Source organism: Jaculus jaculus, chromosome 17 (assembly GCF_020740685.1).
Source record: "Jaculus jaculus isolate mJacJac1 chromosome 17, mJacJac1.mat.Y.cur, whole genome shotgun sequence".
NCBI classification, from domain to species: Eukaryota; Metazoa; Chordata; class Mammalia; order Rodentia; family Dipodidae; genus Jaculus; species Jaculus jaculus.
In genome coordinates, this window is record NC_059118.1 from 17,139,020 (window position 1) to 17,203,754 (window position 64,735).

At 47.0% G+C, this 64,735-nt stretch overlaps 2 protein-coding genes and 2 non-coding genes across 6 annotated transcripts in view; all 4 read right to left on the minus strand.

Annotated features, from left to right (window-relative positions):
- Nckipsd (NCK interacting protein with SH3 domain) overlaps positions 1 to 15,219 on the minus strand; it is a 17,626-nt gene extending 2,407 nt beyond the window's left edge. Inside the window, exons 1-12 of the mRNA XM_004664207.2 lie at positions 15,021 to 15,219; positions 7,619 to 7,728; positions 6,962 to 7,166; positions 6,762 to 6,852; positions 5,987 to 6,477; positions 4,393 to 4,563; positions 3,802 to 3,888; positions 3,576 to 3,714; positions 3,383 to 3,463; positions 2,822 to 2,950; positions 2,613 to 2,705; positions 2,283 to 2,455 (exon numbers count right to left, since the gene is read on the minus strand). Coding sequence (XP_004664264.2) covers positions 2,283 to 2,455; positions 2,613 to 2,705; positions 2,822 to 2,950; positions 3,383 to 3,463; positions 3,576 to 3,714; positions 3,802 to 3,888; positions 4,393 to 4,563; positions 5,987 to 6,477; positions 6,762 to 6,852; positions 6,962 to 7,166; positions 7,619 to 7,728; positions 15,021 to 15,191 — 1,941 coding nt within the window. The 5' untranslated portion in view covers positions 15,192 to 15,219. The remainder of the gene's footprint in view (positions 1 to 2,282; positions 2,456 to 2,612; positions 2,706 to 2,821; positions 2,951 to 3,382; positions 3,464 to 3,575; positions 3,715 to 3,801; positions 3,889 to 4,392; positions 4,564 to 5,986; positions 6,478 to 6,761; positions 6,853 to 6,961; positions 7,167 to 7,618; positions 7,729 to 15,020) is intronic.
- Positions 15,220 to 18,810: 3,591 nt separating this feature from the next.
- On the minus strand, positions 18,811 to 44,853 carry Ip6k2 (inositol hexakisphosphate kinase 2). Of its 3 annotated transcripts, XM_045136615.1 has the most exons (7): positions 44,743 to 44,784; positions 38,636 to 38,743; positions 32,422 to 32,753; positions 30,308 to 30,527; positions 28,929 to 29,104; positions 20,561 to 20,736; positions 18,811 to 19,583 (listed from the first exon to the last, which is right to left on the minus strand). In XM_045136615.1, the coding sequence occupies exons 3-7, from the start codon at positions 32,621 to 32,623 to the stop codon at positions 19,083 to 19,085; spliced, it is 1,275 nt and encodes a 424-aa protein (XP_044992550.1). In that variant the 5' UTR covers positions 32,624 to 32,753; positions 38,636 to 38,743; positions 44,743 to 44,784; the 3' UTR covers positions 18,811 to 19,082. The 3 variants fall into 3 exon arrangements, with proteins under 3 accessions (XP_044992550.1, XP_004664266.2, XP_044992551.1); XM_004664209.2 differs by lacking the exon at positions 38,636 to 38,743 and having other exon boundaries at positions 44,743 to 44,853; XM_045136616.1 differs by lacking the exons at positions 38,636 to 38,743; positions 44,743 to 44,784 and adding an exon at positions 44,658 to 44,732.
- On the minus strand, positions 27,817 to 27,949 carry LOC123455683. The gene has a single exon (XR_006634066.1). It is a non-coding gene; the product is annotated as a small nucleolar RNA SNORA58 (small nucleolar RNA).
- A 14,504-nt stretch (positions 44,854 to 59,357) lies between the features above and the next one.
- LOC123455631 lies at positions 59,358 to 59,464 on the minus strand. Its single transcript, XR_006634021.1, has one exon. It is a non-coding gene; the product is annotated as a U6 spliceosomal RNA (small nuclear RNA).
- Between the last annotated feature and the right edge of the window lie 5,271 nt (positions 59,465 to 64,735).

A 64,735-nucleotide genomic window follows, 5' to 3' on the forward strand; every position in this document is an offset into this window, starting at 1 on the left:
AGTACCGTAAATCTCAAATGGGTACTTGGTACTTATGAGGCCTCCCATGGCTCTCCTCTGCTCTGCCTGTTCTTAAGAGTGCTACTACCCAGCTTCTCTGCCTTGCAAACCTTAATGGCTTGGCTGACTGGCATTATGGGAAAAGCAGGAGCAGTCTTTCAGAATCCTGTCTTCCACTCTCAAAACCCAGGACTAACATGTTCCCATCAAAATGAAATGCTGGGGCTGGAGAGATGGCTTAGTGGTTAAGGTACTTGCCCGCAAGACCAAAGGACATAGGTTCGATTCCCCAGTACCCATGTAAGCCAGAAGCACAAGGTGGTGAGCACATGCATTTGGAGTTCACTTGCAGTGGCTAGAGGCCCTGGCATACCCATTTTTCTCTCTGCCTGCCTATTTTCTCTCTCTTTCTCTCTCTCACACATGAATTAAAATAAGAAATTAAAAACTGAAATTCTGTCTTCTGCCCACAAGGGCCTGACCACCATCTCCCTCTTCTTCATCTGGTTGCCTTGGTCCACTCTCCTCCACATGTTGCTCATTTCTCTAAGCTTACCAGATCATTTCCTCTGGTTCAGGACATGCACCAGCACCTTCCACCTTTAAAATGCTCTCCCTGACTCCACATTACCTCCTTCTGGTACCTGCCTGCCCTCTTTTCCCCTTCCTTGCACAGAACACTGATGTGATCTTCACTTACTGCTTCCCAGCCCTCCTCCGCCACTTCAAATGCTCTCAGACTTTCCATTCAGACGCACCTCCCTCTATTCAGTTGGTCATCCTCACCACTGGCTTCTGTGTGGCAAATCCAACAGCTACTACCCAGGCCCCATCTCAGGCTTCTGAGAACATGGAGAAGGCTGACCTCCCTCCTCCAAACACATAACCCGGGGGCTTTTGCTGGCTTGGTTTTGCCCTGACTTGACCCTGATGTGCCCCAGCTGAAGTGCCCTGCCAACCCAGCCCATCTAATTTTCCAGGTGACCAGGCTGCCGCAGGCCTTCTCTGCAAAGACAACTCCAACTTGTCTCTCTAGCCCCAACACACTCCCCACGGCCTCCCCGATGTTCTCATGCATGAATATCTTACAGATAGCTCCTCAATGCTGACCCGTTCAAAATACAACCCGCCACCCTACCCCACCCCACCCCACCCGACCAATTAATCGTAGCATTCCATCCATCTAGTTGCTCAACACACCCCCAGCAGCATGCTGTGCCAGATCCACTTCCAATACACTCTTGCAACACTGCCGTCGTCTCTCCCTCCCATTCCCACCACCACGCCATGCCACGCCACTGGCTTCCTGGCTCTCACTCTGCTCTCGCACAGTAAAGCAGCTGAGTTCCATTTACTTCTTTCTGCAGGGAGGAGGGGATTTTGAGGCAAGGTCTCACTCCACTCCAGGCTAATCGAGAACTCACTCAGAAGCCCTAGGCTGGCACTGAACTCATGGAAGTACCCCTAATGCAGCCTCCTGAATGGCGTGCACAACTATGTCTGGCCCCATTGACTTTTTTGGTGGTGGTGGTTGTTTTTTGAGGTAGGGCCTCACTCTAGCTCAGGCTGACCTGGAATTCACTATGTAGTTCCAGGCTGGCCTTGAACTCACGGCAATCCTCCTACCTCTGCCTCCCAAGTGCTGGGATTAAAGACATGTGCCACTATACCCCGTTGTTTTTGCTTGCTTTTTTTTTTTTTTTTTTTCCCTCCTCTTTTGAGACAGGGTCTCACTCTGGCTCAGGCTGACCTGGAATTTACTATGTAGGCTCAGGTTGGCCTCGAACTCATAGCGATCCTTCTATCTCTGCCTCCAGAGTACTGGGATTAAAGACACGCACCACCACGCCTAGCCTTCAGTTTGCTTTTTTTGTTTTTCGAGGTAGGGTCTCGCAGAATTCACTATATAGTCTCAGGCTGGCCTCAAACTCACAGCAATCCTCCTACCTCTGTTTCCCACGCACTGAGATTAAAGGCGTGCGCCACCATGCCTGGCTTTTCCCGTTTACTTTTGAAAAGCGATCCCAACCTGTACTTCCGGCCTCCAGTGCCCTGTGTTTCTTCTTTCTTTACCTCCACTCCATCTTTCTCGACACTCCGCTCCAGACAGCCACAGAGCTGGCTCCTTCATGCCCTGGCATGCCTTTCCTGGTTTCTTAAGCAGTCGTCCACACTTACCCGACTCCAATGGCAGCCCCATCCCCTCAGCTCAGACTCACTGACATGCTTCCCCCCTTTGGCTCGGTCTGCACTCCAGAGTACATGCAGCGATCTGCAGGCACCTTGTCTCCAGGCGACAGGTCCGCGATGTGCCGCACCGTGATGTCAATAAGCGCCATCATGTCGGTGTGGTAGAAGATGGTGGCTGTGGCAGCGCTGCTGAACACGTCCTGCAGGAACTTGAGGACAGCGTGTGGCGGCTGAGGCTCGTGCCTGAAGATGCGTACCGGGTCATCTAAAAGGCAGGGATCCACGGGGATCAACGTAGTCCTTTGCTGGGGTCCCGGGGTCGCCCCAGGGGGGGGTTAGAGGAGTCAAAGCAGGGGCACGGGGGCTATGGAGACCCAGTGGGGGAGAGGGTACCCACACCCGTGCAGATTGCTGAGCCTCACCCCCTCTGTTCAGAAGCAACAACAGCTTCTCAGAGAAGATCTTGACGTTGGTGTGTTTGCTCAGGGCGGCCATGATGACATTCTGGTCTGGCGCTGAGGGAAGGCATGCGTGTAGGAAAATAACAAAACAAACAAACAAACCAGTAATGTAAGTGGAGCCTGAAAAGTTCCCCTTTTGGACGGCACCTCCCAACTGTGGCCCACTCCACCTGGCAGGTGCAGGTTGAGAGCCAGAAGCAGGTTCATGCAGAGATCAGGCAGCTGTTCCGTGGTGTCCAAGGGAAGCCCATCCTCAACGACGCTCAGCAAGAACTGGGCAAAGGGTGTGCCCAGGTGCTCTGGAAAAGAGGCCCAGACAAGTCAGCATGCCTGCCGTTTCCTCCCCACATGTAATTCGGCCTCCTTGGCTTTCTGAGGGCACTGGGGCTGAGGGTAGCCGGCCTCCAGGCCTTTGGGCCCTGGGTCCTACCTCAGGAACTGGCAGTCAGCTGATCAGAGATCTACTTTCTTTTTTTTTTTTCTTTTAATTTTTTAAAATTTTTATTTACTTATTTGAGAGAGACAGACAGAGAGAGGAAAGAGGCAGAGAGAGAATGGGTGCGCCAGGGCTTCTAGCCACTACAAACGAACTCTAGACGCGTGTGCCCCCTTGTGCATCTGGCTAACATGGGTCCTGGGAAACTGGGGCCTCGAACCGGGGTCCTTAGGCTTCACAGACAAGTGCTTAACCACTAAGCCACCTCTCCAGCCCCAGAGATCTGCTGTCTTACCGTAGTGTGCGTAGGGCACCGCTTCTCCCATAGAGAAGACCATGGCAAGGATGAGGGCAGAGTAACACAGTTTCTGGTGGTCTGGGGAGGCAAGGCGGGAAGTCAGCGCCTTGCAAAATACCAGGAATGCCCCGGAGGACGGTGGGAACCCTCCCCAGGAGACAGGGGAAGTCCCACCCCACCCTCCCCTTACCCTGCGTGTCAGTCTGCATGTCTCGTGCCAACTCCACGGGAAGCACGGAGGACACGAGCGTGGAGATGATGGCCGCGTCGAGGCTGCACATGGCACCAAAGCACTTGAGCAGCAGCAGTCTCAGCGAGGCCCGGTGCTCCTGGCAGGGGCGTGCAAGTGCTCAGTTCCCGAGCTGCCGCTCCCAACCCCATTCTTCTGCAGCCCCAGCCCCCTGTTTTGCACCTACCATCTGGTAATAGGCCACCAAGGCCAGGACAGACTCAAACTCGTTCCTCTTGCACATTTTCTTGCAAACTTCAGGGTCCGCATCTGTCTGTGGTGGGGAGGGAGGTGTGAGGGTCACCCAGTATGAGCCGAGCTGGACGGCCCCATGACCACAAGCTGACCACATATAGCAAGAAGAGACTCCTAGCTGGGCGTGGTGGCGCATGCCTTTAATCCCAGCGCTCAGGAAGCAGAGGCAGAGGTGGGAGGATCACCATGAGTTCGAGGCCACCCTGAGACTCCATAGTGAATTCCAGGTCAGCCTGAGCTACAGTGAGACCCTACCTCAAATAACCAAAAAAAAAAAAAAAAAAAAAGAGAAGAGACTCCTAAGGACTAAAGAGGACTTGGGAGGTAGAGGTAGGAGGATCACTATGAGTTCAAGGCCAGCCTGAGACTACATAGTGAATTCCAGGTCAGCCTGGGCTAGAGTGAGACCCTACTTCGAAAAACCAAGGGAAAAACAAAAAAAAAAAAAAAAAGGAGGGTACTACAAGGTGGGAAGTAAATCACTGCTCCAATCCCGAGACCCATGTGGACTCTCACTCCATACCAGAATATGCAGCAGTTCCTCCAGGTAGCAGCGGATGACACCCTCGTCCTCATACAGGGCCCAGCTGCGCTGCTGGGCATCATCCTTTCTCCGGGCCAGGTCCGCAAAAATCACCTCGAGCCTCTGCTGGTCGTGGCAGACCTGGCCCGAGGGCAGGGCCGTGCTCATGTCCTGGAGGCAGAGGGCAGAGGCAAGACTCAGCACTCCCTGCTCAGCTGCAGCTCCAGGAAGCCCCCAAGGCCTGGGCCTACATTCCCTGAGCTCAGGTCCCGCATGGCCCACAAGGGGCAGGAGCTTCACTCTAGTTTTGGCCTGCTGCAATGAGACGTGGCTGTGGGGGGTTCCAACAACCTGACTCTCCCCTAGACCTGGATATAAGCACCCTGCCATGAGGATATGGTCTGTTTCTGCCTCAGTGTGACTGAGCCCCCTCACTCCCGTTCCACACAAAGTGGCACCAGACCTGTCACTGCCTGACATACTTCCCACACTGCCCTCCGCCCAGTCTGACCAGAACCACATGAAGATCCCTAAAGAAGGATCTTCGCTCAGATAACCCCCATAGGTAGTCTGGACTCACTGGCCCCATTCCTGCTCCTAACCAGCTTCTCAAACTCGGCAAGACAACAGAGACAACCTGCAATGCCCACACCTCCCCCCTCTCATGTGAGTCAGCACTTAAGCCTCCATCACAGCTCCAAACCCTCGGTGCTCTCCAATGCCAAGGTTGGCAAGGCATGCCCTCACCCATTTCCGTATCCATGACTTCTCTGCACTCTGGCAGGATTCCCTAACAAGACAGTGGCAATCCCCTCCAGGCGGCATGAGGGTCTCCCATATCCCCACCCCGTCCTAGTCTCATTTATCATCTGTGCTAGGTCTTACCTTCCTCACCGCCTAGGTCCCGGGTCTCACCTCCCACGCCACCTGCTCCCTCGCCTCCTGTGTCCCGGGTCTCACCTCCCACGCCACCTGCTCCCTCGCCTCCTGTGTCCCGGGTCTCACCTCCCACGCCACCTGCTCCCTCGCCTCCTGTGTCCCGGGTCTCACCTCCCCCGCCACCTGCTCCCTCGCCTCCTGTGTCCCGGGTCTCACCTCCCCCGCCACCTGCTCCCTCGCCTCCTGTGTCCCGGGTCTCACCTCCCCCGCCACCTGCTCCCTCACCTCCTGTGTCCCGGGTCTCACCTCCCCCGCCACCTGCTCCCTCACCTCCTGTGTCCTGGGTCTCACCTCCCCCACCATCTGCTCCCTCACCTCCTGTGTTCCAGGTCTCACCTCCCACACCACCTGCTCCCTCACTTCCTGTGTCCCAGCCATGCCTGCCACCTTCCAGTTCCTCCTTCCTGAGAACCACCCTCCATCCTGCCTCTTGACCCCTGTCCAGGCTGAGCCTCAGTCTAGAATGCTCTTCCCCCCCTTTCTCCCTCATGTGTTAGCTCAAATGACCTCAACGCCCGGCAGAACGAAAGCTCAGAGCCAGAGCTCAACAAGTACCTGTCGTATACCGCCTGGACAACTGTGTGAGGGGAGTGGAGAGGGGCTAGCAGGACGGCCTGAGGGTGGGGAGGCTCTTGGCCATGCTGCCCACCCTCACCTTGCCCTCTACCAACGAGAGGAGGACTTGCTCCATGACAGGTGAGCTGGCTGGCACAGAGGCCTGGATGTGACCCACCACCACGCCGATGGCCACACGGCATAATTCATGGCTCAGGCCGGTGTTTCTCCGCACGAGCTCCATCAGCTCTGCCCCAATGGTCCTTGGCACAACCGTCTCGGCCACTGCCTTCTCCTCAGTGGTCTCCAGGCTGAGGGCATCCAGAGCTTCCAGCTCATCGGGGGCCGAGGTGGTACCAGCTGCCACCTCCTCGGCAGGAGGCTCGGGGGATGGTGCCTTGGAGGGAGAGGGCTGGGCGTGGGACACAGTGGTGTGGGCACTTCGGCGAGGCACAGGTGGGGGCGTGGGGGAGCAGCTGGGGCCCAGCTCGGAGGGGCTGGAGCCAGTATAGAGCGTGTCCACGGAGGTGCTGCTGACGGACGAGCCGCTGGATATGGAACTGCCCCCAGAGGGCGCTGTGGTGCGGACGCCTGTGAACAGGGGCAGAAGCTGTGCAGGGGCCCTGGGGCCTGCACCTCATGGGGGCCTCCACCCCTCCTGGTCTAGAGCTCCTGCCCCCTAACACTGGACCCTCTTCCTCTGCTAGGCAGGCCCTGTCTCCCCACCAAGTCTGGAGCACCCACCTGCCCCAACACCAGGACCCTAATATTCTCCGAAGCCCAGAGCCCCTTCTATCTAACACAAATAGACCAACAACAAACCGTTCCAGGCACAAGTAGCCCCCTCCCTGGTGCCCCCAGCTCTGCCCTCTCACCACTCCCTGAGACCATCAGAGCCTCGCGGTCTCGGCGCTTCACGGGCGGGGGTGGGGTGGCCGGCGCTGCTCGGCGAGGCTGGGGTGGGATCTAAGACAGAAACGGGATCTGCATCTCTGACTTGGGTGGGCCCCTACAGCCTCTGGATGAAGCCTTGAGTCCCATCCATTTCCTTTCATAAGATGCCCTCATTACCTACCTGGTAGAAGCTGCCCTCTGCCCCAAGGTGCTCAGAACTGGGCAGGCTGTGCTGACGTTCAAACCCAGTTCGACACACCCCATTGGGCTGCCTGGCGGCGGCAGCATCCAGATGGTGGTCACTGGTGGACGGGGTCATAACTGGAGCGCTGGAGGCTGAGGGGCCTCTGCGAGACAGGGTCTCTTTCCGGTGATGGATCAGTTTCCTGACAGAGACGAGAGAGACCACGGAGTTGTCCCCTCCCCACCTACAAAGTCATCACTTGGTCCCTGTGGGACGCTGGGACATCTCACAGGGCAGGCCTCCATACTTTTTTTTTTTCTTGTTTATTTTTACTTATTTGAGAGAGGGGGGGGGGAATGGGCGCGCCACCGCTCCCAGCCACACTGCAAATGAACTCCAGAGCCTGCACCCCTGTTGTGCATCTGGCTAATGTGGGTCCTGGGGAATCGAGCCTCAAACCGGGGTCCTTACGCTTCACAGGCAAGTGCTTAACCACTCAGCCATCTCTCCAACCCGGCCTCCATACTTCTATTTTACCTACGCTAGACCCCACCCTGTGGGGCCCCATTTTTAACCCTAGCATGAACCCACCCCCTCCACTGAAGGACCCCACTCCACCACGTTCACAGGGAGGTTCCCCTTCCCGACACTCACTGGAGCACTCCACGCTGTTCCAGGCTATACTTGCCACCATCTCGCATGGCTGTGTTGTGTACAGCCTCGATGGCCCGGTCGATGGCTTGGAGGACATCCTGCTCCAGGCCCTAGGGGGAAGTGGACAGTTAGGCGTGGGGACAAGTGAGGAGGCAGAGGACTACTACAGCTGAAGGCTACAACGCTAGACATGAGCAGAGACTCAAGCCGGATTCTAAACTGAGGCTGTGTGCGTGCGTGTGGTGTGTGCGTGTGGTGTATGCGTACGTGTGTGCACATGTGTGTGCCTTGAACAGAAGCTACGCAGGCCAGAGAATGGCAGTGCTTTCCTCTATCGCTCATTCACTGTTTCCTTGAGAGACAGTCTCTCACTGAACCTGGAGCTGCTGTTTTCTTTCGGTCAGTCGGACCAGCAAGCCCCGGCAACTGTCTCCGCTCCTCCCAGGACTAAGGATATAGGCATGTGTGGCCACACCCAACTGTTTACTGGGAAACCAAACTCAGGCAGCCTCAGGTCCTCAAGTGTGTGCGGCTACAGCTCTTATCCATTGAACCATCTCCCTAGCCCTGGGATGAGATTCTCAAACCCCATTATTCAGCAAGGACACCGAGTGCACCCCACGATGTTACACAGGGATCCGTGCTGGGGGCCAGGATGAGCCCTGGGCTTGGCTCAGAGACATGGCTGAGATGCCAGGTAGGAAGACTCCAGTGTATGGAATCCTTCATCAGTCACTCTGCATGTTGCTGATCTTTCACAAAACCAAGATCACATAGCAGGTCAGCCTTGTCGCCATAGAGCCCTCTGTCAGCCCTGGGGGTCAGTGGGCCACAAAGAGCCCCCTTCCTATCTCTGTTCCCTCTGTACCTTCACCGTTTCAAGGTGGCCCGCTAACTTTTCAGGCCTGACTAGGGAAGCACCTTTGTGTTTATGGTGAAACAAGAGCCTTAAGGGCTGGAGAGATGGCTTAGCAGTTAAGACATTTGCCTACAAAGCCAAAAGACCCTGGTTCAATTTCCCAAGACCCAGGTAAACCAGATGCACAAGGTGGTACATGTGCCTAGAGTTTGTTTGCAGTAGCTAGAGACCCTGGCACATCAATTTATTGTCCCTCTCTCTCTGCCTCTTCCTCTCTCTTTCAGATAAATAAATACAAAGAAAAAATATTGTTTAAAAAAAGAGACTTAAGTGCACCTTTAATCCTCATTCAGGGGGCTGAGGGAGGAGGATCGTCTTGAGTTTGAGGCCAGCCTGAGACTACATAGTGAATTCTAGGTCAGCCTGTGCTAGAGCAAGACCACCTTGTGGGGAAAAAAAAAAAAGAAGAAGAAGAAGAGGAGGAGGAGGAAGAGGAGGAAGAAGAAGAAGAAGAAGAGGAAGAAGAAGAAAGAAGAAGAAGAAAGAAGAAGAAGAAATGCAAGCACATCTTTAATCCTCACTAGGAAGGCTGAGGTAGAAGGATCGTCCCGAGTTCAAAGCTAGCCTGGGTTACAGAGTGAGTTCCAAGTCAGCCTAGGCTACAGTGAGACCCTGCTTTGAAAAAGCAAAACAAAGGGCTGTAGGGATGGCTTAGTGGTTAAGGCGTTTGCCTGTAAAGCCAAAGGACCCAGGTTCGATTTCCCAGGAATCACGTTAGTCAGATGCACAAGGGGGCGCAAGCAGCTGGTGTTTGTTTGCAGTGGCTGGAAGCCCTGGCATGCCCATTCTCTCTCCCTCCCTCCCTCCTTCTCAAATACATACATACATAAATAAATAAATATTAAATATTAAAAAGTAAAAATGAACAGAAAGTAAATAATAAATATTTTTGAAAAACACAGAGTTGGGCTGGAGAGATGGCTTAGCGGTTAAGCGCTTGCCTGTGAAGCCTAAGGACCCTGGTTCGAGGGTCGATTCTCCAGGACCCACGTTAGCCAGATGCACAAGGGGGCGCACGTGTCTGGAGTTCGTTTGCAGTGGCTGGAAGCCCTGGTGTGCCCATTCTCTGTCTCTCTCTCTCTCTCTCCCTATCTGCCTTTTTCTCTCTCTGTCACTCTCAAATAAATAAATAAAAATGAACAAAAAAATTAAAAAAAAAACACAGAGTTGAGAGACAGACCTACGTCCTGCTCCTCGTTCTTGGTCAGGGTTGTCAAGCACAGTAACCCAGAGGTCGGCTCTTCTCCACTGCCCGGTATTTGGGTGAGGTATGGATAACAGCTGTGGGACTGATTTCTATACATGATCCACCAGCTACCCAGGAGTTCCACATCAGAGGTGACCCCACTCCAGAGTGTCTGTTCGTTTATTTGGTTGCTTTGTTTTGCTTTTTCAAGGTAGGGTTTTACTCTAGCCCAGGCTGACCTGGAATTCACTATGTATTCTCAGGGTGGCCTCAAACTCATAGCAATCCACCTACTTCTGCCACCCAAGTGCTGGGATTAAAGGCATGTGCCATCATACCTGGCTTTGAATTTTTTATTTTTTATTTTTAGTTTATTTATTTGCAAGGAGAGAGACAGAAAGAGAGAGAGAACGGGCACACCAGGGCCTCCAACCACTGCAAACAAACTCCAGATGAATATGCCACTTTGTGCATCTGGCTTTATGTGGGTATTGAACCAGCGCTGTTAAACTTTGCAGGCAAGCACCTTCACTGCTGAGACATCTCTCCAGCCCCCTGATTAAAAAAAAAAATTTTTTTTTTCAAGGTAGGGTCTCACTCTAGCTCAGGCTGACCTGGAAAACACTTTGCAGGCTCAGGGTGGCCTTGAATTTATGCCAATCCTCCTACCTCTGCCTCCCGAGTGCTGGGATTAAACCCTGGTTGAATTTTTAGGGCAGAATCTTAGCTGGCCAAGAATTCATACGTAGCTCAGGCTGGCCTGGAACTGTGACAATCTTCCCGTCTCACTCCCAAGGGCTGGGACCGCAGATGTGTGTCAACATGCCCAACTCCAGAATGGGTTTATATTTTTATTTATTTTTATTTATCTATTTATTTGACAGGGAAAGAGGGAGAGAGAACGAGCATGCCAGGGCCTCCAGCCACTGCAAAGGATGCACCAGATGCATGCGCCCCCTTGTGCATCTAGCTAATATGGGTCCTGGGGAATTGAACCTGGGTCATTTGGCTTTACAGGCAAAACGCCTCAACCGTTAAGCCATCCCTCCAGCCTTAGAATGGGTTTAAGAAGTTTTCCTGATGGGAACAAATGGGTGCAGAGGTAGGTAAAGCCTTCCAGGGCTTTCCAGGGCATGGGGAGACAAGAGGACAGAGAGAGAAACATATAGTATAGGTAGAAGTTACAAGTGTGGAGAGAAAGAGTGGGGACATGGCTCCGTGAATAAGGCAGCTGTAAACATGTAAGCATGAGTACTGAGTCTGGATCCCCATGTAAACATAAAATGGAGGCTGCAGTTATAGCGTGATTTTTTAAATTATTATTTTATTTTTATCTATTCGTTTAAGAGAGAGAGAGAGAAGAAAAAAAAGTGGGTATGCCAGGGCCCCTAGCCACTGCAAACAAATTCCAGATACATGCATCACCATATGCATCTGGCTTATGTGGGTCATGGGGAAATCAAACCTGGGTACTTTGGCTTCACAGGCAAGCACCTCAACTGCTGAGCCATCTCTCCAGCCCATAGTGACCTAGAACTCAGTCTGTAGTCCCAGGTGAGCCTTGAACTCACAATGATCCTCCTCTTTCTGCCTCCCAAGTGCTAGGATTTAAGGTGTGTGCCACTATACCTGGAAATTATAGTGTATTTATTTATTTATTTATTTTAAAGGAAAGACAGAAAGAAAAGAGAAGGGCACACCAGGGCTTCTAGCCACCACAAGCAAACTCCAGATACATGTGCCACTTTGTGCATCTCGCTTTACATGGGTACTGGGGAATCAAACCTGGGCCTTTAGACCATGCAAGCAATCAAGCAAGCTTCTTTAACTGCTGAGCATCTCTCTAGCCTTTATTTATTTATTTATTTTTTCATTTGTTTTGAGGTAAGAGTCTCGCTATAGCCCAGGAATTCACCATGTAGTCTCAGGGTGGCCTTGAACTCATGATGATCCTCATACTTCTGCTGAATGCTAAGATTAAAGGTGTGTGTCACCATGCCTGGCCCTCCCCCCGGCTTTTTTTATTTTTGGTTTTTGGAGGTAGGGTCTTGCTCTAGCCTAGCCTGACCTGGCATTCACTATGTAATCTCAGAGTAGCCTCGAATGCATGGTGATCCTCCTACCTCTGCCTCTCCCCTATTATTTTAAATTTTCTTTATTTATTCATTTGAGAGAGTGAGAGAAAGAGGCAAGTAGAGAGAAAGAGAATGGGCATGTCAGGGCCTCCAGCTACTGCAAATGAACTCCAGACACATACGCCACCTTGTGCATCTGATTTATATGGCTACTAGGGAATAAAAGCTGGGTCCTTAGGCTTTGCGAGCAAGCACCTTAATGGCTGAGCCATTTCTCCAACCCCCATATATATATATATATATATATATATATATATATATATATATATATATATTTTTTTTTTTTTTTTTTTTTGAGGTAGAGTTTTACTCTAGCCCAGGCTGATCTGGAACTCACTCTGTAATTCCACCTGGCCTTGAACTCACGGTAATCCTCCTCCCTCTGACTCCCAAGTGGAACTTTTATTTATTTATTTGAGAGAGAGAGAGAGGCCGGGCATGGTGGTGCACGCCTTTAATCTCAGCATTCAGGAGGCAGAGGTAGGAGTATCGCTGTGAGTTCGAGGCCACCCTGAGAATACATAGTGAATTTCAAGTCAGCCTGAGCTAGAGTGAAACTCTACCTCGAAAAAAAAAAAAATGAGAGCAAGAGAGAGAGAGTGAAAGGGAGAGAATGGGCATGTCAGGGCCTCAGCCACTGCAAACAAACTCCAGACACATGTGCCACCTTGTGCACCTGGCTTACATAGGTCTCAGGCAATTGAATCTGGGTCCTCTGGCTTGGCAGGCGAAAACCTTAACCTCTAAGCCATCTCTCCAGCCCACAAGAGGCATTCTTTTGTGTGTGTGTGTGTGTGCGCGCACGTGTGAGGTAGGGTCCAGGCTGACCTGGAATTCACTCTGTAGTCTCAGTGTGGCTTTGAACTCATGGTGATCCTCCTATCTCTGCCTCCCAAGTGCTGGGATCAAAGGTGCGCGCCACCACGCCCGGCTTTGAGTGGCAGTTTTAATCCCAGTATGCGCATAACAAGAAGGGAAGAGAATCTTTCAGAAGTTCAGCCAGCTAGCCTGGTGAATGCAGCAGTGAATATTAAGAACCCTGCCTTTGGCTGGGAAGAAGGCTCAGTGGCTAAAAGCTCTTGCTTCGAAAGCCAGCAGCATAGTTTGATTCTTCAGGACCCATATGTGTAAAGTGGTACATGAGTTTGGAGTTCATTTGCACTGTCAGGAGACTCTGGCATGCCCATTCCTTCTCTTTCTCCATCCCTTTCTCTTCTCTCTCTCCTTGCAAGTAAACAAACAATATCTAAAAAGAAAAGAAAAGAAGGCTGGAGAGCCACCTTAGCAGTTAAGGCACTTGCTGGCAAAGCCAAAGGGCCTAGGTTCGATTCCCCAGGACCCACGTAAAACCAGATGCACAAGGTGGCACGTGCATCTGGAGTTCGTATGCGGTGGCTGGAGGCCCTGGCGCCCATTCTCCCTACATATATCTGCCTTCCCCAAAATCAACAGAATATGAATGAATATGAATATGAAAATGAATATGAATGTGGGACAGACACCTGAAGTTGTCTTCTGACCTCCAGATGTGTGCCGTGGCAAGTGTGCACCCACACTTACACACGTGAACATGTGCACAAGCACACAAACATACACAAGCACCCAAATAAGTACATAAGTGAACAAAACGTCAGATGTGGAGAAAGAAGGCCCTAGAGGCAGAGGGAGATAAAGCAGGTGGACCGAGTTACAGAGATGGAGTGAGAGTCACAGGAAGAGAGCAAACACTCAGGAAGAATAATCAGAATTACACAGAATTGTGCAAAGTCAGGGGATCTGAGAGGAAAAGCGTCTGCAGAAAGAACCCATAGAGACTGACGGTTAGGAGCCTTCCTGCCCTTCCCAAACATGCAGCTCACTGGTCCCGGCTGGGGCACAGGCCTTAGGGAAGAGGCAGGACTTCCTCCAGGGATGAGACTCAGGCCTGAGGAGGTTACGTAGGCCACACTCCATTTCCAGATGTCCTAGCGTCTCTCACCCCAAACACCCTAAATAGGATGAAGATGGGGGTCTGTAAGAAAGCCCGCAGGGCCCAGGGCCCATCCCCTTTGGTAAGATCAGATACCATCTCCAAATTTATCCTATTATTTCTGTCCTAAACTGGGTGGGGACAGGATGCTTCCTAGAGGCCAGGGGCTGGCACAGGGCAAGGAGTGTGTGACACAGGCCAGCCAGCTCTCGGTCTTCCTTCCCCACTGTGGTCAGAAGAGACCAACTGGAGGCACTGCACCCCAGCACCTGCAGCATGGCTACTCTTGGGGACACAGGAACTGGGACTGCAGCATCCACTTGGAAGGAAATGGGGCCATCGTCAGACCAGGGGGTGGGGGAGGGCTCACTTCCTCACAATGCAAACAAGTTCCATTCCAGGCTGGCGACAAGGAAGGATGGAGCTCCCCAGATTTCAGAGGAAGGGGATCAGAGAAGTCAGGGCCTGAGGTCTGGGGGAAGTGAGGAGAAGAGGGAAGCAGCAGCAGAGAGTGTCAGCAGAAGCCAGGGGCCTTGACTCAAAGAAGGCCGAGGGAATGAATGGTTCTTGGAAGTGCTTAGTAGACGAAAGAGGTCGGTGAGATAATAAGATCTCAGGAATTGGAGATTACCTAGGGGGTTGGGCGGGGGGTCTCTATGGCTCTGGGGTCCAAGTATATGTATGTATACGCGTGTGTGTGTAGGTTGAGAAAGTGGAGGATGGTTGGGGAAACAGGTGGTGTATAAGGTGGCACAGTGACAATGTGGTGGCTTCAAATGGGCGAAACTATGTAATCCTAGGAACTCAGGAAAGGTGGCTATTAAGGGTTTTGGGAGGGAACTCAGGTATTTGGGTAATGACTGGAGTCCCTTGGTCTAGCTCTCCTATCCAGCTTCGATACTGGGATACTAGGAAGCCTGTCGTGTCAAAGTCTCTGTGTCCCAGAGTTGAGTTTTCGGTAGGTTTGTGATTGGCTGTCAGGGGTGTGGTCTTCTGGGGGGGACTAGATTACCCCTGGGGTACGGTACGTCTGCACAGGTCTTGGGACACCGGGGGATCAGGTTCTCAAACTCCCTGTCTTCTAGAAGTCCTGGCCTCTAGGCACCAAGGGTCTGCGGGCCGGTTTGAAGGGGTTCAGTCTCAGGGTCTACGGGAGTCCGGGCCCGGGGACAGGGAGGGAGGGCCACACTCACCTGCAGGCGATGCAGGTAGGCAGGCGGCACGTACCCGGTCTCGCCGCTGCGCGCCCGCGCCGCCAGCCACCAGTGCGCGCTGCTGCGCTCCAGCACCAGGAAGGTTTCGCCAGCCGCGAACGCCATGGCGTTGGGTTCCGCCGAGCGGAACGCATACAGCGCGCGGTACATAGGGCCGGGGCCGGGGCCGAGCGGCTGCAGGGAACGAGGCGCCGAGCGATGCGGGCACAGCACGCCAGGCCCCGGGAGCGCCGCGCCGTGCTCGCCGCGGCCCGCCCCGTGACACGACGCGCGTGCGCGCCGGCCCGCAGCAGCCCCCGCCCCCAGGTGCGTGTCGGCCCCACGCGCCGCGGCCGCCGCGCCCCCTGGCGGCCGCCAGAGGCTCAGCCGGGCAGCGATCGCCAACGACTGACCCCTGGCGGCGGAGCGGCGCAGGTGCAAGCTCTCTCCTCCGCCCCCCACCCCCAGCCCAGCCTCCTCCCTTCCACTCGCTGGGTTCAAGTCCCAGCGCTGCGGCTCCCCCTTACACGTCCCGGTGAAGCTATGCTCGGATCCGGGCAGGCGGGGGTTGATCAGACGTTTGGAAGCCCTTTGAGGGCAAGGGGACTCCTCTGCGTGTGTAAAAAGGTTCACGACACCTCATTGCCAAGTCCTTGCTCTGTTACTGACCTCAGTCGGTCGTGGGCAGTGAGGACAGGCGTGGGATAAGGGAGTAAGAACAAAACCCAGGCTCCAAGGTCTTCCCATCACACACACACACACACACACACCCTTGTCCTTTCCTATCTGGAATATTCCCCTTTTACTATTTGATGCCATACATCCTATGACCTTGACGTCATCCTTTTGGATTTTTTCTTTTTTTAGTTTTCATTTTCTTATTTTCATTTTTTAAATTTTTGTTCGTTTTTAAAATTTTAGTTATTTGCCGGGCATGGTAGCGCACACCTTTAATCCCAGCACTCGGGAGGCAGAGGTGGGAGGATCGCCGAGAGTTCGAGGCCACCCTGAGGGGGGAAAAAAAATTATTTATTTGAGAGCTACAGAGGCAGAGAGAGAGAGAGTGAATGGGCGCGCCAGGGCCTCCAGCCACTGCAAACTAACTCCAGATGTGTGCACCCCCTTGTGCATCTGGCTAACGTGGGTCCTGGGGAATCGAGCCTCAAACCAGGGTCCTTAGGCTTCTCAGGCAAGCGCTTAACCACTAAGCCATCTTTCCAGCCCTGTTTGTTTGTTTCTTTCTAGGTAGGGTTTCACTCTAGTTCAGGCTGACCTGGAATTTTTACTATGTCTTCTCAGAGTGGCCTCCAACTCACAGCGAACCTCCTACCTCTGCAAAGGTGTGCGCCACCATGCCCAGCTATTTTATTTTTTTAAAAAATATTTTGACTTTATTTTACTTGAGAGAGAGAGAGAATGGGTGCACCAGGGCCTTTAGACACGGCAAATGACCTCCAGATGCATATGCAACCTTGTGCATCTGGCTTATGAGGATTCTGAGGAATTGAACCTGGGTCCTTTGGCTTCGCGGGCAAGCCTGCTAAGCCATCCTTCCAGACCTTTGTTTGTTTTTTAAATTTGCAAGCAGACAGAGAAAGAGAGAGGGACAGAGAGAATGGACCTGCCAGGATCTCCAGCCACAGTAAACCATCTCCAAGTACATGTGCCACTTTGTGTATTTGACTTTAGGTGGATACTGGGGAATCTAGCTCTGGTCTTTAACCTTTGTAGGAAAGTGCCTTCATGACTGAGCAATCTCACCTCCAATTCATAGCAATCCCTTACCTCTGCCCCCTGAGTGGTGGGTTGAAGGTGTGCGCCACCATGACTGGCCATTTTTCGTTTTTTAAGTGCTGCTATTGTAGCGCAGACTGACTTCAAACTTGTGATTATCCTACCTCAACCTCACAAGTGCTAGGCTTATTAGCATACTAACCATATTATTTCTGAGGCCCCTTCTGAAAGCAAGAGGGCTGAAGGTTTGACCTTTTTGTTGTTTTTGGATTTTTTTTTTTTTTAAGTAGGGTCTTACTCTAGCCCAGACTGACTTGGAACTCACTCTGTAGTCCCAGGCTGGCTTGAACAGCCATCCTTCTATTTCTGCCTCTTGAGTGTGGGATTAAAGGCACGTGCCACCTCGCCCAGCTTGACGCATAGGATCATAAAAGCATGTTTTGAACCATTCATGGTGGCACTTACCTGTAATCCACATACTCAAGAGGCAGGGACTAGAAGATGCTGACTACAAAAAGGCCAACTTGGTCTACATAGTTAACACACACCTGTCTTGTCCCAAAAGAATAAGTTTGAACCTTCAAATTTCCAGTCAGCCCAGACCTCCAAGTCTTTGAAAGCCTTGATGACTCCCTAGGAGCCCAACTTGGAAAGCAGCTATGCTCAGCCACTAAAGGCACATTGGGAACCCAAACTGAAGAGGCCCCAAAGGTCCCTAAGAAGCCTCTGGTTGTCCAGTCACATAGTCCCCATTGAAAGCCTGAACCTGGGGTCACCACAAAACTAGTATATGCAGCAAATGTTTTTAGGCGTAGTGGAGACATGCCCAGTGGGAGCTGAGATGGTAGGAGGGTCAGGCGAAGCAAAGTTCTTAGAACTTGATGTGCAGCCCCTCGCTTCTCTGTACCAAATCTGACTCTGCAATACATCTCCCACGGTTCTCTCTCCTTTCAGTAGTTCTTCGAGGCTATACTTGTTTAGAATGAGACTGGTACAATTACAGTGAGACAGGGGCTGGATAGGAGTTAGTGACAAGTGATATAGGCAAGACCACCCTTTCCACAGTCAATCCCTTTGTGCCCTCCACAATGTGGGTGCATGACTGCCAAGAGACCAGAGCCTAGTAGTAGCTACTTGAGACCCCAACAAAGGCTCCAAGACACCTGGCATTACACAGTCTATTTAAGAATCTGCTACTACAGCTCAGGAGAGATAAAAAAAAAAAAAAAAAAAAAAAAGCCAGGCGTGGTGGCGCACGCCTTTAATCCCAGCACTCGGGAGGCAGAGGTAGGAGGATTGCCATGAGTTCAAGGCCACCCTGAGATGACAGAGTTAATTCCAGGTCAGCCTGGACCAGAGTGAGACCCTACCTTGAAAAAACAAAAAAAAAAAAAAAAAAAACTGGACCCAGGTCTGAGGAGATGGCTCAGCAGTTAAAGGTACTTGCTTGAAGAGTGTTCAGGTCCAGGTTCAACTCCCCAGCCACCCACATAAAGTCGGACAGGTATTCAAATTTAGCAAGACACGCTGGTACCCACTCACACATGGGAACAAACGAAAAAGGTGTGGTGGCACGTGCACTCAATCCCAGCACTGGAATGGCTAAGGTAGGAGGATCCTCATGAGCTCAGGGCTAGCCTGGGAATACAGAGTGAGTTTCAGGTCAGCCTGGACTAACATGAGACCCAACTTCAGAACAAAGCAACAAACAAACTAGACCTAAGGATTGGAACGTCTGCTGCCCACCTTCCCCACCAGCTGCACAGGGACATGGGGAAACTTGTATTAAGAGCAGTTTTTGTGTAAGCATGGTAGAGACTTAGCCAGCACAAACCAGAGTGACCTGGCCAAGTATGTTTGGGGGGGGGGGAATCCCCTATTTGGATGACCTCAAAGTGCTAGATTGGGGCACAGAGATACTGTGGTGATTTTACAACCTATAGAGTGGGGACAGTAGCCAGAATATTGCTGGCCCAGGTGGTCAGCATAGTGGTAAGGCTTCCAAAGGATGGAAGGTGGCCTACATGCTTTTGGAAAGAACAACAACAGCACTCCATACAATAAACAAAAGATCTGTATTAGAACATTTACACTCAGGGAAGAAAGAGGTATCTGCATCAAGAAATGTGGAATGTTGAAGAAATAGTTAAAATAAATAAAGACTCCAAGCACGGTTGGGGCTGGCTCAGGCTGGGGCTCACAGAGGCCACTGCCTATCAGCTCCAGGCTGCAGGGGCCACCACCTGGCCATACTAGCCTCCTACCCGACACAGCACAGCTGTGCAGAGGACACAGAGAGTCTCTCAGATACCGGAGTGGCCGGCAAGTTCATTCCCCACTCTCCTCACTTATCTCTGTGACAATGTCTATCAGGCTCTGGAGCCCAAAGATATAGCCAGCATCCTGACCCTCATGCACCACACTGTCCTCGCCAAACAGCCTGCAGGTGGTGTGTGCAAAGTCAATCATGCGCACGTCCACTGAGCTGGCGCTGACGGGCTTGTAGGCGTAGGCACCAGCAGACTCATCAGCTGACTCTTCTGACAGGTCCTCCAAGTCCTCAGCATCTGAGTCCAGGGCCACTTCTGGCCACTCCTTGCCATCATAGATGACCAGCAGGGAACTTGAATAGAAACGGTAGGATTCCTGTCGCTCCAACACTGCCTTGAGCTCAGTTAGCTTCTTGAGCACAGGGCCCAGGAGCTCGCGGCGCAGGCATCGCCCATTGTGGAAGAACTGGAAAAGTGCCTCCTTGAAGCCCTGCACTGAAAGCTTCCGCCCATGGTACTTGTTCATGAACATGAGCTGCCCCGTGCCTGCCTGGTACACCTGTGGGAGAGATCAGCAGGTTAGGGTCTAAGGGCTATCTTTTTCTGTTTGTTTGGTTTTGATTTATTTTTTATTTTTATTTTTTGGTTTTTCAAGGTAAGACCTGGCTCTAGCCCAGGCTGACCTGGAATTCACTGTGTAGTCTCAGGGTGGCCTTGAACTCATGGTTATCCTCCTACCTCTGCCTCCTGAGTGCTGGGACTAAAGGTGTGCACCACCATGCCTGGCTCTAAGGGCTACCTTAAGGCCTAAACTTTGGGTGGACTGGTGTGATGTGACACCACACATCTACTCCTTTAACTTGCTAAGTACATCAGGCACACAGGAGCCCATGACCTCTTTAATCCGTACCCGCCTAGGATGCCCAATGACCTAGGTTTAATCATTACACTTTAGCCCCCAATTCTGCATATGGGTCAGTGGAAATGACATAACTGTGCCCTACTCCTGCCCATAGATGACGCTGCTCAGCCATCCAGGCCAGCCACAGAGGGGTCACCCAAACATGTGTGCCTTCTGTTTTAACCAGAAAGCCACAGACTAGGGGTAAGATCAATTCATTCAGTGTGGAGATCAAACCCAGGGCCTTGTGCATGAGACAAGCATTCTACCATTAAGCCCACTCAAATCTTTCACTCTAGTCCAGGCTGACCTGAAACTCAATTCTGTAGCTCAGGGCTGGCCTTGAACTCACCAGATCTTCCTACCTCAGCCTCCCCAGGGCTCGGATTAAAGGCATGCACTGCCACACCTGTTTTTCTTGCTGTGTGTTTTTTTGTTGTTGTTGTTGTTGTACTAAGGATGAAACTGAAGGCCCCATACATGTTAGGCAAGTGCTCCAACTGAGCTGAATCTCCAGCTGCAATTCTGGATTCTTCACGGCACATTAGAACTATGTCACGGGGGGGGGGGGGGGGGGGCAGTGACAACCAGTGGACGTCCTGGCAGTCCTTGTCTTGCACTAGCAGGCTCCTCACCTGCATGCCACACACACGCACACCGATGACTGCAGAAGTGCTCTGTTGACATTTTCGGATCTGGTTGGCTGCCTTCTCCTCTGACGCGTCGTCACCGTGCTGCCGTGTGCCCATTTTGAGGTCCAGGACACAAGGCACCTCGTAGCGAGAAGTCAGGTTCTCCAGCAAGATAAATTCTTAGTGGTTAAGGACAATTACTCAGAGAGGAATGCTTGTACACAATGACCTAAAGAAACCCAAGCCTGCTGGGAACCCCAGTAGTTATGCTATCTTCCATGCAGGGAGCCCAGGGCTGAAGAGAGAACTAGTAGGTACCCTCACTTGACTTATCAGGCAATTGATAGAACAGCCAGTGTTTAGACTTAACAGAGGCCTGGGATCTCCGAGGCTGAGCTACACATAACCATTTTCCTGATTTCAGTCAGGTATGGGAGGTCAGAGTCTATTCACACATGTTCTCAATGACAGAATATCAAATAAGGTCAATAAATCCTGCGTCCTTAAATATGAACCACACATATCAGTATCAACCTCTGAAAACATTCTCTTTTACAAGTCTATTTTCCAATGGTGTGCACTAAAATGGTCTAGAAACAATAGTCAAATTCAACAGTACCTCTAGGGCAGAAGAGATGGGCTTAGCAGTTAAGGTACTTGCCTACAAAGCCCAAAGACCAAGGTTCAACTCCCTAGAACCCATGTAAGCCAGATACACCATGGTGGCACATGCACCTGGAGTTCGTTTCTGGTGGCTAGAGACCCCAGAGCACCCATTCTTTCTCTGTCTCATAAATAAATTAAAAAACAAACAAACAAACAAACTACCAACTGGGCATGGTGGTGCATACCTTTAAATCCCAGCACTCGGGAAGCAGAGGTAGGAGGATCGCCATGAGTTCGAGGCCACCCTGAGACTCCATAGTGAATTCCAGGTCAGCCTGGGCCAGAGTGAGACCCTACCTCAAAAAAAAAAAAAGTACCTCTAGGTTGAGACCAGGTCTTGCTATGCAGCCCTGGCTGGCCTTAGACCTGCAGCAATCCTCCTGCCTCTTGTGTACCAGGACTACAAGTGTGTGCCAGGATGCCCAACAGAGTACCCCTTAGTGCAGACTGCTGTCTCACCTAACGGCAATCAATGCTCCCTAGAACAGGAATTTGCAACCTATAGCTCACTGTGCTCACTGCCGTATAGTCAGTCAATCAACTAGAAATGCACTTGACACTGCCTGGCTGGATTTTACATTTTTGTTCTTTTTACAGTACTAAGAATGGAATCCAGGGCCTCACACATGCTAGGCAAGTGTTCTACCACTAAGCCACACTGTTAATCTTGGGTTTTACATAAAAAAATATTATCATTATTATTTGGCTTCTCAAGGCAGGGTATACCTCTAGCCCCAGGATGACCTGGAATTCACTATGTATTCTCTCTCAGAGTGGCCTCAAACTCACGGCGATCCTCCTATACCTCTGCCCCCGAAGTGCTGGGATTAAAGGTGTGCAGCACTACGCCCGGCAAATTATTATTTTTATTTTTGTTGTTCAAGGTAAGGTCTCATTCTAGCCCAGGCTGACCTGGAATTCACTATTTTCACTATGTAGTCTCAGGGTGGATTCAAACTCATGGCAATCCTCCTACCTCTGTTGGCCAAGTGCTAGGAATAAAGGCATGCACCACCATGCCCAGCCTAAAAAACATTATTTGCATGTATGTGGGGAGGGCAGGGCCTGTAGCCACTGCAACACAAGATGCTTGTGCCACTTTCTGTGTCCACCTCATGTGAGTGGCTTGGGAAGTGAACCTGGGCTGGTATGTTTTATGGACAAGTGCCTTTGCTATTGAGCCATCTTTCCAGCCCCCTGGTTTTTACCTTTTGTTGCTGTTTCTAAGGCAGTCTCACTCAAGCCCAGGCTGACCTGAAACTCACTCTGTAGTCTTATGCTGTCCTTGAACTCACAGTAATCCTCCTACCTAATCCTCTCAAATGCTAAGATTAAAGTCTTGCTTTCTTGTTTTGTTTTTTTTTTTTGGGGGGGGTCTCACTTTAACCCAAGCTGACCTAAAACACACTCTGTAGCCCCCCACCCCCCAGGCTAGCCTCAAATTCACAATGATCCTCCTATCTCTCACCTGGAATTCATTAAGCAGTCTCTGGCTGGCCTCGAACTCATGACAATGCTCCTTCTGCATCCCAAACGCTGGGATTAAAAGTATGTACTGCCCCACCTAGCTGGTTTTTACATGACTTATTTATTTATTTTTATTTTTAATTTTTAAGAGCGACAGGCAGAGAGAGAAAGAGAATGGGCACCAGCCACTGCAAACAAACTCCAGACACATGCATCCCCTTGTGCATCTGGCTAACGTGGGTCCTGGGGAATCAAGCCTCGAACCGGGGTCCTTCAGCTTCACAAGCAATCGCTTAACCTCTAAGCCAACTCTCCAGTCCTAGCTTTACATGTTAAATTAAAAGTGTGTACCAATATGCCCAGTTGGTTTTTATATATTCTTTCTTTATTTTTTTTTGTTGTTGTTGCTGTTTTTGTTTTTTGAGATAGGGTTTCAGTACAGCCCAGGCTGACCTGGAATTCACTTGAACTCTCAGCAGTCCTCCTACCTCAGTCTCCCAAGTGCTGGGATTAAAAATTATCTATCTATCTATCTATCTATCTATCTATCTATCTATCTATCTATCTATCTATCTATGAGAGAGAGAGAGAGAGACAGCAAGCATGTCAGGGTTTCTAGCCACTGCAAATGAACTCCAGATGCATACCTAGTGCATCTAAGTTATCGAACCTGGATCCTTTGGCTTTGCTGGCAAGTGCCTTAACCACTAAGATACCTCTTCTTTTTTTTTGGGGGGGGGGTTGGTTTTGGTTTTTCAAGGTAGGGTCTTGCTCTAGCCCAGGCTGACCTGGAACTCGCTGTGTAGTCTTGGGGTGGCCTCAAACTCATGACAATCCTCCTACCTCTGCCTGCGTGCTGGGATTAAAGGCGTGCGTCACCATGCCTGGCTAGTTTTTACTTTTTCCTTTTCTTTTTTTTTTTCTTTTTGAGAGAGAGAAAGAGAAAGAGGCAGAGAGAATGGATGTGTGCGCCAGGGCCTCTAGCCACTGCAAATGAACTCCAGACACGTAGTTTTAACTTTTTTTTTTTTGTTGTTTTGTTTTTTTGAGGTAGGGTTTCACTCTAGTCCAGGCTGACCTGAAATTCACTCTTTATTCTCAGGATGGCCTCAAAATCACGGCAGTCCTCCTATCTCTACCACCCAAGTGCTGGGATTAAAGGTGTGTACCACCATGCCCGGCTTAGTTTTTACATTTTTTAAGGTAGGGTTTCACTCCAGTTCAGGCTGATGAAATTCACTAATGTGTCTCAGGGTGGCCTCAGACTCTCAGTGATCCTCTTACCTCTGCCTCCCGAGTGCTGGGATTAAAGGCATGTGCCACCATACCCAGACAGTTTTTACACTTGTTTTTAATTTATTTTATTTATTTATTTGCAAGCTCAAAGAGAGAGATAGAGAAGAAGACAGAGACAGAATGGGTGCACCAGGGCCTCTAGCCACTGCAAATGAACTCCACACGCATGCGCCCCCTTGTGCATCTGGCTAATGTGGGTCCTGGGGCATCAAGCCTTGAACCCGGGTCCATTGGTTTCACAGGCAAGCACTTAACTGCTAAGCCGTATCTCTAGCCCCAGTTTATACATTTTTAAGAGCTTAAAATATAGAAAATTTTATGGCACATGAAAGTGAAATCATGTTCAGTTATTGTGACCATAAAGTTTTATTGGAACAAAGCTGTGCTAACTCATTTATATTATAGAGACTATGGCTATTTTCATGCTACAGTGTCAGAATTATGACAATTGCCCAAAACCTAAAATATTCACTATTTAGTCCATTACTAAAAAGCTTTACTGATTTCTGCTTTAATTTCACATTTGGGGCTGGGCACATATATGGATTTCCTAGACCATCTTTTTCATACCAGAAAGAAAGTCAACCATCATAGACTGTCATGACTGTGTCAAACACAGAACATTGTGGGTATCAGTAAAGATAAACTACTGCAGGACTGGAGAGCCATTGCAATTATGGTAGAGTGCTTGCCTGGAATCCACAAAGCCCTAGGTTGATTTCTAGCACCACAAAAATCAAACAAACAAGCCAGGCTTGGTTGTGCACACCTTTACTCCCAGCATTCTAAGAGGGCTGAGGTAGCAGGACTGCCATGAATTCGAGGCCAGCCTGGGCTAGAGTACAACCCTGCCTTGAAAAAAATAAAAACATAACAAACAAAAACCCCTGCAATGAATGAAAATATAGGTATACATTTAAATTCATGTATTCATGATGATGCTAGAAAGCTCACTGATCACCTCTGAAAGGTATTAAAGGTAACCCGTTCATTATTCTAAACACTTAGTAAATAAAGGAAAATAAACATTTATCCTTCCTCTCCAACATATACCTAAGGATAATACACTTTGATGAAGAAAAGTTGTTCCGTGGGACGTGGTGGCGCACACCTTCAATCCCAGCACTTGGGAGGCAAAGGTAGGAGGAGTGCCATGAGTTCGAGGCTACCCTGACACTACAGAATGAATTCCAAATTAGTCTGGGCTATAGCGAGACCCTACCTTGAAAAACAGGAGAGGAAAAAAAAAGGTTGTTCCTTACAGAAGGGTTTTAGCTAATGACTGACAAAATCAGGAACTTACCTAGTTTAAAAAAAAAGTATAAGCCAGGAATGGTGGTGCACACCTTTAATCCCAGAACTCAGGATGCAGAGGTAGGAGGATCACCATGAGTTCAAGGCCGCCCTGAGACTACACAGAGAATTTCAGGTCAGCCTGGACTAGTGTGAAACCTACCTTAAAAATTCAATTTAAAAAATATATATATAGTAATGATTAAAAAGAGAAAAACTGCCGGGCGTGGTGGCGCACGCCTTTAATCCCAGCACTTGGGAGGCAGAGGTAGGAGGATCGCCATGAGTTCAAGGCCACCCTGAGACTACAGAGTTAATTCCAGGTCAGCCTGGACCAGAGTGAGACCCTACCTCAAAAAACCAAAAAAAAAAAAAAAAAAAGAGAAAAACTACTAAACACTTGCTCCAATCCCCCCCCAAAGAACTAAGCCTGAATCTGACCAAGTCTTTAGATTTAGTTACCAAATTACTGAAAACAAAGGAAAAAGTAACTTTTATAAAAGGCATCAAAAGGAACCAGTAAAATCCAGACCATGAGAAAATATAGAAGTCCCATTCTTTGACAAGAAACTTCCAAGAGGGGCTGGAGAGATGGCTTAGCAGTTAAGGTGCTTGCCTGCAAAGCCTAACAATGCTTGTTTGAATCCCCAGGACCCACACATAGCCAGTTGCAAAATTGACACGTGTAATGCTACACATGCTCACAAAGGGGCGCATGCATGTAGAGTTCATACACAGTGGCTGAAAGGCCCTGGCATGTCTATTCTCTCCCTCAAAAAAAGAAATTTCCGGGGCTGGGGAGATAGATGGCTTAGTGGTTAAGGAGTTTGCCTGTAAAGCCAAGGGATCCCAGTTCGATTCTCCAGGACCCACGTAAGCCAGATGCACAAGGGGGCGCACGCGTCTGGAGTTTGTTTGCAGTGGCTGGAGGCCATAGAATACCCATTCTCTCTCTCTCTCTCTCCCTCTCTCTCTCTGCTGCTTTCTCTCTCTCAAATAAATAAATAAAAATATATTTTAAAAAAAAAGAAATTTCCAAGAAAATATGGAAATTGGGCTGGAGAGATGGCTTAGTGGTTAAGGCACTTGCCTGTGAAGCCTAAGGACCCATGCTCAACTCTCCAGATCCCACGTAAGCCAGACACACAAAGGTGAGGGAAGCAGGTCACACATGTCCATTAGATGGCGCAAGCATCTGGAGTTTGATTTCAGTGGCTGAGGCCCTGGAACACCAATTCTGTCTTTTGTTCTCTTTCTCTACAACAAAAGAAGAAAATATGGGAATGAGGACTGGAAAGATGGCTCGCCAGTTAAAGCCTAAAGAACTCGGTTCAATTCCCTAGTACTCACATAAAGCCAGATACACAAGGTGATGAACCTGTCTTGGGTTTGTTTGAGTAGCTAGAGGCCCTGGCATACCCATTCTCTCTATCTGCCCCCCTCTCTCAAATAAATAAATAGTAAAATAAAATACATTTGAAAAAATTTAGGCCGGGCATGATGACACTCCTTTAATCCCAGTACTTGGGAGGCTGAGTTAGGAGGATAGTCATGAGTTAAAGACCAACCTGAGTGAATTCCAGGTCAGCCTGGGCTAGAGTGAGACACTACCTCAAACAAACAGAATAGGGCTGGAGAGATGGCTTAGAGGTTAAGCGGTTGCCTGTGAAGCCTGAGGACCCTAGTTCGAGGCTCTATATCCCAGGACCCATGTTAGCCAGATGCACAAGGGGACGCACGCGTCTGGAGTTTGTTTGCAGTGGCTGGAGGCCCTGGTTCAGCCATTCTCTCTCTCTCTCTCTCTCTCAAATGAATAAAAAAAAAAATTGAATAAAATTAAAAATAATAACTAGCCTGGTGAAACAGTGATTAAGGAGAGAGCCTGCCTCAAGGATCAACACTTGAAGTTGTCCTTCCTCCTCACACGTGCACTGTGGCATGTATGTGCCTTCACATGTACATTAACATAAATGCATGCGCGCACACACACCTACTGAGAAACTAGGAAATGGAGACATGAACTGGCCTACTTCAAATAATAGTATTTTATAGCAAGAAATTACTATCTATTATTGTCCAGTAAAATATGTACAATATTAATGTTTTAAAATATTACCTTTTACACACACATGCTAAAGTGCATACTAATGAGATAATGCACCCCAGGAGTCAGAGGAGAGATGACTCAGCAACTAGGTGTATTTCCTGCAAAGTGTGAGGCCAAAGGAAGACCAGAACTGTACAAGTTAAACTCTCCAGACTATGTAAGCAGCTGGCATCCTGTGCTTGTAAGCAGCACAGACTAAGAATCAGGTTCCAAGTCAACAAGGGGCTGGAGGAATGGCTCAGCACTTAAGGCATTTGCCTTCCATCAATAAGATTCCAGCTCAAAACAAGACCAGAAGGGAAAGTGACGGAGCTGGAACTTGATGTTCTGCTCTGGCCAACTTAAATGAGCATGTCTCTTCCCCCTGCATGCAAGCATGTGTGTGCGCGCACACACACACACACACACACACAGAAAGAGAGAAGCAGGAGAATGTCGGAGTGCTGCAGCTTATCCAGTCACCGATTAAGCTGGTTAGAGCTTACATAAACTCCAATTGTTCTTGCATATACTGTCCCCCCCACCTGACTATAAGCAGTCAGGCAAGGTCTACGGATATGCCTCTGAATATTATTTTAATAAACAGGTAAGAAGTAGAAGAAAAAAAAGGACAAGCCCTGGTATTTTCCTCACATACCACTTGTGTGGCAGACTGGTGAATCAGAACTAAAATATTGCTTCCCCATCCCATCTCTCAGCTCTGCAGAATAAACTCTGTGAGGCTTTCGGTGAGAGTCTAATAATAGGGACCAGCCCCTCAGCTATCTAGGCTAATGTTTACCTAAAACAAGACCCCTTTACTCGTTACTCCCCTCTGCCAATATTCCCAAGGACAGGCTCTATACCTAGGAAGGTAACATTTACTCAGTGATAACATGGGGTATTCTAGCACAGTTCTAACAGGAGAAATATAATTTAACCATGGTTTGGGGGAAAAAAAAATAGCTGGGCATGGTGGCACATGCCTTTAGGCCCAGCACTTTCAAGGCAGAGGTAGGAGAACTGTCATGAGTTCAAAGCCATCCTGAGACTACAGAGTGAATTCCAGGTCAGAGTAAGACCCTATCTCAAAAAAAAAAAAAAAAAAAAACACCAAAAATTTAAATAAATAAATAAATAAAATAGAGCTGGAGAGATGTGTTAGTGGTCAAGGCACTTGCCTGCAAAGCCCAACAACCCAGGTTCAATTCCCCAGTACCCATGTAAACCCAAATGCACAAAGTGATGCACACATCTGGAGTTTGTCTGCAGTGGCTAGAGATTCTGGTACTTGCTTATGCACTCTTTCTGTCTCTCTCTCTCTCTCTGCTTGCGATTAAATAAATAACATTAAAAAAAAAAAAAAAACAGCCAGGTGTGGTGGCACACAACATTAATGCTAACACTCACATGAAGTGTTCAAGGTCAGCCTGAGCTACATAGATGGGTCCTGCTGTCACAAAAACTAGAAACAAAGTAGACAGCTCTCTCTCTCCAAGCCCTCCTTGCCTTTCCTCCCCTCCCTGCCCCGCCGCGGCCCCAGCGGACGCAGACAAAGGATACTGTACTGGTTCCGGTGCTTTGCGTTCTCCTTCATTCTCTGTAACTGTTGTTGGTGACATTTCATGCTCCAAGGGTTATAGTGTTTAAGCTGGGAGCTTATGTTCCCCTTTTTTTCCACACTGTAGTATAAGACTTCAGATTTCTTTAGCCACTCAAATTCTTCTTCTAACTTATGGCTACAAAGAAATAAGCACTCAATAAATCACAGTGTTTTTTGTTTGGTTTTCCAGGTAGGGTCTCTCTCTAGCCAAAGCTGACCTGGAATTCACTATGGAGTCTCAGGGTGGCCTCGAGCTCATGGCGATCCCCCTACCTCTGCCTCCCGGGTAGGCATGTGCCACCACACCTGGCCGATCAGTGTTTTATCAAAATTCATTACCAGAGTAGTGAAGTAGCTTTCAGCAGTGATGAAAAGTTTTATTTATTTTTATTTTTTGGTTTTTTGAGGTAAGGTCTCAGTCTAGCTCAGGCAGACCTGGAATTCACTATGTAGTCTCAGGGTAGCCTCGAGCTCTGACAATCCTCCTACCTCTCTCTGCCTCCCGTGTGCTGGGATTAAAGGCGTGCGCCACCACGCCTGGCTAAATTTGATTATTTTGATGCTGTGGTGACTTACAATGGACACATGATGCCTAAGCTCATCAAATACTTCAAATGGGTACACTTTATCATACTAAGAAGTTGATTAAAATAAAAAAGGAATAGTAATTTCAGAGTAAAACTGTTTTAAACATTAAAGCTGTTCATACAAATGTAAAAAAAATAAATAAAAATAAAAAAGGGACCAGCCTACCACTTTTTTCTATAAAGAGGAGACCCTAAGGTGCAAGCTCCACCTCTGCTCCTCACATTATGAGATGGGCAGCCTTCACTAACTTCTTCTAGACAATACAACCCCCAGGCACATAGAGGCTCCCCTGACTCTTCGATCTCAGTTGAAATTCCACAGGAACAAGTTAATCTGCTTAGCCACATTATAACATACTTTCACAAACCCTGCCAAAATGTGGACTTGGAAGGCCCTGACCACATGGATCCTTAAGTTTTTGCAGATTGACCATCTGATTCACCACCACTGGTGAGCAACCTGAGGTAAAGGAATGGTGACTGGTCACATTCACCTGTGGTCTAGCCCAGGGCAACTGTGGAAGGAATGAGTGACCTGCTCTCTAGCTGCCACTCCAGCTGCTTACTAAAACGGCAGGATCTAGTCCAGAGCTCATTAGAAACGCTGCGCAGGCCAGGCAGGAACCAGCCACTGAGTGACCTGTACAGTCCACCATGAATAAGTCTTTGGCCCCAGTGAAGCCCAATGTAACCAAGACCCCCCAACACTTCCTCCTCCACAGAGCACAGGGGTTCTCTCAGGGTTTACCCACCTCTTCAGCTTCTCCTCTTTCCGGTGTTGGCGCACCCAATCCTTCGGAGTTTTCTCTGCTTCTAGGACGTGTTTCTTGTTTGTCCATCTCAGGAGCTTACTTTTTGGTTCACAGTCTGAATTGTCTACAAGGTCCACAGTTCCATGGTCCCCTTTTAATGGGTATGCTATTAAACACAAATTTCTGTCTTCATCTTCTTCAAAGCACACAGATACCACACCTGGGAGGGGGGTGAGCAGAAAAGACTTCTCATTCCACAGAAAGATGCTTTCTAAATAACATGATTGTAACATTTGTTTTTTTTCTTACCCTGTTCCTTAGTCTCTAGGTTGCCAGAGGCCCCAAACTCATCTGCAAACCTAACAAATATCAAAACAGCTAGAAAAAAGTGACACCATACAAGACAAGCAATTAGGGTGCAAACATGGCTGAGAGTCTTCCTCTCGAATGCACTCAACAAGGCAAGAGCCAAAGAATTACAAGACACATTTTTCCATTATTGAAAATGTTTATTAGTTTTTATGTAACTCTTTCTAATTCTAAAGAAGTTTCAAAAACATTGCTCTATTTATCTTGTGGGACTTTTCAATGCCCTGAACAGGAGCTCCGACGGCCTAGAGGCTGGCTTTAAAAAATGCAGGTGAACACAGGTTTGCCTCAGGCAACAAGCATCTGAGGGAGGGAAGACTAGGTAAGCAAAGCGGAATAAAGTAGCAAACGAAACAAACCACACATCACACAGACACCCTAGCAAAGGCTTCCAGCAGCACCCCTACATGGGTGGGTGCCCTAAGCCTTTTGTCCTCAATTATGTTTTTATTGGTTTTTGTAAATTCATGTCACAAAAGAACAAGATGAACACCAGGCAGATAGGGTGGGACCAGGAGCACAGACACGTGACGGCTTTGAAAGCGGCTCTCCCTTGTGAGTCTCTAGAACCTGTCATGTGTAATTGACAGTCTTGGAGGAGGGGGCTGTCAGGTGGGAGCATTTCAGCAGGTGCCGATGAGCGCCTTACAGCCGACTGGCTGGACACCTTTCCTCCCAGGCCTCTCTGCCCCACGATCACTCAATCTGCTCAGTCCTTGCTGCCTGCCCGCTCGCTCGCTGCAGGGGAATGCGTGCTCAGAGAGAGACGACACTTCTGAGGTGACCCCAGCTCTGGGTGCACAGGAGCCAGGGTGGGGGGTTCAGGGGAAGACACTTCCCTGTGGACATGAGGAAAAGGACCAGGGAGAAAAAAGGGGGCAAGGTGGCCAGCTAACAAGGGAACTTTGGCTTTGTCCTGGAAAAAATAACAGAAAAGGACCAAGTGAGGGCCCCCAACTCCCCCATTCCCACCACAACACACGTGCATTTCCAAGTACAGAGAGGCAACCCAGTACATTCTGTCTTTAAAGAACAATGTTTCAATAGTCCCAGAAGATCCTAAGTTGTTCTAGAGTCACTGTTATAACCAATAATACACATTTAAAATTAATTCATGTGCTTTTTTTATTTTTAAAAAGTCCCCCCTCCCAGAAAAGACCACACCATGCTGGTGGCTAATGTTCCCCCCAAAATGCACTACTATAAAACGGGAGAAACAGTCACCATATGTGAATCAAAGGGTTGCCTTCACATAGCAATTCTGGGGACATTCCATAATAGCAAAGGCCTCAGCTAATCAGCACAATCCTCCCACTCCTACATTCCTTCTGACTCAACCCTGCTCCCAGCCTACCTAATCACCAGGGCTTCTGGTTTCCTGGAGGACAAAAAGCAGGCAGCAAGAACTCTGGGTAAAATCCTCCTAAAGTCTTCCCCCACTGTCCCCTCCAGTGGGGGACTATGGGTCACTGTGATCAAGAGACACCTGAACATAAAACACAACTATACTCCACCAAAAATAAACTCAGAACAAATCCACAAAACAAAACAATTGAGCAATCTTACCAGGGCTTGAAAACTGAGGGTGTGAGGTGCTGGGCTGAGGGCCAAGAGGAGGAGGAGAAGGGAAAACACAGAGTGAGTGGAAGGGGATGAGGGCTCCCAGGACAGTTGCCAGGCCTTCCATGGCCACGATCCCTCACATCTCACCAGTCTGGTGACCCCTCCAGCAGCTGGGGGCTCACCTTTGTACTGGGGAGTGAATTTGCGCATCTCAGCTGGGAGGGTCTCGTAGAACTGATGCTCCCTTGGGATCAGGGGTTTGCACAGAGTTGTCTCATTGAAGCGGAGAACACATGAGTGCCCCCCAACCTGGTGAACAAAGGGCTCCAGCAGGATGCCCTTGGTGCGGGGCTCCACATCCATGGTCCTGAAGGCTGGGCTCATCCTCCGGACGCAGGTGGCAGGGAGAAAGGGGAGGCAGCGGGGTCCAGCGGCCAGTTCGTCCCGATTTGTTGTCTGTCTGTGCGACGGTCAGTTTGGTCTCTACTCCTAGGCTTGTGCAGACCAGGATGTTCTGCCGGAAGCAAACAAAATGGGGTTTGGAAGCAGCCTGGGAACTGCCTTACAGCTACTGGCCCTTCTCAGCAGAAAGACAAACAGCCTAAGTGCAGACAGAGCTCCGCCCACACTGTCCACCCGAGCCCCGCCTCTTCCTTCAGAAAGACAAACACCAGAGGGGAGGGCAGGTACAGACAGGCAAATGCTGTGCTCCAGCCAGGCACCACAGCACTGCAAAGCCAAAACACAACAGGCAAAACACAAAGCCACGATGGTGTAAAAAATATCACAATTTCCAACATAGCATTCAGATATAAACCTTACTGTTTATAAGCAAGTGCCTTTAACAGCTGAGCCATCTCTCCAGCCGCAGCCTTACTATTTCTTAATTAAAGTTGGCAAGCTTAAGGTAAATGATGCCTAAGGTTCTCTGCTAATTATATTTTTATAAAACTCACTTAAGTACAGGGAAAACCACCTTATGCATCACTTAGGAAGATTTACCTACGGAGCCCACACACACTGCCTCTGCCCAAAGCCAAGACAAGCTCCATTAACCTTATTAGCAATGGAGCTGGGACCCAGCTTTAATGATTAACGTCGGTATCTAAAAACAACTGATTGAAGCTGCCTAACTCCATTTAAAAAGATACACACTGTTCTAGGTCACTGACTATTTTTATCAGTTCTATCCTGATCGCCAAAAGCTAAGGCACACCTTTAAACCAAAGTCTCACTCCTGGAGCAGTCGGGCTCTGGACCACGACCCAGCCACAGCTCCATGAGATAACTACCCAGAACCAAACAACCAGATCTCGGCAAAGCACGCCTCGCCAGGCACCCTGTTAACTGTTCCAGGGCACGTCAAGCTAGTTGCTTCCTCTCTGTGAAGTCCCCTAGCACTGGCTTGGACTCCTACACTTCAGTGTTTGTGCAGGGATCTGACTGGCAGGGAACGCCTTCGGTTCCCAGGACTCCACTGAAATGACGGTAATGAGGAGGAGACTGCTGACGTTCCCATCGCCTCGTGATGTGGGTAAAGCACCTACTGCGTGCCTGGCTTGTGACGGGAAATTCTTACCCGAAACTCATGACCCTGCTTTTTGCGAGGTATATATACTCTCTCCCCCTTGCTCTTGCAAACCAATGCGGGGAGGTTTGGATACCATCCAGACTAGGAACAGTGAACTACAGCTCCCAAGTGAGTCACAGAACCTTACGCTGTTGGACGCCCCCTAACAACTGCCTTTAGAGCCTAACTAAGGTCCCGCTGGTATGTCTTTCTAACTTGGTATATAGCATTTCTATTACTCACATGGGATATTTGGCTTGTCTTATAAACAGGTTTCACCCTCAAATAGGAGAAGCCTCTTTTTAAGTTGTTATCAATCCATTTCCCCTTTATTTTTTGGGGGGGGTCACCTCTTCCTTTCAGAGACTACCCAGCTGTAACTCAAGGATTAGGAATCAGTAAGCTTTCCCAAATGCAAATAACAGAGACCTAAAGGTCTTGATTTCTCACCACCATACTAGCCCTTGACAGGACATGTACTAATAAAAAAAAAATTAATCCCAATCCACATAGGCAATGGGATCATAAGGATGCATGCATTCTAGCATTCCAGATTCTCACCAGAAGATGGAGCTCAGAGACACCTGATCTAAGCTCTTTTCTTTCTACTTCTACAAAAAGACCAGGTCTGTAGTGGTGGCACACACCTTTAATCCCAGAGGTAGAAGTAGGAGATCACCTTGAGTTCAAGGCCACCCTGAGACTACATAGTGAATTCTAAATCAGCCTAGAGTAGCCTGAGACCTTACCCTAAAAAACCAAAAAGACCAGTTCACACAACTCTAAAAAGATATCCTAAGTAAGCCACACCAAACATGGTTCAGGAACCACAATATTTAGGCAGTCTAAGAGAAACATGCTCTTCAGGGGCCAGGTTTTAGATTCATAATCTAAAACCTTTAAAAGGTTGGAGAGATGATTTGGCGGCTAAGGTGCTTGCCAGTAAAGCCAAAGGACCCAGGTTAGATTCCCCAGGACCCACATAAGCCAGATGCACAAGGTGGTGCATGTGTCTGGAGTTAATTTGCAGTGGCTGTAGGCTCTGGCATGCCCATTCATTCTCTCTCTCAAATGAACAGTTAAAAAAATAAATTAAAAAAAATTTAAAGACCTTTAAAGTGTTTACAAAGTGTTTGCTGTAAGAGCAAAGCTAGGCACCAGATGTGCCCAGCACCGGAGGATGAAAGGACTGCAGAATACTTCATTTAAAAAAAAAAAAATAGGATTGAGATGGGGAGTGGATATGATAGAGAATGGAATTTCAAAGGGGAAAGTGGGGAGGGTGGCAGGAGGGTATTACCATGGGATATTTTTTATAATCATGGAAAATGTTAATAAAAATTTTAAAAAGAAATGGGGGGATAGGTGTGGTGGCACACATCCTTAATCCCAGCTCTTGGGAGGCAGAGATAGGAGGATCAGCGAGACTTCAATGCCACCTTGAGACTACATAATGAGTTCCAGGTCAGCCTGAGCTAGCGTGAGATCCTACCTCAGGGGGGAAAAAAAAAGGGACGGGGTGGGGCTGGAGAGATGGCTTAGCAGTTAAGTCGCTTGCCTATGAAGCCTAAGGACCCAGGTTCAATTCCCCAGCACCCACATAAGGCAGATGCACAAGGTGATGCATGTGTCTGGAGTTCATTTGCAGTGGCTAGAGGCCCTGGCATGCCCATTTTCTCTCTATCTGCCTCTTTCTTTCTCTCTCTCTCTCAAATAAATAAATATTTTTTTAAAAAAAGTCCTTCATGGCACCTTTCTACAGTTCATGGATATAGATGAAGGCCAAAAGGCCCAGTTAAAGGTCTCTAGCTCCTCTTTCTCAGGTCTCCAAAGTGTTCATTAGCTGCTAGACATGATGTGGCATCTTGCCACCCTTCCCCCTGCACTCAACTATGCAGTTCATACGATGGTGCTCCCAGGAGAATCATCATCTTGGGTAGGTAGGAAAAATAAGGCTCATGCTTGCCTGAACCAAGTCTGATGACAGAACAAAAAAAAACATTTGTGAGGTGAAATTAGAAAACTGATTGGCCTGCGGCCAAGTAGAGCCAGATTATTTGCCACTCAATTGCTCAGAGAGATTCTTCCAGTCTTTAGCTCTATCCTTTGGGGATCTAGTTTTCTGGTCTGTAAAATGAAGAGAGGCCTGGAGTAGATCTACACTCCACTGGCTGGAACCAAATCAGTTGAATGGTAACCTTTTTTTTTTTCCTTAAAAATTTTGAGTCGGGCATAGTGGCGCACACCTTTAATCTCAGCACTTGGGAGGCAGAGATAGGAAGATCACAGTGAGCTCAAGGCCACCCTGAGACTACATAGTGAATTCAAGGTCAGTCTGGGGTACCGTGAGACCCTACCTCGAAAAACCAAAAAGATGGTGGCTGTTCTAGGTACTAGTACAGACACTGTTCATCTGTCAGAAAATAAACAATCACCTTCCTAAAAATCAGATGGATGATGTTGGGCCAGAAGAAAGAAAACCTCACAACACCTTCTCTGTTTAGCCTGTTCTCTGTTCCACATACACTTTGAGCATTAGGTAGTCATTAATGGATTATGTTTGTTTTTTGAGAGTAACCCAGGCTAGACTGAAACTTGTGACAATCTTCCTGCCTCAATCCTCAATGTTATGATTACAGACATGGGCCACCATACCTGTCTCATTAATGACTTAAAAAATTTACTTGTGTATTTATTTATTTGAGACAATGAGAGACAGAAAGAGGAAGAGACAGAGAAAGAGAGAAACAAGGAAAGAAAACAGATGTGCCAAGGCCTCCTGCTACTATAAACAGAAACTCCATATGCCTGGGCCACTTTGTATATCTGCCTTTATGTGGGTACTGGAGAATCAAACCTGGGCCATCAGGGGTTGTAAGTAAGTACCATTAACTGCTGAGCCATCTCTGCAGCCCCCTCATTAATGATTTTGAAATGTCCAAAGACTAAGGTCCAAATTCCCAAAACTCCTGAATTAGTAATGGTTACTGTAAAGCTGTTGCAACCTAGGGAAACTGCAAGTGCACGTACAATACTGGTTTCAGATTAAGCATTTATATATTAAATTATTAATAATTATTAAATTAAATATATATATTTTAGCTTTCCACACTGCCTCACAGTTGGCCAGGACACAAGATGCAAGGAACACAAAACATGATCCATCCATCCTAAGACAGGGTATAGCATGCCCCACAGTCTACGCAAAGATCTAACAGCAATCTGCTAAAACTATGCCTCGATATTCTTCATGTTTTAAGTATTGGAAACAAACAACCATGACTCCTCAAGGCCCCTGGGCTCTTTGCTGACTCATGGAGAAATTAGTTATGGAAAGAACAAATAGGATCCACAGGAGCCACTTACTTTGCCTCGAGAAGAGCCCCAGGGAAGAATGAGGCACTATAGCCTCATGGCAGAAAAACAACTCTCTTTAGTCTAACCTTCCCAAAGAGCCCTGGAGTCGCCACTCAGCATCTGCTCACCACAGACACACCACCTCTACCTATACAACCAGGGTCAGTCACTAAAACTCTCATATGACAGAAATGCAAAAAAGTACACAGCCACTTTGGACAACTCACTCAGTTATAAAGCTAACTAGGTAGCTGAGCATCAGAGCCCATGTCTGTGGCCCCAGCTAGCATTATTCACAAGCCAAAAAGTTTATAATGGGCCAGGCTTGGTGGTGCATGCCTTTTAATCCCAGCACTCAGGAGGTTGAGGTAGGAGGATTGCCATGAGTTCAAGGCCACCCTGAGACTATGTAGTAAACTCAGGTCAACATGGGCCAGAGCGAGATTCTACCACAAAGAAACAAAAAGATGAATGGGGGCTGGAGAGATGGCTCAGCAATTAAGGTGCTTGCTTGGAGAGCCTAAGGACCCAGGTTTGATTCCCCACTACCACATAAGCCAGATGTACAAGGTGGCACACGCCTCTGGAATTCGTTTGCGGTGGCTAGAGGCCCTGGCATGCCCTTTCTATCTCAAATAAATAAAATAAATATATTTTTTAAAGCCTAATTGTTCATCAGGACCTCAAAACTAGGAGAATTCTATCAGTTACATGGCAATCTTTTTTTGTTTCTTTTTAAAAATTATTTTTACTTATTTATTTGACAGAGAAAAAGGGAGAGAGAGAATCAATAGGTGCACCAGGGCTTCCAGTCAGTGCAAATGAACTCCAGATATGTGCACACCCCCTGTGCATCTGCTAACGTGGATCCTAGGGAATTGAACCTGGGTCCTTTGGCTTTGTAGGCAAATGCCTTAACCGCCAAGCCTTCTCTCCAGCCCCTTTTTTGGTTTAAGACAGGGTCTCACTATGCAACAAAATGATAGATAGTGTAGTAACATTTATGTTGGTTGGAGCTGAGAAGCTGTGCTCGTCATGCAAGTGTGATGACCTGACTGAATACCCAGCACTCACACAAATGCAGGACCAGCCTAGTAGCCTGCCTGCATGATCCCAATGCCTGGGAGGCAGAGACAGGATCCCCAAGGAAAACTGGCTAGCTAGTCTAGTAGAACTGACAAGCTCTGGGCTCCAATGAGACTTTCAAGGTAGGCTCTCGCTCTAGCCTAGGCTGACCTGGAATTTACTATGCAGTCTCAGGCTGGTCTGGAACTCATGGCGATCCTCCTGCCTCTGCCTCCCGAGTGCTGGAATGAAAGGCCTGTGACACCACACCCAGCAGTCTTCTTTCTTAAGACAGAGTCTCACTGTGGCCCAAGTCAACCTGATTTATGATCCTTCTGCCTCAGCCCTTCGAGGTAGGTTCTCACTCTAGCCCAAGCTAACCTTGAACTCAGTTACCCTCTTACCTCTGCTAGGGATGGAATCCAATGCCTCATGTAAGATAGGTAACCACTCTAACATTATATCTTCAGCCCAGAATTTGACTTTAAGCATTTTGCTTACATTTTTTCAGACTGTAAAAAAAAACAACACAGTCAGGCATTGTGGCATATGTCTGTAGTCCCAGTACTCCAGAGGCTGGAGGATTGCTGTGAGTTACAGGTCAGCCTGGGACTACAGAGTTCCATATCTGCCTATACAAAAAGGGCAAAGTAGGAACTGGAGAGATGGCTTAGTGGTTAAGGTGCTTGCCTGTGAAGCCAAAGAGCCTAGGTTCGATTCCCCAGAACCCACATAAGCCAGATGCACAGGGTGGCACATGCATCTGGAGTTCATTTGCACTGACTGGAGACACTGCTACACCATTCTCTACTCTATCTTCCTCTTTCTCAAATAAATAAGTAAAAATAAAACTTTAAAAATGCCTTTAATCCCAGCACTTAGAAGGCAAAGGTAGGATCGCTGTGAGCTTGAGTTCAGCCTTGGCTAGAGTGAGACCCTACCACCACCACAACAAAAAGCACAGCATTGATACATTTATTCATTAATGAGAGAGAGAATGGGTACACCAGGGTGTTCAGCCACTGCAAGGAAACTCCAGATGCATAGGCTACCTTGTGCATCTGGCTTATGTGGGTTCTGGGGAATTGAACTGGGTCCTTTGCCTTTGCAAGCAAACAACTTACCGCTGAGCCCTCTCTCCAGCCCATGATACGCACACTTTTAATGGTATACTAATATACAAGTATGTGTGCATGGATGTGCTCATGCAACCTTGGGGTGTTAGTCTTCTCCTTTCACCTTGCTTGAGACAGGCTCCCTTGTCTGATATGTGTTATAAAGGCCCCTATCTCAAAAGAAAAAAGCAGGGCTGAAGAGATGGCTTAGCGTTTAAGGCATTTGCCTGCAAAGCCAAATGACCTAGGTGCAATTCCCTAGGACCCACATAAGCTACATGCACAAGGTGGTGCATGTGTCTGGAGTTCATCTGAAGCAGCTGAAAGCCCTGGAGCATCCATTCTCTCAGTCTCTCTCTCTCTCAAATAAATTAAAAAATAAAATAAAATAAAGCTGGGTGTGGTGGTGCACGCCTTTAATCCCAGCACTTGGGAGGCAGAGGTAGGAGGATTGCCGTGAGTTCAAGGCCACCCTGAGAATACAGAGTTAATTCCAGGTCAGCCTGGACCAAAGTGAGACCCTACCTCAAAAAAACAAAAACAAAAAATAAATAAATAAAATAAAATAAAATAAGAGGGCTGGAGAGATGGCTTAGCAGTTAAGGCATCTGCCTGCAAAGCCAAAGGAGCCCAGTTCCACGCTCCAGGACCCACATAAACCAGATGCACAAGGTGGCACATGTGTCTGGAGTTCTTTTGCAGTGGCTGGAGGCCCTGGCACACCCATTCTCTCTCTCTCTCTTTAATAAATAAAAATAAAATTGAAAAAAAAAAAAAGATATCTTGAGCCTGTGTGGTGGCTGCATGCCTTTAATCCCAGAACTCGGGAGGCAGAAATAGGAGGATCACCATAAATTAGAGGCCATTCTGACACTACATAGTGAATTCCAGGTCAGCCTGGGCTAGAGTGAAACTCTACCTCAAAAAACCAAGCCAAAAAAAAAAAAAAAAAGAAAGAAAAGAAAGGAGTGCTAATAATAAAGAACTCAAATTAAGATAACACATATTATATATTGAACTTCCACAAGTGTGTTTTGTTCATGAAGTTACAAGTGTTATTTGCTTAAAACATCTCTTTTTTTGTAAGCAAGCACCTTTAATCACTGAGTAGTCATCTCCCATATTTATTTATTTATTAATTTTTGCTTTTCAAGGTAGGATCTCACTCTAGCACAGGCTACCTGGAATTACCTATGTAGTCTCAGAGTGGCCTCAAACTCACCGTTATCCTCCAACCTTGGCCTCCCAAGTGCTGGGGATAAAGGCATGTGCCACCACACCCAACCCCAAGTTCTCTTTAAAAAAATTTCTTTACATTTATTTGAGAGACAGACAGAACAGAGTGTGAGTGTGGCTGCACTAGGACCTCTGCACCTTTGTGTATCTGGCTTTACCTGGGTACTGGGGAATCAAACCTGGGCCATCAGGCTCTGCAAGCAAGCACCTTCAACTGTTGAGCTATCTATCACTCCAGCTCCTGAAAATCCCTTGTTTTCTTTTAGTACTTGACTATCCCCTTATGTTTGTTTGCAGATCAATTCAGTATCTTAGTTACTTTCCTCAGTCCTCATGAGTAGCTGCGATGACTGCTGGCATGGAGCTCATTTTTTTATGAAACTCAGTATTTCTTTCCCAACTTCTTCACAGACAAAATTAATTAACAATGACCCCTTTAGCCAGGCCTGGTGGTTCAAACCTGTAATCCCAACCCTTGCGCACCTGAGGTAGGAGGACTGAGTTCAAGGCCATCCTGGGCTACAGAGTATGTTCCAGGTCAGCCTGGACTAGGCATGGTGGCACACACCTTTAATCCCAGCACTTGGGAGGCAGAGGTAGGAGAATTGCTGTAAATTCAAGGCCACCCTGAGATTACATAGAGAATTCCAGGTCAGCCTGGGCTAGAATGAGACCCTACCTAAATAAGTAAATAAATGAAATCCAGATTCCAGGCTGGAGAGATGGCTCAGCAGTTAAAGGTACCTGCTTGAAAGCCTGACCACTTGTGTTCGATTCCTCAGTACCCACGTAAAGACAGTTGCACATAGTCGGTGGCATATGCATCTGGAATTCATTTGCAAGGGCAAGAGGCCCTGGCATGCCCATTCCCTCATTCATTCATGTACCCTTTCTCTCTTTCACTCTCTCCCCTTGCAAATTAATAAATAAAATTAAATATTAAAAAATCCAGTTTTTTCAAAAATCTGCTTTTTAAAATATTTTATGAGGGCTGGAGAGATGACTCAGCAGTCAAGGTGTCTGCCTGCAAAGCCTAAGGACCCTGATTCAATTTGTAAGCCAGATGCACAAGGGAGCACATGCATCTGAAGTTCATTTGCAGTGGCTAGAAGCCCTGGCGCACCTATTCTCTCTCTCTTCCTCTTTATCTCTCAAATAAATAACCTAAATAAATAAATAAGATATATTTTTAAAAATTTTATTGAGAGACCAAGAAAGAGGCAGATAGAAAGAATGTGGTCTCTAGCCACTGGCAAATGAACTCCAGGTACATGTGCCACCTTGTGCAGCTGGCTTTATGTGGGGAAGTGGTTAAGGCACTTGCTTGCTAAGCCTCAGGACCTGAATTCAATCTTCTAGTACCCATGTAAAGCCAGATGCACAAGGTGGCACGTGCATCTGGAGTTTGTTCGTTTGCAGTGGCTGAAGGCCCTGGCGTACCCATTCTCATTCTTTTTTAAATAAATAAATAAATAAATAAAGTAATTTTTTAAATGTGAGGTAGTGAGTGAGGTGGGAGCAGAGTACAGAAACTGGTTAGTTGGTATTTATTTCTATTTTTGTTTTTTTGAAAATTTTATATATTTGGAGTTGAGGCATGCTTAGGGTCTCTGGTCACTACAAACAAATGCCTGACTACCTTTATGTGGGTAGCTGGGGAACTGAACCCAGGCCCACAGGCTTTGCAAGCAAGTACCTTTAACGACTAAGCCATCTCCCCAGTCCCTTTTTTTCAAAGAATATATTTATTTATTTGTAAGGAGAGGGAGATACAGATAATGGACATGTTGGGGCCTCCTGCTACTATAAACAAACTCCAGGTACATGCACCACTTTGGGCATCCTGCTTTATGTGGGTACTGGGGAGTCAAACCCAGGCCATCAGACTTTGCAAGCAAGGGCCTTTAACAGCTGGGCCATCTCTCCAGCCCTTGTTTTTGTTTTTTCTTTTTTGTTTTGTTTTTGAGACATGGTTACACTATGTAGTCCTGACTGACCTGGGACTGGAGATGTACAGCAGTCTATCCTCAAATTTGTGGCAATCCTGCCTCAGTTTCCCAAGTACTGGGATTACATGTGTGAGCCACTACAATCGGCTGAAATTAGCTGAGTATAGAAGCTGGTGACAAGTGACAGATCCAAACCAACTTTGCTCATCTTGGCAGATTATTTTTTCCTTTAAACTCTGAGATGAACTCGAACTTAGTTTTGGGAAAAAAAAGACATTTACTTGCTATTACAATACGCTACAAGACCCTACTAATTTTATTACATAAAAAGGCAAAAGTACTTTATTTAAAAAAAACAAAAACATGCTTTAATCACAAAAGAAAATTTAATTTCTGATTATTTTATATAGTACAAAATGATCAATTTGTTTCTTAAGACAATCATCCCACAATATAAAATTACTTCAAGGGGAAATCCTCTTTATGAGCCAACAATGGAAAATTTTCACCTCAGCAAGGTTGGCCTTAGGGAGACTCAAGCTCATTCTTGTTGCCTAGATACCAGTGACATCTCTGGGGCTTATCAAAGGCTTTGGCATCCCTGCTAGGAAGAGTGGCTAAGTTTTACCAGTCAGTGATTACTCCCTGCTGGAACATGCCACTGTTTGGTACAGTGTTCTGGCCCTGTCACCTAGGAAGCTTCAAACACAGAAATCTATTACGATTTGCAGAACTGAATTCTACAATTATATCAATTCTAGTCCTACTTCTTAGCCACTATTTCTAAGGATGGCTGTGAAGTTTAGTCTAAAATCACAATGACAGTAAACCAGCCTGAATAACAGTTAAATTAAAGTTCCTAGGTAATCAAATGGCCCATTAATGTCAACTATGAGAAAATACTCATTTTTCCATGTCTAATTTGATAGTGGGTAAAGTCAAAACAACTAAACCCTGAAATTTCTCCTTAAGTACTTAACACCAAGTTACAGGATGCAATTATACAATCCCTATAGCAACAATTTAGATGGATAAGCATCTTAGTTCACTTAAAATGCTATAAAAATGCAAACACAGTACACTTTCTTAACACTAGAGCTCAACAAAACTGCTGTAAACAAGATCCTTTAAAAAAAAATCAAGCTATTCATCTGCAACACCTTTATTACTTTTCAAACCTTTTGGTTACTTTTTATTAATATTATTCTTCAAAATGATCCTATTTCATTCCTGTTCTATGGACATTTTGCTAGCAAAGTGCTTATCAGCAATGACCAGCTCTACTTCCCCTGGTATTTAAAAGCACCAGATCTTACTAGTTTGCATATTTTATTTTCACTCATCTTTCTGTTCGTACAGCTTTCTTGATATTTGAGAGGAATAACTGTAAAGTGAAACGAAAGACAGGAGCATTCTGTGACTGTGGTAGAAACGCCAGGATCTATTTCATAAGTCTTAAAAAAAAAAAAAAGGTTGGATGTGCAGATCCACCTCTCCCCCACCTTCCCTTCCATCAAAAAAAAAAAAAAAACCACGGTGACGGCACAACTGGCATCAACACCCAAAATGCTCCCAAAATGGCTGCACCCTTTTGCGTCTGCGGGCCCCAGGTAACAGCAGTACCTGAGGTTCTGGGTTGACTGCTCTCCCCAAAGAATAAAGACACCTGCCCCCCCCCCCCCGCCAATATCATCTTGAACCCGTGGCCTCCCATGACCTGAGGACGACCTCCCCTCCATCACACAAGAGATCTTGTCCACCCAAAGGCCCAGGGGGACCTCTTCTAAAACAGGAAGAGATCCCCACGCCCAAAACAAACAAATAAATATAAATAAATAAATATATAAATAAATATATTCAAGAGACCCTTTCCAACGCCGGGGGAAGATTCTGCCGCTCTAGTAAACCAGGGACGAGAGCTTCCCCACCTCCCATGACCTGACGTTCCAAGGCCCCATCGCAGATAAAGAAAATTAGGTTTCCAAGCATCCCCCCCCCAAAAAAAGCGACAACGGGGGGGGGGAACCTCCCCACAATGACAGCGGGAAACACCCCCTCCTCCAAATAATCTGAGAAACCCCCACCCTTCCCATCCAATGACCAGAAGCCTCACGTCCTGACAGTACCAGAAAACTCTCCCCTCCGACACCCACGGCGACACAGGACCACAGGCCTCGCGGGGGGCAGGTGGGGGGGGGACACAAACGTTACCTTCGGCCACAGCCCCGATCCCGATCCCGCGACGCTTCCGTCCTATTGTTTCTTTTCCACCAAAATGGCTGCGGCCGCGCTGAGCCCCGCCCCTCCCCGCGCCTCGCTCCCGGAGCCTCACGCTATTGGCTCGCGAGGGAAGCCGTGGATTGGGCAAATCCGAAAGACTCTGTTGCTAGGGCGCCGGGATTCGCCGCGGGTGGCTTCCTGAAGGGGCGGGGGCGGGGTGAGGGGAGGGGCGGGGGCGGGGCCAGGCAGGAGGGCGGAGCGTTCTTCAGTGGTGGATGACCTGGGTAACTGATTGGATGAGTTCCTTTCTAGTGGGATGCTTGGGATGCGTGCTAGATTCAACAAACAGTCCTGGGCTGGAGAGATGGCTCAATGGATAAGGCGTCTGCCTGTGAAGCCAAAGGACTCAGGTTGATTCCCCAGCACCCATGTAAGCCAGATAGATGCACAAGGTGGCGCACGCATCTGGAGGTCGTTTGCAGTTGCAGGCCCTGGTGTGCCCATTCTCTTCCTCTCTCTCTCTCTCTCTCTCTCTGCTTGCAAATAAGTAAATAAAAATTAAACAAACAGTCCTGGGTTTGCCCTGCGGGAATGATGCGGTGCCAATCTTCAGGCCTGTGGCAAACTGGGAAATTGGTTACACTGTGGGATGAATGAAGGGACAGGACTGGGTGTGAATAGTAGCTAAGATGGACGAAAGGGTAACTACAGAAAGCCAGCAGAAGGTGATGTAGATGTAGGTGATGGACAAATAGTTATACAGGGCTGGGGAGATGGATCAGCTGGTTAAAAGAGCTTGTCTGCCAAGCCTAGCGACCTGGGTTCAATTCCCCTGGACCCACATAAAGCTAGATGCACAAGGTGGCATATATATCTGGAGTCTGTTTTCAGTGGCTATGGGCCCTGGCATGCGCATTCTCTCTCTTTCTCTCTCTCTCTCTCCTTCTCCCTCTCTCATCTCTATCTGCCTCTTTCTTTTTCTTTTCTTTCTTTCTTTCTTTCTTTCTTTCTTTCTTTCTTTCTTTCTTTCTTTCTTTCTTTCTTTGTTTTTGTTCTTGTTTTTGTAGGTCCTGGAATTCACTCTGTAGTCTCAGGGTGACCTCAAAGTCACAGCAAGGACTTAAAAGTGTGTGCCACACCGCTTCTACCTGTACCTCCCCCCCCCCCCATCTCTTAGAACTCCAGATGCATATGCCACCTTATGTGTCTGGCTTTACATGGGTACTGAGGTATCCAGCCCACTATTTCTGTCTTTCTTATTGATCAGGGCAAACACCTTTGGAGTACCCACTGACTATTTTTTGACACCTATAATCTAATGGGCCAGGAAGTTCTGTCCCTAGCATGAGATGTCTTCCTGCCACCATCATGGCTTTGAAATCCAGCTCCCATCCCCACCCCACCACATCCAGAGCTATGTCACAGCTGCCTTCTAGTCTCTTACTGATGCCATTACTACCTGCTTTCAGTTTTGCATGCATCAGCCAGTGAAATAATCATACCTCCCCATACCGTGCTCAGAACCCCAGTCAGAACTCACCAAAAATAAGCAGAGCCAGCAATAATCTCATGGTTCCCTTTACCCCTCTACCTTCCTCTCCTCTGATGGTATAGCTGTTCAGTCTCCCTAAACACTTACCACATCATGACCTGTGCACTCTCCAACTTGGGAGCGGGGAGGCTGGGCTCCACTTGTTCCCTAAGCCTGAATGTACAGATTGCTATGGACTGCACCCCAACACACTCATAGCCCCTTATTTCAGGCTATAATTGGCACCTCTTTTTTTCGAAGTAGTAGTTCACTGTACCCCAAGCTGACCTGGAATTCACTATGTAGTCTCAGGCTGGCCTCAAACTCATTGTGATTCTCCTACCTCTGCCTCTCAAGGGCTGAAATTAAAGGCATGTGCCACCACACCCAGCAATTTGCCCCTCTTTATCCATAGCATTAAGGTTTAACTTTTTTTGTTGAGGGGGGTGGTCAGTTTCAAGGTAAGGTCTCACTCTAGCCCAGGCTGACCTGGTACGAACTCTGTAGTTCCAGGCTGGCCTCAAACTCACAGTGATCCTCCTACCTCTGCCTCCCAAGTGCTGGGATTAAAGGTGTACACCACCATGCTTGGCTCTACTTTTTTTTTTTTTATCCCCATAGAAATTATGACCTTCTCACAAACTTTTTTTTCAGTACTGTATATTAAACGCTGGGTTTTTGCATGTTAGACAAATACTCTACCACTGAACTATATCCACAGTTCTCACATACTTTTTTTTAACTTTCATTGACAAATTCCATAATTATGGACAATAAACCATGATAATTCCCTGCTCCCCCCCACACTTTCCTCTTCAAAACTCCACTGCCTATCCTCTCCCCTTCTCAATTACTCTCTGTTTAATTTTGATGTCATCATCTTTTCCTGCTATCACAATTATCTTGTGTAGGTTGTACCAAGCCCTGTGAGGTCATGGGTATCCAGGTCATTTTGTGTCTGGAAGATTGCATTGTAAGCAGTCCTACCCTTCCTTTGGCTCTTAAATTCTTTCCGCCACTTCCACAATGGACCCTGAGCCTTGGAGGGTGTGATAGAGATGTCTCAGTGCTGAACACTCCTCTGTCACTTCTCAGCACCATGGTGCCTTCTGAGTCATCCAGAGGTCACTGCCATCTGAAAAGAGAAGCTTCTCTAACCAAAAGTGAGAGTAGCATTAATATATGGATATGAACATTAAGAGAAGTGCTTATTGGATAGTTTGGTGAACATAGTATATGCATTTAGCCAGACACCAGCAAGCATTACACCCCTAGGGCTCAAGACTTTCCTTGTCATAGGCTTTTGACTAGGTTTTCAGTACCAGGCATGTATTCCCTCCCATGGAGCAGGCCTCCAGTCAAATTAGAGAGCAGTTGGTTTCCCCCATAACAGACATGACACTATTGTACCCACTGGCTCCTTTGGCCTGGCTGGCCCATCTTAAGGCTGCAGTGTTCACTGTTTTTATCTCCACTGATGACTTCTCTCTCCCATAGGGCTGCATGCAGCGTAGCTTTTTTCAGTTTTCTAACAGCTGGTCCACAGGGAGGACGTTTTCAGTCCAGCTCCAGCTTAATTTCTAAGTGACCTTGCAGCCCAAGCACATGGAATCTTCAGCAATAGCTCACATACTTTTTAAAGTAGGTGTTTATTATCCTTATATAGCATTATGTGGTTTGGCTTCTCCTACTAGAACAAACGCTCTGTGAGGTGGGAATCTTTGTTTATTCGTGGATGTAGCCTGAGTACCTCAAACACCAGCAAAACTCCAGAAATATCCTAACCTAAAAGAAGCCACATGCTGTCAAGGGTTGTAGAGAAGAATAAAATACGGCAGGGTGAGGATAAAAATAAAGATAAAAAGCCCTTGGTCAAGATTGGCGACAGTGTTCTGGAAGGGATGGTTGTGCTAAATGAGTCTAACCTCAGAACAGACTGCTTTTGCCTCAAAGCAGGCCAGGCTCAGAGAGTTAACCCTGGGCTGGAGAGATGGCCTAGTGGTTAAGGCATTTGCCTGCAAAGCCAAAGGACCTACATTCAATTCCCCAGGTCCCACGTTAGCCTGATGCACAAGGGGGTACACGCGTCTGGAGTTCGTTTGCAGTGGCTAGAGGCCCTGTTGCACCCATTCTCTCTCTCTCTCTCTCTCTCTCTCTCTCTCTCTCCCTCCCTCTTTCTCTGTCAGGTAAATAAATAAATAAAAATAAAATATTTTAAAAAAGAGTTAACCCTAACAAGCTATGGCTGCAATGTATCTTAGGGCTTCTTGAGGCAGCTGTAGAGAATTTTACTCTTTTTCAAAATATTTTATTTATTTATTTATGTTTTATTGTTTGTTTTTGTTTTTGTTTTTTTGGTTTTTCAAGGTAGGGTCTCACTCTAGCCCAGGCTGACCTGAAATTCACTATGGAGTCTCAGGGTGGCCTCAAACTCACGGCAATCCTCCTACCTCTGCCTCCCAAATGCTGGGATTAAAGGCATGTGCCCCTATGCCCAGCTTTATTTTATTTATTTGAGGAAGAGAGAGAGAGAATGGGCATGCCAGGGTCTCCAGACACCACAAGCAAACTCCAGACACATGTGCCACCCTATGCAGCTGGCTTAAGTGGGTACTGGGGAATTGAACTTAGGTTATTGAGTTTCACAGGCAAGTGTCTTAAACACTGAGCCATCTCTGTAGCCTGAGAAGTTCACTCTAATGAGCTGGCTAAGACCCTTAAAAGTCAGACCTCTAGTGACCCTAAGTAAATCTGCCTTGAACAGATAGCCACAGTCCTGAGAAGAGAGAACCCACACTTGGGAAACATACTCCTCAGCAAAATGATGAGTCTGCCTGCCTACTCAGGTATGAGCCCACACAGCTGACCCATCCAGTAAGACCTAAACAACCAGGCACTGTGACATTAAAACATTGCCTGGCAGCCCAACTAGCCACCTACCCCAATAAAAAGCAACCCTTAGGCTGGAGAGATGGCTTTGTAGTTAAGACCCCTGCCTATGAAGCCTAAGGACCCAGGCTCCATTCCCCAGTACCCATGTAAGCCAGATGCACAAGGTAGCACGTGTGTCTGGAGTTTGTTTGCAGTGGCTTAGAGGCCCTGGCATGCCCATTCTCTCTCTCTCTATCTCTCTCTCTCTTGTCTCCCTCCTTCCCTCCCTCCCTCTCTCTCTTCTCTCTCTCTCTCTCACATACATACACACATACAAATAAATAAAAGAATAAAGTGTTTCGGGCTGGAGAGATGGCTTAGCGGTTAAGTGCTTGCCTGTGAAGCCTAAGGACCCCGGTTCGAGGCTCGGTTCCCCAGGTCCCACGTTAGCCAGATGCACAAGGGGGCGCACGCGTCTGGAGTTCGTTTGCAGAGGCTGGAAGCCCTGGCACGCCCATTCTCTCTCTCTCCCTCTATATGTCTTTCTCTCTGTGTCTGTCGCTCTCAAATAAATAAATAAATAAAATTTAAAAAATATTAAAAAAAAAAAAGAATAAAGTGTTTAAAATTTTTTAAAGGGGCTGGAGAAATGACTTAGCACTTAAGGCACTTGCCTGTGAAGCCTAAGGCCCCAGGTTTGATTCTCCAGGTCCCACATAAGCCAGATGTACATTGTGTGGCACATACGTCTAGAGTTCATTTGCAGTGACTAGAAGCCCTGGCATGTCCATTCTCTCTCTCTCTCTCTTCCTCTCTCTCCCCCTCACTGAAATAAATAAATAGGGTGCTGGAGAGATGGCTTAGCAGTTAAGGTGCTTGCCTGTGAAGCCTAAGGACACATGTTGGACTCTCCAGATCCCACATAAGCCAGATGCACAAGGTGAGGCAAGTGCAAGGTCGCACATGCCCAGTAGGTGGTGCAAGCATCCTGAGTTTGATTTCAGTAGCTGAGGCCCTGGTGGACCACCAGTCCTCTCTCCCTCTGTTCTCTCTCCCTCTGTCTCTCTTTCTCTCTCTCTAAAATAAAAAAATAAAATAAAAATATTTCTAAAAGTTAAAAAAATGCTGGGCATAGTGGCACACACCTTTAATCCTAGCACTTGGGAGACAGAGGTAGGAGGGTTGCTGTAAGTCTGACGCCAGCCTGATAATGCATAATGAATTCCAGCTCAGCTTGGGCTAGAGAGACCCTACCTTGAAAACCAAAACCAAACAAACAAATAAAGCAGTCCTTTAGAATGCCTTTGTGCAGACAATTTCTCTGTATTGATTTGCCTACTACAGCTGTATCACAGTATGTCTAATAAAAATCTATTTCTGGGGCTGGAGGATGGCTTAGTGGTTAAGGCGCTTGCCTGCAAAGCCAAAGGACGTAGGTTCAATTCCCCAGGATCCATGTAAGCCAGATGCAGAAGGTGGTGTATACATCTGAGTTTATTTGCAATGGCTGAAGGCCCTGGCATGCCCATTCCCTCTCTCTCCCTCCCTCTCTCTCTCTCTCTCTCTCTCTCTCTCTCTCTCTCTCCTTTCTTTCTCTCTAATAAATAAATAATAAAATAAACTTTCCACTTAAAAAAAAAATCTATTTCTGCTGGAGTGGTGGCCCACACCCTTAATCCCAGCACTTGGGAGGCAGAGATAAAAGGAGCTCTGTGAGTTCGAGGCCAGCTTGAGACTACATAATGAATTCCAGGTCAGCCTGGGCTAGAGCAAGACCGTACTTCGATAACAAAACAAAACAAAATCTATATCTGCCTTTCATCCCCTTCTTCCCGCCCAAGCTTCTATTCCAGGGCTCCTACATGTGGCATAGGAGGTGGAACAAGACAGCCCTGGCGCTTACTAATTCACTCTCATTCTTTCTGTCAGAGCTTCCATGAGCTAATGTGGACTGGCAATAATGTAGCAATAAAGGATGCAGCAAGAATGAACTGAATGATGGGACTTCTGCCCTGTGGGGTGGGGAGAGGCACATCGGATGGATACCACAGACAGTAAAAGAGAAAATATGTATGCCCTCGGCAGCAGAAAAGGTGCCTCAGAGCCGATGACACCTGAGCTAATTAAGCCAAAGATGTCAGCTGAGTAACACAAGAGCAAGGGAAGCCATTCACGGCTGAAAACCTGCAGGTGCAAAGATGAGTGTGAAGGCCTTTGGGTCAATAGAAGAAATAGTTCAGAGCTCTAGGGAACGTTGTACAGCGCTGAAAGGTATGAGGAAAACAGAGATCAGACCTGGAGGGCAAGCCCAGGAGTTCTGGAATAGAGTTTCAGAAGGAGAAAAAGGGACTACCAAAATAGAGATGTCGACTAGACAAATTAGTTAGGTTTTTTTGTCTGTCTGTTTGTTTTTGAGGCAGGGTCTAGCTCGAGCCCAGGCTGACCTAGAATTCATTCTTAAACTCCAAAAAGGAAAAAAAAAAATTCTATACATTCTAGATAAGATAAAATAAGTCACATACCAAGGATGAAGGGGCAACCGGCCTTAAACTCTCCTCCCTGACATAGGCCTCCCGTTGTCCTGTCTACACCCGGCTAAGGAACAGTCATCACATGTGAGTAATCACTAATGCAACGGGAAAAATCATACACTTCCAAATTACTAAGGGGAAAAATGAATGGGGAAAATATTGAACTGGGGGCCTGGAAGGTGTATGCCTGTGAAGCCTAAGGACTCAGGTTTCATCCCCAGTATCCATTTAGGCCAGACGCTCAAAGTGGCACATGTGTCTAGAGTTCATTTGCAATAGCTAGAGGTCCTGGTGCGTGATCTCTCTCTCTCTCTCTCTCTCTCTCTCTCTATCTATCTATCTATGTCTCTCTCTCTCTCTCTAATAAATACATAAATAAAATTTTTGGGCTGGAGAGATGGCTTAGCGGTTAGGCGCTTGCCTGTGAAGCCTAAAGACCCCGGTTTGAGGCTCGGTTCCCCAGGTCCTACGTTAGCCAGATGCACAAGGGGGCGCACGCGTCTGGAGTTCGTTTGCAGTGGCTGGAAGCCCTGGCGCGCCCATCCTCTCTCTCTCTCTCTATCTGTCTTTCTCCCTGTGTCTGTCGCTCTCAAATAAATAAATAAATAATGAACAACAACAACAACAAAAATTTAACAGGCATGGTGGTGCAGGTCTTTAATCCCAGAAGTTGGGAAGCAGATGTAGGAGGATCACTGTGAGTTTGAGGCCAGCCTGAGACTACATAGTAAATTCCAGGTCAGCCTGAGCTAGAGGGAGACCCTACCTCAATAATAATAATAGCTGGGCATGGTGGTGCATGCCTTTAATCCCAGCACTTGGGAGGCAGAGGTAGGAGAATTGCCATGAGTTCGAGGCCGCCCTAAGACTACATAGTGAATTCCAGGTTAGCCTGAGCTAGAGTGATACCCTACCTCAAAAAACCAAAATAATAATAATAATAATAATAAAAATAAATAAAATATAATAATAATAATAATTGAGCTGTCTTATGACATTGGGAATATTTAACAATGTGTATGTGTGTGTGCTCATGCTGAGGACAACCTTAGGTGCTGTTCTCACTCTCCACTTTGAGGCCAGGTCACCACGACGTTCACCAGGTTAGCTAGCCTATAAAATTCTGTGGGTTCTTTATCTTTACCCCCCAGCTTGCTATAGGGTTACAGATGTGCACACCGCACTTCTGTGTCTGGCTTTCTGTGGGTTCTGGTAATCTAAACTGAGATCCTCACACTTGCATGGCAACATCTTTATCCCCTGAACCACGTTCCCAGCCCCTAGTCAACTATTTAAATCTATATAGAATGGTGGTTTGAAGATGGGCACACCTTTAATCCCAGCACTCAGGAAGGCAGAGGTAGGAGGATGGCCATGAGTTCAAGGCCACCTTGAGACTACATAGTGAATTCCAGCTCTGGGCTAGAGGGAGACCATACCTCAACCTCCCCCCCAAAAAATGGTGGTTCAGGGCTGGAAGAGGTGCTCAGAGTTTAAGACACTTGCCTGTAAAGCCTAGATACCCAGATTCAATTCCCCAGTACCCACATAAAGCCCGATGTACAAAGGGGTACATATGTCTGGAGTCCATGAAGTGGCAAGAAGCCCTAGTACACCCATCATTCTCCTTCTCTCTCCCTCTCTCTTTGCAAATATGAGAATATGGGGAAAGATTAATATAAAAAAGAATAAAAAAGCCAGAAAGGCTTTCCTCCATGCATTTGCTCACTCACTGATTTGGTTTAGAATGTCCTTAAACTCTTTTGGTTCAGTCAACAACAACTGTTTGTTCAGGTTCCATTTCAGATATCTACTTCTGTGATCACAATGTTCTTTCTAACGTGCTGTCAGAGTCAGCCACCCTGGCACACAATATTAAATTTATTTGGGCCAGCTTCCCTTCCTGTATCGGAAAATCTTCATTGGCAAGTACTACTTTACTCCTTTTGTATAATGACACACAGCAAGTTATCCACATGTAGGAAATAAAATAGACTATGGGAACATTAAAAAGGGAGCTGGAGAGATATCTTAGTGGTTAAGGTGCTTGCCTGCAAGGCTTAAGGACCCAGGTTCGACTCCCCAGAACCCACGTAAGCCCAATGTACAAAAGTGATGTATATGCACAGATTGTGTGCACAAGGTAGTGCATGTGTCTGGAGTTCGTTTGCACTGGCTAAGGCCCTGGTGTGCCAATTCTCTCTCTCTCTGTCTCCCTCTCTCTCTCTCACACACACACACACAAATTAAAAAAATAGGGGTCCAACAGTGGCATATCTGTTATGGGGATACCAACCTCTCTCTAATTGGACCGGAGGCCTGCTCCATGGGAGGGAATACTTGCTTGATACTGAAAATCTATGACAGGGGAAGTCATAAGCCCTAGGGGTGTGACACCCACTGGTGTCTGGCTAAATGTATATACTATGCTCACCAAACTGCCTGGTAAGCACTTCTCTTAATGTTCATACCCATTTATAAATGCTACTCTCACTTTGGGTTAGATAAGCTTCTCTTTTCAGATGGTGGTGACCTCTGGGGTAACTCAAAAGGCACCATGGTGCTGAGAAGAAGTGACAGAAAAGTGCTCAGCACTGGAACATCTCTATCACACCTTCCAAAGCTCAGGGTCTGTTATGGAACAGGTGGCAGAAAGAATGTAAGAGCCAAAGAAAAGATAGGACTCCTTGCAATGTACTCTTCCAGACACAAAATGGCCTGGGTACCCATGACCTCACAGTGCCTGGCACTACCTGCACAGACCATCATAACAGGAGGAAAAGATGATAACATCAGAATAAAAGAGGCTGATTGATGGGAGGCAGAGGTAGGAGGATCACCATGAGTTCGAGGCCACCCAGAGATTACATAGTGAATTCCAGGTCAGCCTGAGCTAGAGCGAGACCCTACCTCGGAAAACAAAACAAGATAAGTCAATAAATAAATAAAATAAAATAAGAAAACAGTTGGGGGCTGGAGAGATGGCTTAGCAGTTAAGGTTTGATTACCCAGGACCCACATAAAATGGAAGCAGAGGGTGGCACAAGTGTCTCGAGTTTGGTTGCAGTGGCTGGAGGCCCTGGTATGCCCATTCTCTCTGTCAAATAAATAAATAAAAATAAAAAATATGCCAGGTATGGTGGCGCACGCCTTTAATCCCAGCACTTGGGAGGCAGAAGTAGGAGGATTGCTGTGAGTTCAAGGCCACCCTGAGACTCCATAGTGAATTCCAGGTCAGCCTGGGCTAGAGTGAGACCCTACCTCAAAAAACAAAAAACAAACAAACAAAAAAAAATTAAAAGCCAGGCGTGGTGGCACACATCTTTAATCCCAGCACTTGGGAGGCAGAGGTAGAAGAATCACCTTGAGTTCGAGGCCACCCTAAGACTACATAGTGAATTCCAGGTCGGCCTGGGCCAGAGTGACACCCTACCTGGAAAAAAACAAACAAAATAAATAAATAAATAAATAAAATAAATAAAAATAAAAAATATTTTTAAAAAACAGTTAAATAACAACCAAGACCATAAAATATTTAGAAAAAAAACCATATTATTAAAGAAAAGTAATAGGTAGGAACTGTACCAGGCGGGAAGTATACTGGGTAAAAAACCTACTAGATCTTATTAAAGAATGTACGGAACACCATGAACTCCATTTGCCAGAAATAAAGCCACACCCATTGTTAAACAAGGCTGGTTGACTGATTAGAACTTCTGTGATTGTGGAGACCTGGAGTCAAGTTATCTTGGGCTATCTTAGTTCCCCAAACACACCTCTGTGTTTAAGTTAACACCCTTGTGTCTGTCAGGGAAAACACTTTTAGGAATATACAACCAGACCTCTAGCTTTCATCAGACCAAGACAAAGAATGTGGTCAGATTGTATCTGAGGCCTAAAGCGGAGATTTCCCCACATTGTTGTAACCTGCTTACATCATAGGTCCACCCAGGTACTTTTTCTTACGTAGGTGTCCTAGGTGTGGTAAGGCGTGGATATGTCTAGTGTATGCTGATGGATGTGCAGATGTGTGGCTCTGTGCACGAACAGTATGGAGGCTGAAGGAGAGAATGTCACGGGTTCGCCCCAAGACAACGGTAAGTAACCTTTTCACATATCACACCACTATTAAATCACCACTTAGGGTGATACTAGCCACACCTATCCTTTTATCAGGTAAGCAAACATCTCTCCAGAACCTTCAGGAGATATCCATTTATTTCTCACTGACCAAACTTGAATTACCTATTCCTGCCTTTAGATGCAAAGAGGCTAAGAAATCAGGAAATGAGTTCTGGATTGGGGCAATCAGCTTGGGATAGGACACTTGTCATGATGAACAAGTTGGTTAGTAAAAATGAAGAAAAATAAAAAGGTCTTTCTAAGCAAACAGAATCTCAATACAAAGGAAAGATGTTCAAGGGGTTGGAGAAATGGCTCAGTAGTTAAAAGACTTTTGCTTACAAAGTCGACCTTCCCAGGTTCGATTCCCCAGTCCCCATGTAAAGCCAGGTGCACAAAGTGGTATATGAGCCTGAAATGTGTCTGCAGTGGCAAGAGGCCATGGTGCATAGATTCATTCTCTCTCTCTCTTTCTCATAATTTAAAATATTAAAAGAAAAAGGAGAGCTGGGCGTGGTGAGGCATGCCTTTGATCTCAGCACTTGGGAGGCCTCTAGAGGTAGGAGGATCCCTCTGAGTTTGAAGCCAGCCTAGGACAATAGAGTGAGTTCCAGGTCAGTCTGGGCTACAGTGAGACCCTACCTCAAGAAACCAAAAAAGAAAGAGAGAGAGAGAGATGATGATATTCAAGGCCAAGGAAATAACTCCATCAGTAAAGTACTTCCCTCATAACATGAGGGCGTAAATTCAATTCCCATTACCCATGTAAAATACCAAGTGTGTTGGGTTGGAGAGATGGCTTAGCAGTTAAAGCACTTGCCTGTGAAGCCTAAGGACCCAGGTTCGATTCCCCAGGACCCACATAAGCCAGATGCACAAGGCGGCACACGAGGCCCTGGTGTGCCCATTCTCTCTATATATCTGCCTCCCTGCTCCCTGCCAGTCTGTGCTAAATAAATACGTAATAATAAAAGTATGTTTTAAAAAACCGAGTGTGAGGCCGGGCATGGTGGCACACACCTTTAATTCCAGCACTCAGGAGACAGAGGTAGGAGGATCGCTGGGAGTTCGAGGCCAGCCTAAGACTACAGAATGAATTCTAGGTTAGCCTAGGCTAGAGCCAAACTGTACCTAAAAAAAAAAAATGTTCAAACCCTGTGGTGGTGCATGCCTTTAATCCCAGCACCAGGGAGGCAGAGATAGGAGGATTGTGAGTTCTAGGCCACCCTGAGAGAACATATTTAATTCCAGGTCAGGCTAGGCTAGAGTGAGACCCTACCTCAAATAAAAGGCCATATGTACATATATATATACATACATACATACACATATATATCACATATATATTATATATATGATTATATATAACAATTACATATATTATAATTACATATTATATATATTAATATATATTAATATATTTATATATATATTAATATATATTAATGCTCTGGGCAGGGTGGCCAATGTTCAGGCACAGTGGAAAGATTACATGAGCCCAGGAGTTGGCAACTAGCCCATCTTGGGCAACAGAATAGACTTCCTCTCAAAACAAACAAAAAAATTAACAATAGCAAAATTGCAGAGCAAGTAGAAAGATCAGTGGTTGCAGTTGTTTAGGGTCAGTGAGAGAAGGACGGGCGGAGCCCAGGGTGACGCTGCCGCGGCGAACACGCGTCATTACCCATCAGCCAAAACCCGTGTAATATATGTTTTGGCCTGAATGTTTGTTTCTCCCTGCAAATTCATATGTTGAAATTTAATTATCAATGTAGTAGTATTCAGGGGTGTGGACTTTTGGAGGTAATTGGGTCATGAATACTCCTCCTCAAGCAAAGAATTGATGTCCTTATAAAAATAAGAAATTTGCTAGGTGTGGTGGTGCACACCTTTAATGCCAGCACTCTTGACACAGAGATTGGGGGATTACTGTGAGTTCATCTTGAGGCTACATAGTGAATTCCAGGTCAGACTGAGCTAGAGTGAGACTACCTTAGAAAAAAAAAAAAGAAGAAGAAGAAGAAGAAGAGAAAGGCCCAGAAACTGGGTGGGGTGGCACTTGCCTGTAATTGCAGTATGCAGGAGGTGAAGGCAGGAGGATCATAAATTCAAGGTCATCCTTGGTTACATAGCAAATTTGAGGTCAGCCTGAGCTACTTAAAACTTTGTCTTTGGGCTGGACAGATGGCTTAGTAGTTAAGGCACTTGCTGCAGTGCCAAAGGACTGAGGTTCAATTCCCCAGTATCCACGTAAGCCAGATGCACAAGGGGACGCATGCATCTGAAGTTCGTTTGCAGTGGCTAGAGGCTCTGGCGCACCTAATTCTCTCTCTATGTATCTCCTTTCTCCGTCTCTCTCTCTCTCTCTCTCTCTCTCTCTCTCTCTCTCTCTCTCTCTCTGTCTCTGCTTGCAAGTAAAAAAAAAAAAAAAAGTTTTTATTTAAAAAAAACTTTGTGTTAGCTGGGTGTGGTGGCGCACGCCTTTAATCCCAGCACTCTGGAGGCAGAGGTAGGAGGATCCTCGTGAGTTCAAGGCCACCCTGAAAATACAGAGTGAATTCCAGGTCATCCTGAGCTAGAGTGAGACCCTACATTGAAAAATATATTGCCGGGTATGGTGGCACATGTCCTTAATCACAGCACTTGGGAGGCAGAGGTAGGAGGATGGCTGTGAGTTCAAGACCAGCCTGAGACTATATAGTGAAGTCCAGGTCAGCATGGGCTAGAGTAAGAACCTACCTTGAAAAACTAAAATGAATAAAAGAAAATAATAAAATAAAATTGGGAGCAAGGGAGATGACTCGGCAGTTAAAAGCACTTGCTTAAAAGGCCTGCTGGTTCAGGTTCAATGCCCTAGTACCCATATAAAGCCAGACACACAAAGTGGCACATGTGTCTAGAGTTGGTTTTGTAGTGGCAAGACGCCCTGGCACACCCATGTGTTTTTCTCTCAAATAAAATAAAATAAAGTTGTTTTTTTTGGTTGTTGTTTTTTTTTTTTTTTTTTTTTTTTTGAGGTAGTGTCTCACTCTAGCTCAGGTTGCCCTGGAATTCACTATCTAGTTTTAGGCTGTCCTTGAACTCATAGCCATCCTCCTACCTCTGCCTCCCAAGTGCTGAAGTGTGCACCACCATGCCTGGTAAAATAATTTTTTTTTTGAGATATGGTCTTGCTCTAGCCCAGGCTGACCTGGAATTCACTCTATAGTCGCAGGCTGCTGTCAGACTCACAATGATCCTCCTACATCTACCTCTTGAGTGCTGGGATTAAAGGTATGTGCCACCATGCCCACCTGCTTTAAAATTTTTCTTTTAAGGGCTGGAGAGATGGCTTAGCGGTTAAGCACTTGCCTATGAAGCCTAAGGACCCCGGTTCGAGGCTCGGTTCCCCAGGTCCCACGTTAGCCAGATGCACAAGGGGGTGCACACGTCTGGAGTTCGTTTGCAGTGGCTGGAAGCCCTGGCGCACCCATTCTCTCTCTCTCCCTCTATCTGTCTTTCTCTCTATGTCTGTCGCTCAAATAAAAAAATAAATTTTAAAAAAATTTTCTTTTAATATAGAAGGCTTCATGAATTTGCATGTCATCCTTGAGCAGGAGCCATGCTAATCTTCTCTGTATTGTTCCAATTTGAGTATATGTGCTGCCAGAGAAAGCACTAGAAATATATATATATATTTTTACTGAGAGACCGAGAGAGAATTGGTGTGCCAGGGACTCCAGCCACTGCAGTTGAACTCCAGACATGTATACCACCTTGTGCACATGTGTAACCTTGTGCGCTTGCAACACCTTGTGCATCTGGCTTACGTAGGACCTGGAGAGTCAAACAAGAGTCCTTAGGCTACATAGGCAAGTGCCTTACCCACTAAGCCATCTCTTCAGCCCTTTTTAAAATTATTTTTTGGTTTTTTGAGGCAGGGTTTTGCTAACCCGGAACACACTATGTAGTCTCAGGGTGGCCTCAAACTCACTGCGATTCTCCTACCTCTGCCTCCTGAGTGCTGGGATTAAAGGTATGCACCACCATGCTTGGCCCTTTTTAATTTTTAAAAATTATTTTATTTAATAGCTTGTCTGCAAAGCCAAAGGACCCAGGTTCAATTCCCCAGGACTCACATAAAGCCAGGTACACAAGTTGGTGCATGTGTCTGGAGTTCTTTTGAAGTGGCTGGAGGCCCTGGCATGCCCTTCTCTCTCTCTCTCTCTCTCTCTCTCACACACACACACATACACTCCCTTTCTTTCTCTCAAATAATAATAAAAAATTAAAAATATTTTTTAAATATTTTTGTTTTATTTTATTTATTTACTTGAGAGTGACAGAGAAAGAAGTAGAGAGAGAGAATGGGCATGCCAGGGCCTCCAGCCACTGCAAACGAACTCCGGATGTGTGCGCCCCCTTGTGCATCTGGCTACCGTGGGTCCTGGGGAATTGAGCCTTGAACCGAGGTCCTTAGGCTTCACAGGCAAGCGCTTAATTGCTAAGCCATCTCTCCAGCCCAAAAATTTAAAAATATTTTTATTAACTTATCTGACACAGCGACACAGATAGAAAGGGTGAGAATTGGCATGCCAGGGCCTCCTACCATTGCAAATCCAGACACATGCACTACTTTGTGCAGCTGGCTTTGTGTGGGTACTGGGGACTTGAACCGGACCATCAGGCTTTTCAAACAAGTGCCTTTAACATTGAGCCATTTCTCCAGCCCAGCCCATAGCATTTTGCTTAGCAGCCTGAATATGTCACAAATGAACCCTGTGGGGAGAAGACTGTATGTGGGTAGAGCCCTTGCTGTGGTACCTGAACTTAGATGCTCAGAGCCCACACGAGATGCTATTGTGCCAGTGCTGTGATCCTGGTGAGAAGAGAGGTAGACACCGGAGACTCCCCCAGAAGCTTGTGGGTCAGGTCTAGTGAACAAGAGACCCGCTTCAAACAAGGTGGGTAACAGGCTATCCTCTGACCTCCACATGCATACTGTGGCACCCATGCATCTGCACTCACACACATGAACATACGTATACACGTATGTACACACACCACACACACACAAAAGTGAACCCCATGCAAGCTGTGGGTCTTGGTTAATGATATAGCAGCATTGGTTTACTGATTGTACCAACTGCCCCACCTTGATGCTGGGTACGGGTAGCGGGGGAGGCAGCACTCATGCGTGGGTAAGGCCACATGGAAAGTCTGTACTTTTGTGTGCAAATGTGTGCGTGGGTATGGAGCATGTGTGAAGACAGGCACACCCCATGTACACACACTTGTGGAGGCCAGAGGAGACAGGTCACATGTCTTCTTCAATTGCTCCACTTGTTTACCTGAGACAGTCTCCCCTGGGCCCAACGCTGCCATTTTCAGTCACAGCTGACTGCTGAGCCTCAGAGACACTCCCCTCCCCACGGGACTGGGGTTCCAGGTATGCGTGGCCACACCCCGCTGTTTGCATGGCTGCTGGGGAATCAAACGCAGGGCAAACCAGGCCCATTCCCTCATGCTCTAACCCACTGAGCCCTTTCCCCAGCTCCATTTTTTTTGGTTTTGTTTTGTGTTTGGGTGGTTTTTATTTATTTATTTATTTATTTATTTATTTATTTATTTATTTATTTATTTATTTCAGGGTGGGGGGGGAAGAGGCAGATAAAGAGAGAGAGAGAGAGAGAAAGAGAATGGACACACCAGGGCCTCTAGCCACTGTAAATGAACTCCAGATGCATGCTTTATCCTAAAAAATGCTTGCCAGTCCACGAGGGCATGTTTAGAGATATTTTGGAGCCTGCACATTGTTTTGATTAGTATGCTATAAGAACACATTACTCCCAATGTAGTGGCTGAAGACTATGTGTGTGTGTGTGTGTGTGTATGCACACACAGGCACATACAATTCATATATGGCACACATATGGAGGTTAGATGACAGCTTTGTCTGTTTTTCTAAGTAAGGTTTTTCTAACCCAGGTTGACCTGGAACTCACCATGTAGTCTCTGGGTGGTCTTGAACTCATTGCAACTCTCCTACCTCTGCCTCCCAAGTGCTGGGATTAAAGATGTATGCCACCATGCCCAGCTCTGTTTTTTTTTTTTTTTTTTAATTTTATTTATTTATTTACTTGACAGAGGCAGAGGGAGAGAGAGAGAATGGGTGCGCCAGGGCCTCTAGCCATTGCAAATGAACTCCAGATGTGTGCACCCCCTTGTACATCTGGCTAACATGGTTCTGGGGAATTGAACCTGGGTCCTTTGGCTTTGCAGGCAAATGCCTTAACCACTAAGCCATCCCTCATGTTCTTTTTTGTTTGTTTGTTTGTTTGTTTTGAGATAGGGTCTCACTCTAGTATGGGCTGACCTGGAATTCACTATATAGTCTTAGAGTGGCCTTGAACTCATGGTGATCCTCCTACCTCTGCCTCCTGAGTACTGGGATTAAAGGTGTGTGCCACCACGCCTGGCTTTTTTTTTTTTTTTTTTTTTTTTTTTTTTGAGAGAGAGAGAGATGCAGAGAGAGAATGGGCACTCCTGGGCCTCCAGACACTGCAAAGAAACTCCAGATGCATGTGCCATCTTGTGCATCTTGCTTACCTGGGTACTGAGGAATTGAACCTGGGTCCTAAGGCACATGCCTTAACAACTAGCCATTTCTCCAGCCCTTTTTTTTTTCTTGTTGTTTTTTTTTTTTTTTAAATTTGTTCATTTTTATTTATTTATTTGAGAGTGACAGAGAGAGAAAAGAGGCATATAGAGAGAAAGAGAGAGAGAGAACAGACGGTCCAGGGCCTCAAACCACTGCAGACAAACTCTAGATGCACATGCCTCCTTGTGCATCTGGCTAACGTGGGTTCTGGGGAATTGAGCCTCGAACCAGGGTCCTTAGGCTTCACAGGCAAGCACTTAAATGCTAAGACATCTCTCCAGCCCTTCTTGTTTTTTGCTTTTTTGAGGTAGGCCCAGGCTGACCTATCACTATGTAGTCTCAGGCTGGCCTTGAACTCATGACGATCTCCTACCTCTGTCTCCTGAGAGCTGGAATAAAGGTATGCCCCACCACGCCTGGCCCAGTATCTATTTTGTTCACAAATCTGCCCTAGCACTGAGGAGGAGGAGGAAGGAGGACAGGATCAGGAGTTCAAAGCTAATCTGGACTATGTGAGACCCTATTGTAGTCAACTCCGTGTTGCTGGGGTGAAGCTCCAAATCAGGCACAGTTTATAGGAGGAAGGGTTTGTTTCAGTTTACAAATCCAGGGCAAGTTCCATAACGGCAGAAGAGGCTGGCCCCCTTTCACAGATCCAAGCCAAGAGAAACCACCAGCAGCCAGCTCCGCACTGCAAGCAGGGTTCGCAAAAACAGCAGAGACCAGGCAGACCCAGCCTGCTCTGCACACTCTTAGGCTGGAATAAGATCTGCCCCTAAACTGACCTTAGAGCTACACACCAGGATCCATACCCAGTGACACCTCTTCTAGCCAGAAGGCTGGAAAGCCAAAAAAAGAAATTTTTTTTTAACTTTTATTTATTTATGAGAGAGAGAGAGAGAATGGGCATGCCAGGGCCTCCAGCCTCTGCAAACTCCAGATGCGTGTGCCACCTGTGCATCTGGCTTATGTGGGTTTTGGGGGAATCGAATCTGGGTCCTTTGGCTTTGCAGGCAAGCACCTTAACTGCTAAGCCATCTCTCCAGCCCTTTTTTTTTTTTTTTTTTTTTTTTTTGTGGTTTTTCGAGGTAGTGTCTCACTCTAGCTCAGGCTGACCTGGAATTCACTATGTAGTCTCAGGGTGGCCTTGAACTCTCAGCGATCCTCCTACCTCTGCCTCCCAAGTGCTGGCATTAAAGGTGTGCGCCACCACTCCAGCCCTTTTTTTTAAAAAATAGTTTTAAACATTTTTTATGAGAGAGAGAAATTTTTCATTATTATATTTTTTCTAAGTTCTTTCTTTTAAAAAAATTAAATTTATTTGAGAGTGGGAGAAAGAGGCACGTACAGAAAAAGAATGAGCACCTCCAGCCACTGCAAATGAACTCCAAACACATGCACCACCTTGTGCATCTGGATTATGTGGGTCCTGGAGTATCTAACCTGGTTCCAGAGACTTCACAAGCAAGCAACTTACCTGCTAAATCTCTCCAGATGAATATTTTTTTAAAAAATTAAAAATAAACCAGGCATGGTGGTACACGCCTTTGATTTCAGCACTTGGGAGGCAGAGGTAGGAGGATTGCCATGTGTTTGAGGCTAGCCTGAGATTATATAATGAATTTCAGGCCAGCCTGGGCTAGAGCAAAACTTTACTTCACAAAACCAAAATAAATAAATAAGTAAAGTAAAAACTAGTCTAGGTGTGGTTAGTCCCAGCACTCAGGAGGCAGAGGTAGGAGAATTGCCATGAGTTGGAGGCCAGCCTGAGATTATAGTCCAGCCTGAGTTCAGTCTGGACTAGAGTGAGACCCTACCTTGAAAAACCAAACAACAAAACAAACAACAAATAAACTAGGCCCAGTGTGGTAGAACATACCTTTAATCCCAACACTTGGGAGGCAGAGGTAGGAGGATTACTGTGAATTTGAGGCCACCCTGAGACTACATAGTAAATTCCAGGACAGCCTGAGCTAGAGTGAGACTTTATCTCAAAAAACAAAACAAAACAAAAAACCAAAAATATAAATAAATAAATAAAAACTAAAACTAAAACTAATGGAGAGGCATAAAAACAGCCTACTCAATACCTTCCAGTGAGTTGTTGGCCAGGGAGGTCTCTGATATCCCCAAAACATTACAGGCCATTGCTGAGGCCCTTGGTTTCCCACAAGGAAGAGATGGTAAGACCCTATTGCTGAAAACTCCACATACTTGGGCTGCAAGGCCACTGAGAAATCCTGCTGGGGCTGAGCTGAAAATCACTTCCATGTAGACCAGCTGACAGAA

Excerpts from the sequence above, each read along its gene's own strand:
- Ip6k2 (XM_004664209.2), bottom strand. The coding sequence starts at position 32,623 with ATGAGCCCAGCCTTCAGGACCATGGATGTGGAGCCCCGCACCAAGGGC. Across the intron at positions 29,105-30,307 it reads AAAGAGGAGAAGCTGAAGAG|CCATAAGTTAGAAGAAGAAT; the intron begins GTGGGTAAACCC and ends ATTTCTTTGTAG. Across the intron at positions 20,737-28,928 it reads AAAGCACCGGAACCAGTACA|AATTTATCTTGCTGGAGAAC; the intron begins GTATCCTTTGTC and ends TTAACCACTAAG.